We start from the raw sequence: 61,615 nt of genomic DNA, 5'->3' as shown, positions 1-61,615 counted from the left end.
ATTGTTTGAAAAGTTGTTTCCATTGTATTGTTTGAATGTAAGGACATCTACCAAAATGTACAATGATTTCAAGAATTAATTTAGTTTTGTTAATTATGTAAAGGAGCAAATTTTTACTATCATTATTTAATTAAGGGGCAAAATATGAAGAATAGTTAGAGGAATACCTCATACTTTCATTTTGGGAGAAGTACAGCATAAGTCCTATAAGTTTGGACTTTTTTGGACATTAGTCTATAAGTTTTAATTTAAATTTTTCAGTCCTATATGTTTGCTCCATAACACACTTTTAGTCATATCCGTTAACATCCATTAGGGATCTGCTAACGTGGACTTCACAACATCAAATCTATCATAGGTGGTTGTTAATTGTCCAAGTGACAATTTTCTATTGGTTGAAAATTAAAATGTTAGAAAATTAAAAAAAAAAATTTAGAATTTAGCATAAGAAGTCCACGTGGCAATTTTTTATTTGCTGAAAGCTTTTTTAAAAAATAAAATATAATTCATTATTAGTTTTACCAATAAAAATATTTTAGAAAATAAAAAGTTAAAAAAAGAAATAGAAAGGAGGAGGGGGTCGACGACCCCAATCAGAGGTGGCGACCTGAATCAAGGCCCCTATCCCCGGCCTCCGCCCCTCTTTCGATTTTCTTTTTTTAAAAAAAAATTATTGACTAAAATATTATTATTATTAAAAAATAATAATTAATTAAAGTTTAATTTTAAAATGTTTTCAGTAAATAGAAAATTGTCATGTGGACTTCTTATGTTAATTCCTAAAATTCCTTTTTTAATTTTCAACTAATAGAAAATTACCACGTGAACAATTAACAACCACCTATGACAGATTACGATGTGAAGCCCGCGTTAACAAATCCCGAACTGTTAATAACATATATGACTAAAAGCATTCTACGGAGCAAACATATAGGATTGAAAAAATCAAATTGAAACTTATAGGACTGAACTCTAAAAAAGTTCGAATTTATAGGACTTCTGCTGCACTTTTCCCCTTTTATTTTTTCCATTGAAAGTGTGAAAGGGTCCGGGGGACAAAGACTATGTGAAATGGCTAGGCAACAAAATATGATACCCTAAAGTTTTGAAATTATAAATCAATAAGAAAGAAAAGGAAAAATGTAATTACAATAAGGACTAATTCGGTTGAAATAAATGTGAGGAAAAAATATTTAAAAAAAGCAATAAAGAGAAATTAATCTGAATGTAAGCATTATGGAAATATAGGATTGAAAGTAACGTATCTAAAATGATACAACGAAAAGTCACGAGGATATAATGATATTTTTGGAATAATGAAAATTGAAAAAACATCTCATACTTATATAAATAGTATAGATATATAGATTAAGAGAAATTATTTGAATTCCTGTAAATTACTTACAATTAAGGTAAATTACACTGATTTGGAAGTCTTCACTTACGTTATTAATAAATGACATGAATTTTGAAAAAAAATTACAAAAAATATTGGTAAATTACCTAAGCGCGCTATATTGTCACTTTTGGTGTTTGCACCATAAAATTTTTGTATTGCAAAATATTTTAAATAAATACTCTGAGCTTGCCCATATTTTTTCTTATTCACATATTTTCATTGTTAATAAAAAAATGTCTCCAACTCCAAGTTGATACAAGATTATACTGGTGATCATTGTTATCAAACTCTTAATTCTAACCCTTAAAATCTTACAATTTTATGTTTTTACTTTTGATAGTGAGAATGGCCTTAGAAATTTAATGCGATAAACTTACATATAGAAACGCGATTCCGTACACTTCAAATTATCAATAGACACTCGATTCTTCGAGCCAAAAATTAAACTGTTACGTTTCCATTTTTTTTGATCCAATCTAACTGAAAGTTATTAGAATTTGATAATTGACTTAAAGACCATAAAGCGACGAAGCTTACGAAAATATAAAAACTTAAACCGTAATTTCCGATAAACTCGTTTTTTCTTCGCAAAACCAGTATTTGACAAATATAAAAAAGAAAATGATGTTTATATTACTTTATGGCTGCTAAATGTACGGATATCGAGCCATAATTTGAACTTCCCAATGGATATCCATATTGTTGATATAGATAGGTATAAACGTATTTCTTAAGCATTATATTAAGTTTCCATATAAACTTACGATTTTACAATTTGATTTCATATTTTGATCATATGAACCATCTACTGTTTCTACTTTGAAATTCGATTTTGACTAAAGATTGCATTTGGTTTTCGAGTTGGAATAATTTCATCGCCCCCAACTTGATGAAATTATTCTCTCTTTTTGTCGCCTAAAGACTGGCCTCTTCTTGATCAAAATCCAAGATTCGTCCCCTAAAGAACGAACTTTTGCATTTTGGGCCATACGGGAGTTACTAAATATACGAATTACTCATGATATGGCAAAATAAGGTCTACCCATAACATTGGCATATTAAGTACGCCATCGATCACTGCTAAGTTCCATAATTAACGAACTTTACATTGCCTATCCCTACTAATATTAATTGAGTTCCTTTGAACCCGGGTAAGCACCCCGGCCGCAAGATAACATCTAGCACGAACGACAAATCGTCGACATCGAACTTAACCCCCCCCCCCCCCCCCCCCCCCCCCCCCCCCCCAAATAAAAAAGAAAAAAGGAAAATCACCTCGCTCGGAGAAATTCGTGGGAGAAAAATAGGAATACACCAAAGGATAAACGTGAGGTAGGTGGCTTTTGTCTTTGTCTCCTCATTGGCCCTCCTGTTCCCACTCCTTCCCACAAGTAGCCAAGGCAATGGTACAATAATTGATGTGTACCCGCTAAGAATCCAAAAGAGCCGATCATGTAAATTGATTAACATCTTCTTGGACTGAAGTCCACGGTCCGTTTCGACCGTCCAAATTTGATCCGAGTCGATTCAACGATCTTTTTCTTGAATAATATAATGGCGAAAGGACGCAAGAAGTCCTAAAGCCCCCCTTGGGTTGATCCAGTTACCTTCTTTCTAATTGTTATTGAGATCATTGAACTATCGATAAAACATAAAGGTAATATTTTGGATATCACATAAATAAACAATACAGTATCTAATGAGATTAACCTTCTTAGAATAAATAGTTCGTACTAATAAAGATTAAGGATTACTTTATTTAACAAGATTCATCTTTTAAATTATACGTACGGTTATGATATTTCAAAATTCCACGATAACACGTATCGCTTGATCACGTCGGTTCTATCGGATCAGGGAGTAAATGAAAAGATTTTGTCTTTTTGCCAAGGGCCAAACACGTGCGTGGTTGGTACTTGGTAGCCGGCAAATATCAAGGCCGCTATCAAGCACGACCCCGGTTTTATGGATAAGATTATGATTTTGCTTCATGGGGTCCATTAAAACCTTTGAACCTTTCCCTTCCCCCCCTTATTTTCCTTTGATTTCACCTTTTGTCGTTCTCTCAATTTTGTCTTTTTCTTGCTCCTTTTCTGCTCTTTTTTTTTTTTAAAAAAAAACACCTTTTTTTGCCCTTTAAAATTACAAACAAGGGGTGGAACCCTTGCCGTAAAAAATTCATTTCTTGAAGTAGTTGTGCATGTCTTATACATCAGGTCTAATGTAAGTGTCTCCCATGACCTTCGAGCAGGACTCTTAAGCTCAATATCACATGGCGACGTACAAATTCCCCTTTACCGTCTAATTTTCATCGGTCAATCATTAATGTTATTTCTTTTTAGGGCAAGAATAGAAGAATGCCCGTGTGTCTAGGCTTCTTCAGAAAGGGAGAAGAGAGATACAACAGGCATAGCGCTGAAAATTTGTGATCATGGGTATCCATCATTGAACAACATTGACCATTTAGCCCGATCGACTGCTATGATTTCTGGTACTAGTATTAGGTTTGTTTCTGCCATGAGGAAATAATATCAATGAGAAGCAGCGTCACAAAGATTGGGCTGACGGAGAATTTTGTTATCCTTTGGCCAATATATGTCTATCAATTTCGCAATTCCTCGTGAATGTGTATGGCTACGGAAGTGATCTCGCCATCCCAAACCCTCCCCAGTGCCATCCCTAAATAACGACTTTGGGCTGAGGGTTATCCTTTGGCCCGACGCGAGTCAGTTTCGCAATTCCTCATCAACCCGGAATTGAAGCAGGAGGTTTGGGAATGGGGAAAACTGCTATTATCTATGGACAGGTTGTGTTCACTAGGCAGCCGTGAGGAGCCTCCCAAATCTGACAAGGGCCATTGCTTTTATATATTCTGTAGTCTGTACTAATGCCTACGGAACACTAACCCACTGAATTGTGGTAAATCTGAACCCGAGAGAAGTCGGATAGTCTATTTGGTGCTGTGGCAACGGAGGCCTAGCTTTTCCGATTTCTCAAGATCTTGGAGTCGGGCACAAAGCTAGAGCCCAGGCATCAGGAAGGCCGATCATGTTCCTGAAGTTGGGATACAGTCACGAGGTTGAACTCGCTGCTGCTTCCCCGGCCGTCTAGGTATTCTGCTTCAAGAACAACATCGCTTGCTCTACGGGATCGACAAGCGGAGGGTCAGCCAGTTCGCCGCCACTGTCCAGTGTTCCAAGCCTATTGAAGTTCGCTAAGGCAAGGGGATAATGTCCAGAATCTAAGTTCAAATATTTAAGAACGATTTTTTTTTTGCGCTATTACATTATTTTTCCTTCTATCGAATGATTTATTTTCATTCCATTCCATTACCGGGCACCAGGCAATCATTGAGATTGCTAAAATAGATAGGACACTATTAGGGCTGGCAATATTTCACACGACATGATAACACGACACGGATACGACACGAAGTTAAACGGGTTTGAGTTGGACATTTTTGATAATCGGTCTAAACGGGTCCAACCCGTTTAAACACGATTAATAAGCGTGTCTTATCGGGTTGAACCTGTGTAACCCGATTATACACGATTAAACCTGTTTATTTAAACATGTTTAATCGTGTTACTATAATCATGTAACCCGTTCGTTTATGTATTTGGATTTACCAAAATATCCTCATGTAATCCTAACTTCCTAAGTCCCTAACCTAATTTATTTTCCTTTCTTTCATCCAATCCAACACATGTCGTGTTAACGTGTAAACATGCCATGTTAACGTGTTCGGATAAACGAGTTAATCGGATAAACATGTCTTGTTAATGTATCCGGGTAACTGAGTTGATCGGATAAACAAGTTGTGTTAACGTGTCCTGATAACGTTTATAATCGAGTCGTATATACGTGTACCTATTATGACACGTTTCGATAAACGGGTTTAAACGTGTCTAAACGGGTTGACACGGATATAAACGTGTCGTGTATGGGTTTCCAAAACCTAACCCGTTTAATAAACGTGTCGTGTACGGGTTATGACTTTGATGATACGAACCCGTTTAGACACGACACGTATAAACACGACACGACACGAATTGCCACCCCTAGACACTATAACGTAAAGCGGCAAAAGCAGTGAAGCAACAGAAGAAACGTAATGTGCTTAAAGGGGTCCCTAGATGGGCTTGATCCCCGCTAATAATATGGGCCCATACCTATCACTGGGCCTAGGCCCAAACATTTTGTCAATTATTCCCGAGGGGTCCCTATGCATATTTGAGGTTCGAAACAACGTAAGCCCTTGTTGATAAGAGATTTAAGTTCCGAGAACGGCACCTCGTCTGGTCAGATTGGCTTCAAGGGTGTCTCCTGTCGATCTCGTAACTTACAACTCAAACTCGGATATGGCGGTGAGGACCCAAAAAGTGCATTTCTTTAAGATACTATTTTCGATTAGAGAGTTTAATTTGAGGGTCGATATATATGGAAGAGCCAATCAATCAACCAAAATGCATGAAATTTAGTATGTTATCAATGTAAGTAAGTCGTGATGAAATGACCTTTATATGATAATAATTTATAGACCGCTCGAGGCGTGAAACACATTGACTGAGTATCAAAGTTTCGGATCAGGCCAATTAATAAAAGATATTATTATTAATTTTTTTAAACTTGCTTCTTAGTTTTGTCTATACAAAATTACTAATTAATTAATTGACCGATGTTGTTTCTACCAATTTTCGATATATATATATATATATATATATTCATGTTTGTTAATCTCGTTTTTTGGTGTGCACCATCCAATATTCGAAAACTCAATAGACCTCAGCTATAATCAAGTCAGGTCGTTCTACCAAAGGGTAAAATTTATTTCTATTCACAAAATTCAAATCCGAAATCTTACTGGTATCAATTCACTTGAATCAGCATGTGGGTGGATCATCCTGTCTTTGTCAATCGACAAAACAAAAACAAATAAGATCTTCAAAAATAATTCTATGGTTGAACATTTCAAGCATAGAATCAAGTTTAGATTTGTGGCGGCAATTCTTTGTTCCCTGTTGTCCGGCTTAGTCTCGTCGTCAAATGCATCGATCGGATATATTTAAGTTGATGTGCATACATCATAGTAAATAGACAGAAGTCGATATGATCCGAGGAACAGTTCAAAACTTCGTGCCTGCGATCAGTTATTACAGTTGAATTATATATCAATTACTCTTTTTTCGGTTGAATTAAATAATATAAGCTGAGAAAGACTTAGCTAGGTTAATCTTCATCCGCATCATCAAGTTATCCTCATGGCTCAAGTAATATGCTTTATTTGACCCATTAGCCCATAGAATACTTCAAATGCACGCATGTTTCGTAATCCTTTTATTGGGGAAAAAAAACATAGTATGTAATAATTACTTGAGCAGAATTACTTCATCGAATGCGAACGTGATTTGATCGAAACATTAATGACTTTTGAATCAATTAATTAATTACTCGACGATTGTGACGGCTTGTTTCTAGAATTTTGAATTTTCTCAAACTAATAAGAAATCTAGCTACTAGCTAGAAATTTTACTTGGGCCGAATGGTCTAATATATTGCTTTCCATTTTATTCGATTTCTAAGATCTTACATGTTTCCAACCTCTCAATCTTTTGCATGCACAAACTAGTTGGCGAGACAAAGTAGCACATGTCCATATTGAATATGAGTCTTTATATATTTACCGGGAAAAATCAACAAATGGAATGGAATCACGAAACTTATCCCCAGTGATCAAGATTAAGTTTACGCGCCTAAATGAGATTAATCTTAGTCTCCTCGTGGTTTCATCGAAGAAAAGGAGAAAAACAGCAAATGGGTTACAGAAACTGTAGGGCATTGAATCATTGAATTCTTGGACATGAACCGAAGGCATCCATCGGTTGGAAAAGAAGACCATAAGAAAGAATTGAGGAGAAGAAATAGAAAGGCTTCAACCAATAATTTCTTACCATTCTTTGAATATTCTTTCCACAGCAGAATATATCCATAATAGCTCCAAATTACAGATATGTGAATAAATAATACGGATGGCATTTAATTCTGTGAGAATCTTAACCCGACAAGAAACGCCATGCTGTCTTTGTCCTTTCATTTTCTATCCGATTATGGGAATTTCCAAAGAGCCTCCTCTGATTAGTCTAAATAAAGAAAATTTTTACGGTTCTTTTTTTATTATTTATAATTCTAATAAACTTAGAGCATTAATGGATAATAAGAAAGAAATTAACTCAGGAAGAAAATTACTTTTGGCAAGACTATGAGGTGTGTTCTGCTTGTTTGGGTGTTGGTTTGTCCCGTCCATGAACTGTTTTTGGTAGATTTTTCATTTTGGAATCTCGTATTGCAAATATAAAGACTTTTGAAGAAAAGAACTACATACGACAAAATCAACAAAATAATATGAAGTCGATGAAGGTGCCGTTTTAAGGAAATTAATGGAGGTTGTGAACTTCGGATCGAATTGAAGATTGATGCATAACTATATATTCCATTTGACATTGTCAACATAACATTCTTGAGGAAGGATATAAAGGCATATCATTATCGTGTCACCCAAGAAAAAGTGGGTCGTCTGGAAAAGAGTGGGTCCCCTTTTGAAAAACTGGAAAAATGGAAAATGGAAACTGAAAATAGCAACAAGACCAGATGAAAAGTATAAATTGGCCTCGTCACCTTCTGATATGGAAAACCGAAAAATTAAAGAGCCGCGGACAATGAGAAAAAAAGGAAAATCTTATTGGACTGCAATTTACATGGCACAAGCTGAAATGGTTAAAATATATATATCGTAAAAAGCCATATATTCTATTTTTAAAAAATGAGCAAATTGCATTGGTGGTCCAAAAAGTTTTACAAATATTTTAATATGGTACAAAAAGTTTTTTTTGCTACTTGATGGTACAAAATGTTTCAAAGTTATTTCAGTATGGTACAAACCATCATCTCGCCATTGACGTCATCAAATCGACGTTGATGGTACAAAACCGATTTTTATGAGACGTTACATGATGGTGTAAAATGTTTTGAAGTTGTAATTTAATAGTACAAAATATTTTACGTAAATTACATGATGGTGCAAAATTTACAAATCTTGTAAAGGACGGCTTGACGGCGTCAATGGCGAGATGACGGTTTGTACTATACTAAAGCAATTTCGAAATATTTTGTACCATCAAGTAGCAAAAAAAAAACTTTTTGTACTATATTAAAATATTTGTAAAATTTTTTAGACCACCAATATAATTTACTAAAAAAAAAGCTATATATTCTAAGAAACCTTTCACGAGGAACGGGGTATATATAGTAGCAGTTCCATGGCTTTCTTTCGGCCGGAATCGAAAAAAAAAATCATATTTCTCTCCTTCTTTTTCCTCATTTTATTTTCGGTTGATTATTTCCCTCTGTCTCATTCTTAGTTGGGATCCATTGGAGTCATTGATCTTTTGGATATCCGATCGTGCATAACGGAAAGCAAAGGAAAATAAAATTTCTTTCTGAAAGGACAATGTCTTTTCTTTGTTTTTTTTTCCTTCTGTAATTATTGAATTCCATTGCAAGCAAACTGCAGTTCCTCAGTGAAGTAATGAGTACTCTTTAAACGACACCTAAATCATGCCGGTTCTGGAAATCAAATCAATATTGTGTCCATATCCCAATGGGGAAAAGATGTAGAAATTAGCAAATAATACTGGAAAAAAAATGAAAAGAAAAAGTTTGGTTCATGTAGTTACATCTCATAATTAATTGTCGTGGAGCATGATGATCATCTGCACATACAACCACATTCACTTATTCACCAAAAATAGAAAAAAGAAATTAACCACATTCACTTAATCGTGAAATTAATTTTTCAAGTTAATATAAAACCTTCATTATTGAAATACGTAATAATAAGTATGTAGGGAATGGGATGTTAATGCAAGCATATTGCTACACCTAAAAACAAGAAATTCCAAGTTCGATTCTTACTAATAAGACTTTTTGTATTCCTTTATTTCCTTTTCAAATCCATTTATTGATTTATGAGCCTCCTCTTTATAATAGAAAATATGCAATAAATGCTCGTATAACATGTGACTTAATCAAGGCACTTATATAGAACCAACGTGAGTTGGTTCAAGCAGTTCGACACTTATTCCGCTTAAACAAGGTTTATAGTTCGAGACCATCAGTGGTGATGGTCTTGTTATTCCAAACTCACTTCCATGTGGTTTGGAGATCCCCAAGTCTCGAGTTCGAATCCCCTAGGAACATATGTTAGGGTGGACTCTTTGGCTTGAGCTTGGGGTCGTCTCCGGCTTCTATGAATTATACTAGGCCCCTGGAGATACTACGTTGACAGGGTTAGTGTTTGTGTTGGTTGTTCAGTTCGTCTGATCTGTTCGCGTTGAAGACGAGAGCCTAAACATTGCGTCGCTGGGGCCGGCAATATTGCCATCGCCGTTTCCTACTATTCATTCAACAAAAAAAAAGTTTATAGTTCGAGTTTTTGTGAATGCAGAAAATTCACTATGGGCAAGCTTTAACTCTTAGTAGGCCGACCCGGCTCGACGGGATTAATTAGGGTCCAATTATATTTCCGGATACCAGGGTTCATACCGAAAAAAGGTACCAGATAGAAATATTCAATTTATTGAAAGAAAAAGCAACTTGCTATTCTATTTTTATGATAGTCCATTTGCATGATGAACATCTTTGATTCAAGTACGCCACCACATATGATAGGAGACAAAGCTTGAATATTGCTGTCATCTCCATTAACTAAAAATAAATCTTTACGTAATTAATTAAGCCCTTCAACTAAAAATTAATATATACTGATTATCAAGAAAAGTATCATATGGATTTCAAAATTTGAAATGGACCATGTCTCGGATTTACTTAGTCATATATATGTGCAATGTCAATTCTGGATGGTGAACTGTGAATTATTTTTCTCATTTATAAATTTAAAAGGGCTATGTATATGCATATATAGGGAAAAAAATTGTAATAATATGGATCGATCTCAGCATGTACAAAGTTAGCTGTTCATACAGGGTGGTGCGTATGGTGGCAAATAATTGAGGACTTTTCCTCCTAAGAGGTTGTCTCTAACAGTTCGTCGTGACTATAAGTATATATTATATATAATTATTAAATTTTCAGTATACTTATACGGACTCAAGCCTATTTTCGCTTAAAAGTTCAAACTGTTAAGTATTCGTACCCAAGTTTCATATAAATAAATGGATATTGATTCATCTTTTCCATGTGGGGTTAATATTCTCGATACCTGCCATTGCGTGCATCGTGTAGTCTATTTTTGCCTACATATTGTCACGTGCCCTTAAACACCCCCTCAACAACTGTCCTCCAGTCAAGCTCATCTTCCGTGCCTGGGTGAGGGGGTTTAACACGAGGCACTCTTTTGGCTGCTCTTGGACGTACTGGGCTTGGCGTGATGTTCGTGTGCATATGCGTGCGCGTGCGTAAACTCGTAATCTGGACTCTGATACCATATATAATTTATATTGGGCTTATACGGCTCGGCCCATTTCCAGTTAAAAGCTCAAGCAGTTAAGTGTTCATACCCAAGTCTTATATAAATAAATGGATATTGATTAATCTTTTTCATGTGAGGGCGGATGTTGAGACATATTGTCCCACGCGAAAAAGTTAAAGAGAAATCCACGGGTTTATAAGTGATTGTATACCATAACCGATCAGTTTAAGCTTTTGGATTGCAGATATGTTCAAGTCCGTGTAAGTCCATGTGAGAATTTTATATGGTATAAGAATGGGTTACGCTTTCGCGCGCACGTGTAGACTCACACCATGTCAAGTCTAGTTTCAAGACAGCCAAATTGCGTCTTATCTTATCTTGCCTAAGTGTGACCTCATTATCAATTATCCCTCCTCCTCTCGCCAAGGTGTAAGAAGAAGTCCACCTCGTGGTTAAGTCCTGAGCACAGAAGTCCAGTCCCGGCTCATAATCAGTTCTTCAGGCCGGATGTTCAAGTCTACGTGGCACATGTAGGTGAAGCATTAAAGACACATATTGCCACGTGAGGACGGATATTGAGACATATTGTTCAGCATGGAAAAACTAAAGAGAAATCCATGAGTTTATAAGTGATGGGGACAACCTATCAGTTCGAGTTTTTTTGTTGGAGATGAGTCCAATCACTTATAGACCCAGTGAAATTTTATAATAATAATGACTTATATAAATAGAAAAGCTGAATGCTCTCTATATATATTTTTTCCAATTATAAAAGACTCAATATACCTGATATGAGATAGAAAGGAAAATAAAAGACATAAGTACTGTTATGATAATTAAACCTGAAACCTAATAAGTAGGAATCAAAAGCAAAATTCATAGAAAGCTCAAATGTATCTTTCTTGAAAAGATAAAGGTTGCATATGCACCAAATATATGTATATTATATACGGATAAAAAAAAAAAAGAATCGATGTTGTTGTTATACTAAAAATATGTATACAAGTTCTAGTGGTACCATTTACCCAAAAATTTCTAGGGCAAATAAATTATCAATTTGAACCACTGGGGGCATGTAGCAGAAAAGTTGCATAATCTCACACGGATACTAGTTTGCTTTTGATCACACTGATGCGAATGCGGTATCTGACTATGTTGGGGGTTATCTTGGTCTAATGCCTGTTATTTTGGATTGCAAGCTTATTGGCCGAGAATTCACGAGGTTTAGAGCACGTCAAGTTTATCAGGAAGCTAACAATGTTGTGGATCTCCTCGCTCACCGAGTTAGAGACTGTCGTACTGATCTTATATGCATTTCAGTTCCCTTCTTGCGGAGGTGGCTGACTTGGTGTCCGCCTAAATTTTGGGGACTTCTAGTCCCGGGACCGTGTGTATGTAACAGCTCCATCTTTGATGGATTTGGTTAATTAGTGTACATCTAGCCTTTCAGATCAAATAATAACTTTTTCATATGCTGCATTTCGAAGATTTTCCGAAAATTTTATTATATATATCTCTGCTGTACCACGAATTTACACGGACAAACATCAGTTTCACTAGCAAGAACCCACGTGACACATGACCAAAGCAAAACGGCTTGGAATTGCGTGAATATGTTATTTCATTTGACCCTGTCTTCTAGTTAGTATATGGTGCAATCCAATTTAACTTCAATAACCAAAAAAATGAATAATAATTATATAAAAAGGAAAAGGAGAAGAGATCAGATAATTTCAGAACTAAAAGAAAGGGTCTTACAAAGTCAAATGAGCTGAGCATATAAAAAATGGACTGCGTATACATATATATGCGCGTGTGTATGTATATATATATTGATAGCTATAGCCCACTGTTTTTCAACCTTGACTCTCAGCTGAACCTTTCCCTTCACTTTGGGCTCTCTCTCTTTTCTTAGAGTACTTGTAGAGGGTTTGAGAGCTTTCACAGTGATCGATCGGCACTGTTAGATTGGGAAAACTGATCATCATCAAGGGAAGGGAAGGCGCGCATGGGACGGGCGCCGTGCTGCGATAAGGCGAATGTCAAGAGGGGGCCGTGGTCACCCGAGGAGGATGCCGCCCTCCGGAGCTACTTGGAGGCTCAAGGCACTGCCGGGAATTGGATTGCTTTGCCTAAGAAAGCCGGTCTTTCCTTCTCCCTCCATCACATATGCTTGACTTCTCGACTTGCTTTTCAGTGTCTTTTTTGCCCTTTTTCCCTGTTATCTCTCCATACTGTCATGTGTAGACTCGTCGTTGAGTGAGCGCAGCCTGTTCTGCCCCGGAAATTTTGCTAGTTTGTTCTTATTATTTCAGTCGGAGATCGAGTAAATTTTTCCAAGTATTTCAGGTTCTTCGTCGTAACTAAGCAGTTCGATCCGCCAAAGTTTCTTTACTTCTCATCGTTCCCCTTATTTATCTCGTTTCGAGCACTTAATTTTCTTCTTTTCTTGTTTCGAAAATATCCATGACATGTGCATGGTGTTTCCGTTCTTCCAGATTTCTATTGTATATGCAGAGATGGTACTCGAAACAACTTTTGTTGTTAAATTCTTGCATTGATCATGAAAGATTCGGGATTTCTTACTGAACATCTTTTCATTTCCGAGACAGAAAATCACTAACTAGTTATTGATCTACGAAACAGGTTTAAGAAGATGTGGGAAAAGCTGCCGTTTAAGGTGGCTGAATTATCTGCGACCGGACATCAAACACGGAGGTTTCACCGAAGAGGAAGACAATGCTATTGTCAGCCTCTACGCTGAAATCGGAAGCAGGTATATACATAAAATATAAACCTACTGATTAAGTAAAGTTTATTAATTATCGCAATTAATGATCAATTAACAATTGATAGGTTCATCTTAACAACATAATTTCTTATTTTCTTGTTAGAATAATTACTAATCTAACAATGGTAATTTGGCCCAACATTAATTATGAATTTTATGTTAGATGGTCAGTCATAGCATCTCAACTGCCCGGAAGAACTGACAATGATGTGAAGAATTACTGGAACACCAAACTGAAGAAGAAGCTTCTCTCGGGAAAGATTAACCTTCCGACTTCCAATAACAGTATCAGCACAACCAACAACGGTTGTTCATCCTCCTCGCTTGGCACCAACAGCGAGTTCGTGCCTGCTCCTCAGAACTATAATTACCAAGGATTTTGGGCTGCCTCAGAAGCCAAAGTCGACCCCGCAATGTACTCGGCATTGCTTACTAATGTTCAGTACGGGCCAAGCCTCAACTCACATAGCCCCAGTGCGGAAATCGGGTCTTTCGTGGACTTTAGAGGCAACATCAAACCATCAGTGTCTCAAGAATGTTCGAGTACCGTAAATTCATCCGGAAACTCTCCCAATTCTCTCGGCATGGTGGATTACAACCGGTCAGTGTCGTTCTCGGGTAATGGAAGAATCACAGGAGAAGATGGCGGGATGAACTTCGGGTTCGGATTTTCTTGGGATATGATCAATGAGCTTCTGTTTGATGAGAAATTAGCTGGCGAAATTTCTCCTAATGCTTTAGCTGAAGTTAACCCACAGGTGCTTAACCAAAGTTCTATCAATTTCCAGTACTGAAAGAGGACGCATTTATTTGATTATAGGGATATTAATTATATGATATATATATATATATAGGTAGCTCGTAAATTTTATGATATATATAATTAGCTGGTGTACGGACATTATATTTTTTATTTTCCTTGTCAAGTCATTTAGGATGGCTTGCTTTAATTTTCATCAGCAGTTGGAAATTCGTAGTAAAGTTGCTGAACTATATTAAGAGAAATTAATTAGCTTTCAGACGTGAAATTATTAATTAAGCTCGTGATTGGATTTTCTGAAGTATTATTCATTGGAATGGGTGGGTGAGTCAACTAGCAGTTACAATGTCAAACATGTCTCTGTAGAGTAATCATATTTATTTATCTCCACATGATAATTGATTAATTAGCACACACTATATATTCAACAATTACAAAAAGTTAAAAAATATTATTGGGATTTTTTCTTTTTTCTTTTTTTTAGAAAGACCACGAGAGATTGAACTGATTCTGCTTGGGTATTGAAATAATTCTAGTGGATTTTTGAATTCTTACACTACATGTAAGTTCGACTCACATCGATAACATTAGTTTATCAAGTATATCACACCCTGTGGGTATTGAAAGATAGTAATTCTCTCCTCACAATGAGAAAATTTTAGCTGATCCTACCTCAAATGACGTGATGAGAAAGAACCAATAAGAATTCTTTAATGAAGAATAATTATGGCAATTATCCGAGTGATTAGCACCAAGTTCCTAATTTCAAGCATTTTGATTGGTGCTTCCTCACGCCATGTGACGAGATAGGATCATCCAATAACTTTTGCCTCACAATATCATATTTCTCCCCTTTTTATTTTCGTTTCTTACTTATAGCTATATTAATTGCCTTTCTTAAACCACGCTTTGGGATATTTTCCATTGAGAGGTTGGTTGTCAGTATTGAACACCACAATTAAATGGATTGCTTTTCCGACCAAAAGAAAAAGGACCAGTTAAGTTGATTGATCAAAGATTACCAATACCTAGTACGGCCACTCTACCCGTTTCGACCAAAAATAGGAACATTAGATAATTAAAATGGTAATTAAGCCTAAAAGAGTGTGTGGATTATTCTTTTTCTTCTTTCCTTTCTTGAATCAAACGTACCGTTTTTTTTTTAATATCAAATATGTAGTATTTACAGACAAAAGTATTCGGTTATTGGTGAAAAATCAATATAGAGGATATAACGCAGTGACTCACTTCTCGTCTGGTAATCAAGATGTTTTATATTCGATACCCAGTGGAATTATCCATGTCCATTTATATGATATTTATTATTTCTATTTTAATGTACTAGACCCATAAATCTCCTTTATAATCAAAAAAAAACCCAAAAAAAAGGGCCTTTTGAACTTGAGACTCGGCCAAAAGTGCTTCTTTTTGAGGAATTTAAAGACATTAAAAGGAGAGGATGCCATCAGCATGTCTGCTCTGTTTCTGGGTTGGCTCAGAGATCACACCACTTCCATGAACCATTTGATCAGTTTCTCATACATATAATCATAATGATGTGCGTTCCCGCGTGAGTCTGACCTTTTCAAATATATGGCTCTTCAATGAGTCACGTACGACGTACTTCTGTTGGACCGATCCATGGTCAATCGTAACAATAATCTGACACACATAATATGGACCCGATTATAGAAATGGAGAATAACTAGGAACTGATGATCGAGACACGGACAAAGTATGCCACAGGTCCCAAGTGCGCCAAGCATCGCTTGTATCCCGACTCTTGAGGCGATGCCATGCTTCAGATGTCCATTACATTGATGCATATATATCGAAAGGCTCAGCGGTGCCCGTCCCGGTCCTTGTTAGTTCGTCTCCATAGGACAGTGGGAACGTCCCGAAAAGTCAACCGAAGACTACCTATCCTTTCAAAGAAAACAATTGGACTGGATCAATTTCAGTTTGTGTGTCAACGTAATCAAGTTTTTATCTTTACAATGGCCGGGACCAACATCTTTTTAATTTTTTTTATTTTTTAAAATCAAATGAGAGAGGGATTGAAAGCGTGGTTTAAAGATAAATTGAACTCTCGGAAGGCGGATTAGAATATAAATATTATACTTAATAGTATATTTGCGAATAGAAAAATTATAAATTATAATAATACTGCTATATGATAAGGCGCCACCTATATACATATTTACCCTTAATATAAACATGCATCTTATACTTTATTTTTTAAAATTAGCAATTATATTTTCCTTTCAATCAATAGTATTTAATTTTATCTATAGACTTTCACCTTCTATACTGTGTCTGTTTTTATTATGAATTATACTTATAGCTTACATTTCGTATTATGAGTAATACTTCTTCTCCCTTTACCCATATATAAAAAGATTCAAACATTAAAATTGATTTCACACTGTTTTATTTTTACAAATTTATAAAATGAAAGTACTTTCATTTTCTTAAAATACATTATATTCTCCATTACTTAACATTATTTGTAAATTTTAAAATCATTTGACGCAATTTTTAGAGTCGCAGCGAAGCGCTGGCTAAATATCTAGTTCTCACTAAGCCATCTATGTTTTTCTCCATTTCCTATTATTATAATTTGAAATAAAAGAAAATTTTAATTAAGAAATAAGAAATAGTAAAAAGAAAAAGAAAATGGAGAATATTACTTATAGAAAAGAAAATATCGTGAGTTATGAGAGAGATCACAATTTGTCCTATATATATATATTTGTGTGAAATTTGTTTTATTCTATGATATATTAATTAGTATTTTTATTATTATACCAAAATGAAATGCTGAGTTTATATTATATAGATAGTATGGACATAAATAATAATAAATAGAGCATATATAACAAGTTGGAAAATTTTTAGAACGATGATGAACAATCGAGCCCTTCTATCAAAGTTAGATTTCATAATCAGAAGTCAAGTAATTCCATGCATGCAAATTATTTTTTTGGTCTCTTACTGATTCAACTTGCTTAGAGAGCAAGTTTATCTGATGATAAACTTTATTTAAAAATGTCAAATAGGAGTCTTTCGAGAGGAGTGACTTTCTAGGAACTTGCACACAAAGAGGATTTACGATTACATATTCAAATGTAATAATTTCAGAGATTTCTGGTAGGTGTACTTGGTCAATTTATATTATAAAGACGTGTACTTATCTGAAAAATATATATATATATATATATATATAACTATGAGAGTGACCAGTTATCGACATATCGTGATAAATATATGATTTATGCAACTATAAGTCATGATAAATGTCAAAAAGTTACAAAATTATCCAACTTGCAATTTATTTTTTTTCCTTTTTTCCCCAATGAGATTACATGTACGTATTGTCAGTCTAACTATTGATTGAGACTAATTTTTTTCTAGCATCGATTTGGTCATATGATCACGAGGTGCTTCCAATAGATTGTGAACCCCTAAGTGCATGTAAATAAAGTCCACCCATTGTAAGCAAAATTTGTGTTCAACCACATCCTCGTGTTAATTAGATTAGAGAAGCCAAAGCTTAGCATTGAAATACACATTAATTATTAATGGGTGATGCTAACAAGGTTGGTAGCAAAAACAACCATTACGGTTGTTTTTTCCTAACCGTTAGATCTCTTTACGTAAGATTGTGGTCGTGACGTGTTCAAAATATTTGACCTTAAGATTCACTTCTCATAGCTTGGCTATTAATATTTCGACCCTATATCTTCTCGTCGACGTAAATGAACCATATCCTCTTCGATATTAAACCGAACAGAAAAGAAAATTGAGTCCCATAGAAAATTCCTAAAATACCAAGGGAGGGAGAGAGAGAGAGACATAGACAAATTTGAGAAATCTGATATTCATCGCAACATCATAACACGACGTACGATATTCTGAAGAAAACACAAATTGAAAAAATTCATCGAATTGCAGAGAAAAAAATAGAGAGAAAGAAACCCTATTCGACGAGTCGCAAAAAATTGTTGTGTGTGTTGGTGGTGAGTTCGCCAAAGTGCAGGGAAAGGCATTTGTTCTGTTTTAGTGGTGATCGATCTTTTTTTGTGATCTGCAGATAAAATGGGATAATTAATTACGACATGTAATGAGCGGTTTAGAAAGGACAACAATGGGAAATAAGTTTCAACTGTTTGCAATTGCAGAGAACTAAGCTTTGTTATACAATCTTTTCTAGGGTTTTGATTTGATTGCAGGGCTATTCAATGTTCTAGGGGAGAGCTGGCAAACGAGGAGGACGATGAATGGGAGTCTAATGATTATTTAATTTTTCTTTTCATTTTCTCTCTCTTTTTTTTAAAGTATAAAACTACTATTTTATTTATTGAATCGGTCGATTCCATCCGGTTTAATGTCAACTATATTCGGCTCGTTCTCGAGCACGGTCGAGCGTAGTCGAAAAGATGCGAGATCGAAACTATACAATACGAAAACATGAGTGGGGAATCTTCATGTTATAAATGTATGGACATATATACGGTTCAGATTTTACATATTGTAATCCGATGGTTGAAATAAAAAACAACCGCCATAGTTGTTTTTTTAGTCGAAAGTCATAGAATTTTCAAATTATTAATAATATGTAATAGGGGTATGACTTCAAACTTTTCCGTAGGACAATAATTAATGTTGCAGATATAATAATTATGTGAAACGTTGATATAAATTGAATCTGCATGTTATTAACATATAAATAAGTCTCTTTCAGTTCTTTTCTCTCTAAATTTTTATTATGGATTGTACGGAGGACTTTGAGTTTGAGGTGAATGTAATTATAAGTACAGGACTTGCGTGGGGACATTACGTTGATACCAATCATAATGTTGATTTTAGGGATTAAACATAATAATAAACAGTATGAATTAATAAAGAGAATTGGCTATTCGAAAGTCTCCTTTAATCAGTAAATTAGGGTTTTATAGAAACTGATGACTTTTGATCAGTAATTTCTTATCTCTCGCTCTCAAGACGTCTTATTTATTAGACTAAAATCAATAAAAAAATGTCCTTAATGTGTGGACATAATAATTGAAGTTTAGTGATAATTAATAGCAAAACATGACAGCAAAGATGATAAATTTAATTTAGTATAGGTTAGTCAAATGATCATTAAATGGGGAAATTTTGTAGAAACCCATGATTCATATCAAGTAATCATACATCTCTTTAGTGGGTCGACCTAATTCGAATTGAATTGTAAGGGCCCATTAGATTTTTAAATATTAAGATGCACATCGAATAAAAAGAATCACATTATCAAGCAAAAAATATTCCTTATTGAATTCAACTGCAAAGGTTGTGTTGTATAATCGAATGAAATTCAAAGATGATCTCTCTTTACAAAAATCTTATTCTATTATTCAAGCAAGAATCTCATGTTGTAACCGTTTTTATTTTTTATAATTTGATCTTATTGTAAAACTATGTTCCTACTTATTCTCTTATTTTTACGGGAAAAAAGCCTAAAAATTTGGCCACTTTCTTTCCACTAAAAAAACTAACAATTTTACTGAATTAGTTACAACTATCAAATATTAAAAAAAAATCACAATTTTCATAAATATACAAATTTTCCATAAAAATCAAGAAAGATGTTGTAATTCCTCCACCGATGTTCCAAGTCAAAAGAGAGGTATGGAAATAGATAATTTGGTGCTTTTTCGATCTGTAAAAATCCTGAGAATTTCGCCAAATTTTGTTCATTTTCGTTCCCTACCAATTTCCAAACTCAGGAAAAGTTGGCCATTGAATATTGCTGATTGATGAATATGCTCTTCTATGTTTTACTTGGTGTCATTACATGCAAATTGAATATTCCCCTCATCGTCAGATCCTATTTATAGAGAGAATCCCCTTATCAACACACAGATGTATTATAAATAATTACACATGCAGGGAATATTCTTGTTCTCTTATCGAGTTTTCTTTTCTTTTGTTTTTTTGCAACGATAGGAGAATAGTAAGATAATTAAGTATTTTACCAATAAAAAATTGAAAAAAGACACATAATGCAATGACATTTGCTCTCGCCTACTATTTAGATGTTTCAAGTTTAATTTCGTGGTGGGGATCATGGGACTACATTTATCTTTTTATTAAATTGTTTGTTTCCTTATACAAGATGTATGAGCTTCTCTTATTAAAAAAAAAACTTATGTCACATATGAATTTCTATCAGTTAGCTTATGATAAAAACTACGTCCATTATATATTTTCCATGGAATAGTAAAATATATTAGATTTCAGTTTATTTTACTGGCTGGATATATATATATATATATATATATGCATTGTGTTAAGGTCTTTGAATTAATGGAATCCGACAATACAGTCTATTTTTTTCTTTTCGCATATATAATTATCTTATATGTTAAAAATTTAAAATAGCGGAGAACATATATAAATGTTCTTGATGTCTTTTTTTTTGATGAATTGTGGAGCTTCAAAATTTTAATTTATACTCCGACATTAGATGCCAACGTTATTGAAATATGTTTTTCAATAAGAAAACTCACTTATAATAAGCGGAGGAGGTTCTCAAAGTCCGTGATTAGTGGGAGAACAGATTCCGAATTTATAATTAAAATGTAGCATAAAAATGAAAAAAAAAACCTAATTCATAATAAATGTTTATTTTAATGTTAGTACACATGCTGACTTTTTACAAGAAAAAAGAAAGAAACGAAAAAAAAAGAAAAGAAGAAGAATCGAAGCTTAAACAATTCATGTTAAGACTTTAGAGTTATTCAATTGATCTTGGAAGACTGTCAATATGCATAATTGTTGTTTGACAAATAGTAGCTTTCAAAAAATATATTTTGAACGCATATATAGTAACGCATGAATAACATGGCATCCTTTAAATAAACTCGGTATCAAATGATGGCCAAATCAAAAGTTTGTAAACAATGCCATCCGCCAGCGTTGATTGCATACATATTTGACTAGAAGATAAGTTATATATAATTATTATCATAAGTGTGTAATCTAGATATATATATTTTGTGATGCATGATGGCATTGGAGGATTTTACTAGCTAATTTCTTTTACATAAAGTTGAAATATATATTTTTTTAATTTATTATTACAAAAGAGACTCATGAATCTAACAAATGGAAAGAAAATGAGAAATTAAAAAAAATAAATATTCTTATTAGCGAAAATCAAATTTAAAACCTTTTAATTCACAACGTGATATCACAACATTATATCACATTTTCTTAAAATATATGTCTTTTTTCTTTTTCTTTTTCTTTTTTTTTTGCGTGAATACTATATGTCTTTTGATTTGGGAACATTTCATATAGTTTTTCACCATTCCTTTTTAAAATATAAAAGAAAAGTTTCACGGCTTAATATATTGAAGAAGAGGAAACATGGGATCATCGGAGATCCGACTCACAAAATTGAATTCAAAAGCCACTAACTAGGACTAAGATTCCCTTTGTTTTATATAAATAGTTTTTCAAAGCAAAATTATTTACCCGAAAAAATAATTTCAGAGAAATTAGTTTATTTCCATGTTTGGGAGGATATTAAGGAAAATAATCTCTATGTGCTTGGAAAGATGTATAAGTGGGCCCCAAGTAAGAGAAAGAGTTGTACAGTCAAGAAAGTGAATTTCGAAAACTTTTATATGAAATTAATTTCTCCACTTTTGCCTTGAGCTTGTAGGTTGACTAAAAACATTTTCCTATTGACCAAATAATTCTTGCTTAATAAACATAAAAAAATAAGCAATTCACTTTCATGTTAGAAACTTTCCCTGAAATTAAAACCCCAGCAGCGAGATTCGGCCCCAATATTCAATTATTTTAGTACCCCGTTTCGGTTGTAGGGTTAGTTCTATGTTCATTTTTTAGTTTAGAGGATGATTTCGAGTTTCAAAATGTAAAATCTATATCCTAATCCGCTTGAAATTTATTTAACTAGTTTAATTTTTACTCTATTTAAATATACCAAAGTATGTTTATTTTGCATTGTTAGTGTATTGAAATTATGAACCAATATGATGCTTTTGTGAAGGAGTGTTGTTAGTACGAAGTAATGAGTCGTAGAACGGATGTACTCATTGAAATGAGAATATTTGTAATATATTAGCATATTTTCCTATAAGTTTAGGTAACCCGAAAACTAATCCGAGTCGAAATTGGTTTCAATTCTCAAGGATGGGTCTTGAAATCCCTAACCAACGAAGTTGGTTCTCTGAAATTTTAGCGAAAACCCGACCCAGAATCACACTTAGCACAAACCTTTAGCTTCAAGTTAAGAATGAGTTTTGATCGTTGCACTAAACTGCCCTTCCTTCTCCTTTTTTTTTGTTTTCTTTTTCGCTTTCCTCGTCTTTATAAACACAAAAAGGAAAGGATTTTGATCAAAGGAAGCGGAAAAATGACGTAAGTTGCACATCATGAAATGTTTAGCACTTCATATGAAACGTTTTAACCAAGTCGACGTATCTTATAAACTCGACAATAACCCTACTCAAATAGTTCTCATACGCATGTGTTGGTTAACACTTTGCCATGAAGAGATAGTAAATAGATCCAGCAAAAAACGAAAAACAATACCACGAGCACGGTGATCTAGAGCTCTAAACGCTCTATTTCAACATTACGAGTTCGAATCTCACTAAGGACGTAAAGCTCGTCACTATGTGTGTTTATTATGGGATGACCATGGCCGGCTCATAATGCTTAATTTAGTGGGCCTTGAACTTAATCCACTGGTGTATTAATAGAGCTGCGGTGACCAAGTTAGGCTAAAATCTCAGCGAGTTATGACGAAATGAACATTTCATGGCAGTTAGATTCCCTTAGTTGGAGCATCTATAACGAACCAACAACCCAACCTAGCCTTTTTAATCAGGAAAAAAAAAACGAAAAACAATAAATAGAAATCAAACCCTTCCCCACCCCCCCCCCCCTTCCCTTTTGGGGGTTGAAAATCGAATTCGTAAACGTTTGTCCAAATAAGATCCATCGCATGCCACAGTAGAGTTTCCTCACTTTTTAAAGTGAAAAACTATATACGAACAAGAACAAAGTGGCTGGTTCAAGAGAGAGAAATAGACGAGCTCGAACTACCTGTAAAGTAAGTAAAGGCGAGTAGATTCACCACTCGCCCGAACCCGATTCCTCTAGAGCAATCTTGGTCTACATATACCTCTCGAGGCTACAGAGATTGCTCGCATCAAAGTATAGAGGGTGGCAAAGCTCGTCAATTTTACGACATTGTATATAAAGAATCAGTTGATACAGTGGATAGAATGTTTTCGTGTTAAGGGACTTAATGGAACAATACAGTATGCATTGCAACGTGACTGTTCCATCACTCAATAGCGATCAAGTATTACAACCTGAGACTTTTGTACATTTCAATGTACAGATCTTAAATTGCAGCATCCACACAATTACATCTCAATAGCATTAACAATCGATTGGATCGAGGGCAAAAATCACAAACTACGTTGATTAATACTTTTATTACGAAGTAACAAGGAAAGATCTTCAGGGTGACAAAGGGATTATTACACTGGTTTAGATACAAACCTACAAAAGGTCCTGTGAAAGAAGAGGGTCAATACTGCAGGAGATTCTGCTTCAGACCGTGTACGCATGACAGTTGATGTATGGCCAATAGCACAGATGTTTAGATCGATCAATATGATCCTTGATCGCTGCAGTATTCATATAGAAGTCGATGTATGGCTAATAGCAGAGGTTATAGGTTATGATTATATCGGTCCAATAAAACTTATCTAGAGCATCTATGTTAACCTTCCTAAAGCGGATAAGGAAGCCGCTAATATTATGGTAATGCGCAGCGAGCTATTTACATGAATACTCTAATCTCGGCATCAGCAACTGCAAAACCAGCAACATCAAGAGATCAATGGTGGTCAAGAAATATGAGTCCACCATCTGATGGGCCTGATCTAAACTACCTGCATTTTCAGGATTAATAGGATAGTAGGAGTAATTACCAGTTTAAAGTGCCATTTCTGCTTGCAAAGCAGCAAGCTCGTCTTCCTCGGGCGCGTTCTTTTCTTCAGCTGGACGAGCCATCTGCTTCCCTGCAGGAACACGGGCTGGAGCTGCAGGTGCAGCTGTTGTGGGTTCGAGAAGCTTCTCCTCCAAATCAGCCTCTTCGAGTTCTTCAAGCTCTGCTTCCAGTTCATCCTACCATATTAAATATTAATTAAGTTTCAGCCAGAGTAAAGCCAGGAATAAGCTATTCATAAGAAACAAATCAATGTTGCAAGCAACAAGGTCCTTTACTTCATCAAAATCAGCTGCTGCACCAATAGGAGCCGACAGAGCATCCTGAATCTGTTTCATATTTTCTGTCTGTTCATTGACCTCATCCATTGTTCGGTCCAGGTCATCAATGTTCCTGCCAAATATATATATATATATATATGCGTATTATTTGATGGGAAATGAAAATGCTGCTGGTTGTGCTTCTTATAGCTTGTCCAAATAAAGGATAAAATGATGGCCCATTTAGGATTTACTCAGACTGCAGGGTTAGATTTACTTAGAGAATGGTCTTCCTTTTGGCACCCCTTCTTTTGGTGCAAGAATGGTCTTACTTCACAATACATGCTTAATTTTTTACAAAAGCATGAAAAATTATCTAAGATTTCTAAAATATACTGAGGAGAAAAAGGTATGCCAATGCATTTTTCATGCCAAAAAATAGAAATTGAACCGCTTCAAAACCACATTTCCAACACTAAGCCTAATAATGACATATTCTTTGCTGATGCAGCATCGGTATATAAATGTATTTGGAGATGCTACATACGTTGCCTTCTGCATGGCCTTCATAGTAGTTGCACCAGTCCTCAGGGCATCCACAGTCTCCGTTGTAGCTTTGGCACCTTCTAGCATTATCATCTAACATGACAAGCAAATAACAAAATCAGAATTTTGATTTCTTTTTATGGTCAAGGGCACAGACTTGGAAATCCAGAGACAGTAGATACAAGAATACCTACCTGGTCATGAATGCGAAGTTGGAAAGTTCCAAGCTGTTCAATTTGCTTCTCATACATCTTTTTCTTCTTTAAACATTGCAAGGCAACTACAAGAAAGTTTATAAGACACAGTCCATCAATTTAACATGAAGAAACCAGGTGATCCAAAACCTCTTGTGAAGAACTTGTGTGAAATGAAAAAGGGTCCAGAAAGTGCGAAGGCTGATAACATTGCTGAGCTTTCTATATACCATTTTTCTTCTTTGCTTTGGTAAATTCCTTGGCCTTTTCCATCTCTGCAGATGCTTTTTTCACAAGGAAGTTTTCTTTCTTCTCTAGCATTTCGAGCGTCTGGAAATAATGACAACAAATTTAGAAAATAGTCAGCAAATCTAGCCAAAACTCTAGCAAACATCTGAATGCCAATAATATGTGCGTGCAGTCACTTCTAAATGGCAAGGCTCCAAACTCCAATTCCCAACTGACTTTTCATCTATGTTGTATAGCATATCCTCATGCACAACACATGTCCAAGCATGTGGTTGGACTAAAGAATCTACAATAAGCATGTCTAACAGTCCTTCCGCTACGCTAGCAGGCCTAAAACAAAACCTCTAACCTTCTTGATAGCTTCCATGAATTATAACATTAGAACCGACCAAGTTATTTGAAATCCTTAATATTAAATAATGCGGCAACCTTCATTCCCCTGCTTAATGGGGAAATGATGATTACCCAATTAAGGCAAACAGATGAGGGAACCAGCGGAAATCTAGTCCCTGATAACGAATAGCGGGAATCGGAATTACTCCCAATTCCCAGATTATTTTTGCATGAACCAAGTGTGACCCAAGTATTTATCAACATAAACAGTAATCCTTTGGGAGGAGAAGACCGAAATCATCTCAGTGAAGACTTAATCCAGCAAAATCCAAAATGGCATACCGCAATAGTTTCTCATAGAATCATCACATGATTCACTTCATCTATTGAACCTTTCAGTATATATATATTGGCAAAAATCATCTCGTAACAACTATCAAAGCTGGCTCATTTCCTCAAAATATTCACTTCCAAGACAAAACCCACAAAACAAAAAATACTAAATTTATGGAAACGATTTCAAAAGATGTTCTCTTGGGCGAAAGAACAACCATCGATCACATGTTTATGTATGCGTGGTTGATCAGAAATTCAGAGCCGCTCACCTCGTTCAATCTGTCAATCGTCATGACAGCACTCGGCTCCGGCTTATTACTCTTCCTGAACACCCGCGTAAACATTTCGACCGAGACGATCTCGCTCCCACCAGAGCTCGAAACAGCGGATAAACCTTCAGCTCAAAACCTGCGACCGGGGAAGAAATTATGCAATTCAGACCATAATACGATTGGACGAAGCGATGAAGATGATACCTTTTCTGGGAATTGAGGAACAGGTGGAAAAGTTTGACCTTTGATAAATCAAAGAAGAAGACGGTGGCGTCAGACAGACTTCAGCTCCGGACAAAGAAGGTTGATGAGCTTCCACGAAGAAACTATGCAACTAACGGAAGTGCTGCCTTATGTGTTGGCTTGCTTTTCCGTATAGCTTCTAGAACGAGAAATGGAGATACGGATTCCCCCGCAGTGCGGTCATAGGCAAGGCATAGCATTAGCGGCGGCTCGCGACAAAAGGTGGCCATCGGCGTCGAATCAGCGGCAGCGCTTGGCGCCACGGGTACCCCCCGGGGCGAGTGGATCGGTTTTTGACGTCGCCTTACAAAGTGGGCTGAACGAAATTGGGCCTGAGCCCATTGTGATGGCCCAAAGGGCCCTTTTTGTTCAATGTGAGCAATTTTTTTTTTATATTCTACTATCTAAAAACTCAACGGGACCTCATTCGAGTTAGATCTTATAATGAACGGGACCTCATTCGAGTTAGGTCGACACATTATAAGGATAAGTAAAACTTTATCAGCATTGATTTTGTCCATGTAAGCCTTTTCTTCAGTTTGGTTGGTGATTAGGCATATATATATATATTATTTAGGTTCTTCTAAGGGGATATTCACGTGCTGGCACTCTTGAGTCAAGTGCAATTAATGATGCACCATAAATTTATCGTATAGGCAACGTGAAGGGCGCAGGTACGAAGGAAAGCGTGTCTGCTGTGCTTAGAAAAACAACAATTTATAGGAGACGTACGACAGAGACTATGCTCGGTGAAGTTTTTGTTCGATTGACTACATCGGACGGGTTTTTTTAAAAATATTTTATCAATGTATACAAGTGATGAACTTGCTGTAAAACTCATATTTTGTGAAGTTCATGGATTCGAATCTCAGCTACAGCTAAAGGAAAAGTCTTCGTCACAGTATAAACAAGTAAACTCGTTGATGGGGCGGGAGCGGTGCATCATCTATGCGTGCACAATTCGAGCCGATGGGAGGAGAGGAAATACTTCCATGATAGAGAGGAAAACGAGAGTCGCGAGTGCATAATTTTCACTTTTTGGTTTCACGAAGTGTGAATTGTCTGATTCATCCCTGCAATTTTTTGTTAATATGACATATGAATCTGGTGCATTCATTCGAACAAATAGTAACTTGAAAGAGATGATATGCCGTGGCAACTAAATATGTGGAATTTAATTGTATTTTTGGTGTGGGATTTTCGCATCAAACGATGTATCATCTGTTGGAGTGCCGCAACTTGCCCATGCCGTCCTCGTCCAATAGAAGCTCCGTACGTAGCAATCAACTATATCCCACCCATTTTCATCTTCTTTTTTTCCATTTTTACTTAATTTTCCTTTCTGCCGATTAGGAAAATTATATATTTTTTATTTTACAAAGGGAAATTGTCAAATTTGATCATCAACCTTTAACTCTTTTTCTAACTTAGTTATAAACCTTTTATTTGGCTAGATTTCGTCCTCAATCTTTTTCGCGTGGTATGAATTCAGTCCTTCCGTCCATTTTTCCTGACATGTATATTCGTCAAATGAGAGTGCGTCACGTGCGCAACAAATCACTGCTACTCTAAACCGGTTGTTATAGAGCAAATTCGATTCTTTTTTTAATCATACTCGTAAACTGAACTAAGATATTTTCGGTTCATTTAGGATTTCAGCCATCTGTCGGTGCGTGAAACGATGAAAAATAAGCGATGGCTGAAATTCTACAAGAATCAGAAATATTTTAGTCCGGTTTACGAATTTGATTAAAAAAAGAATCGAATTTGTTATATAACAATCGGTTTAAAATAGCAGTTGTTGCGCACGTGACGCACTCTCATTTGACGAATATACATGTAAGGGAAAATGGACGGAATTTTGGACGAAAGGACTGAACTCATACCGCAAGAAAAAGATTGATGACGAAATCCAGTCAAAGAAAAGGTTTAGGATTAAGATAAAAAAAAAAGAGCTAAAGATTAATGATCAAATTTGACCTTTTCTCTTTTACAAACAAAAAGAAAACTAAGAAAATAAAGTATTCTTTAGGCTTGAACCGTATTGTACTATATTGACTACTAATCTTATTCAAAAGTCATGTTTGTTTTATTCAATTTTCTAGTTAATTTGATCTCAACAATAATATGTAATATGTTGCCAGCCTAGGAAGACAAGCACACATATCATAAGCATTGCTTCCAAGCTCAGTTTGCATTAAATAAAGCCCGCGGATTTACCACTCTGATATGGTATCAGGCTCGGATCTAAGTGAAGTGGAAGAGACGTTAGTAGTGGAGCAATGATAACGGAGCGGCGGTGGTGGAGGACAATGCTGGAAGTGAAGCGGTTGGTGGAGCCTTATTGGTGGCAGTGAGGCAAGTCGCGGTGGCGGTGGAGGTTCCCAAGTCCGGGGCTGTGGGGATGGGCAACGGTAGAGGACAGGATCGATTACAGTGGATGAGAGATGATGGCGGGTGGCGGATCGAGAGCTGATGAGGGTGAGGAGTAGCTGGTCGAGCGGTGGCGGATCTGGAGGGACAGAGTGGAGAGAGAGATGAAGAGGAAGAAGAGGGCAGCACCGCCTGACGCAATCGGCCGAGGCGTAACACGTCGGCGGCGGCTGCGGATTGAAACGAGCGAGGTTTGGCCTAGAGGTGGGGATGACTTTTAGCATTAATTTCAATGAGGAAGAGGAGAGAAGGGACATACCAAGGGTGTGTTTGTTTTTTGAAAATTATTTAACTCAACTCAACTCAAGTTCACTTATCTTCAATTTAACATCACAATCATTACTTTTTTTATTTTTAAAATTTTTTTAACCATTCAATTCAATTTTTAATATTAAATTCTCTCAACTATTCATTATTTTTTCACAATTCAACAACACAATCATTATTTTCTCTCAATTATTTATTACTTTTTCACACTTTTTCTCATAATTCAACAATACAATCATTACAAACCAATTAAAACCAAAACTCAACTTAACTCAACTCTAAATCCAAACGTAATCCAAAATTTGTGGCAAACAATTTAATTTATTTATTTTTGCAAAAAAAAAAGAGAGAAAGAAAAACTTGAAAAAGAAAAGGGAAATCGAGAGGCCGAAAAGACAAGCTACACCACCACCAGATGAGTTATCCATTTGGAGGAGAAGGCTTCTAGTTCTATCCAAATGGGACCCATACCCTCTGTACTTTTTGCACTTTTTGCCCTTTTCCCCCAAAGGGGAGAGAGAGAGAGAGAGAGATGATCTTGTTCTGGCTTCTGCTCAACAACACAAAACAAAATCCCTAATTTTTCCTAGGTGCCCCCACCCCACTCCACCCCCCTTTCTTGTTCTTGACTGATCGATTCGTCTCCATCCCGACGTTTCAATTACAGTAAAGTTCCTACCTTTTTCCGCCACAGCCGTGTGAGGAATCGATTTCTCGCGGAAGTGCATCTTTTGTCGTATCAAGGACTGCGCAGCTCTTGAATTTGGAGCTCCTGTGAGTTGATTTCGGAGTTTGAGGTTGTGGGTCTGTCGAATATGTTGTCGGCGCAGGTCATTTTAGCTCGACTATTCATTTCCTGAATTTCCAGAAACGTCTAGCTTCGTTTAAGTCGGTTGGGTTTTATTCATATCTTAAGCTTAGCTTGTTTCCATTTCATCTGGGGGTGATTGGTTAGTGATTGGATTAGGGATACAATACAAGCATTATGAAGCGTGGGAAAGATGGTGAGAGGTTGATGGGACCAATGTTCCCGCGGTTACATGTAAATGATGCGGACAAAGGAGGCCCGAGAGCGCCTCCACGGAACAAGATGGCCCTTTATGAGCAGCTCAGTATTCCTTCACAAAGATTCAACCCCGGGTTATTGCCTGGTAATCCGAATATAAGTAATTCGTTCCCAACGTCATCTTCTAGTCAGGTATTAAAGCTATGCAACCTCTGTGATTCAACATCTACTCCCGTAGCATGTTGTTATTTTAGGTGGTGTGGATTGATCATAAATGAATTAGCATACTTCGGATGTTTTCCAATGTCGTGACTCGTGAGAACTTAGTTTAGCCAGTAGTCTGTTTTCTTAATTAAGAAATGAACTTTGATTTCCACTTGGCAATACTTAAAGTTAGCAAAAATTACGTGTCTTGGCAATCAAATGGGTATTTGAACTCTCATGCTGAAGTAATGATAATCTACGTATACAGATGGACTGTTTGATTAAGTGTCATTTGCTAGATCTTTCATCTCCCAGAGCGGGGTGATTGTTTTTGTGTATGAGGTTCTTCAGTTTAGTAAAATGAGAAGATATTCCTACATGTGGCTCAAAAAAAAAGCAAGGAAAAATATATCAGCTTGTCTTTCACAGGATATATTCCTCCATGTGAACACAAGCTTTTTTTCATATATTGATCTCAGACATGTTTTTGCATTGTCAAAAGGATGTAATTGGTGTCCTTTCCTAATTGGATCAGATCGGCAATTTCTCCTTCCTTCAGTACATCTTCACGGTTGGAGTTATTGAAAGTTTCAGCCTTTGGTTGTGCTTGCTTTTTATTTTGGAGAATGTCAATCATATATTCTTGATATTCAACTGAGATGCAAACATTCCCCCCCTCCCTTCTTTAGGTAAATGCATCTCAAATTCTCTCTCACTGTATAAGTGGTTGTTCTTTTTCGGATTCTCCAGATGAATGTTGCAGACAGGAAAAATTTCTTCCCTCTCTACATGCCTCTTTCTGAACCAGCTTTTCTTCCGGAGAAGCTCAACAGTCTTCAGTCTGACAGATCCAACTCGAAAGCTTCGCTCACTCAATTTGGGCAGCATAATAAACCGGGGGATGAAGACGATTGCACTGTTCCGGTACTTGCTCGGTCGCGAGAATGCTACGAGAGAACCCGGAACATTAAGGAGAGCGAAAGCTCCATGGCAATGAGGATCCAAACTCAAAACACTGGCATAGAGAGGTACGCAGCAGTACCCAACAATATCAATGGAGAATCAAATGGTGTTGATAAATGTCCTCGTGAGAGTGGAAATAATGAATCTTTGAGGGAGATCGAGTTGGCAAATGCTCCTGAACCCAGAAGGAACTCGCACTCTGGAAATACAGAGAGGAGCGATGATCTGTCAGAAGCCTCCATTTTAGATTCAGTTTCGGCAATGGACATCTCTCCCGATGATGTTGTGGGAATAATAGGTCAAAAGCGTTTCTGGAAGGCAAGGCGAGCGATTGTCAAGTAAGTGTAGTTATTCAGTTGTTTTTTGTGGCTGTAGCAATGTTGTGACCATTATTCTGTCTTTCTTGAAATTGTTAAATCACTTTGGAATTTGACTCCTTTCTTATCTACTCAAAGTTATTTTCATTGTCTTATTCTGAAGAAACATAGAAGAACTATACTCTCTGCTGTTTGTTCTCTGAAGTTCCCATTTTTCTTGAAATTCACATTGACCCTGGTGAATTTGTTAAGTTTTTTATTTTGATTTGAGTGGTATTATTGCTTGCAGTCAACAGAGAGTATTTGCCGTGCAAGTCTTCGAGTTGCATAGGCTGATAAAGGTGAGCAGCATCTTCTCATACCTCACTATATCAGACAACCATCTCTTCCTTGTATCTTTCTGAATTCAATTCTATCCTCCCAAATTTCCACAGGTTCAGCAGCTGATTGCAGGTTCCGCTCATCTTCTTACGGAAGACGCGTCCACTCTGAGCAAGCCATCTTCAAAAAGCTCGCCTGCAGCAAGACTATTAGGGGAAAATGACATCAAGTCTCCGTCCCCTGCCGTGAAACACAGAGACGAGCCTGAGAAGCTGACCCACCCGGTGGAATGTTCTGCTGAAAATGCAGTTGGTCAGACCCCCGTCTTTTCCAATAAGAGTGCTCTGTCTGGTCCTCTAGTTTCTAGCACGGGCCCTTGTGGCGCAGCACAGCCGCAGCCCCAGCCCATGGGCCAGCAACAGTGGCTTATCCCCGTAATGTCACCTACCGAGGGGCTCGTGTATAAGCCCTACTCCGCCCCTGGCTTTGGCAGCACAGGCTTCTGTGCGCCACATGGGGCCTCTCCTATGATGATGGGCAACTTTGGAAATCCTGCATATGGGGTCCCCGCGCATCAAGGGATGGGTTTCCCAGGCATTCCTCATGGAGGACATAGCTATTTCCCAACTTACAGCATGCCCATCGTGAGCGTTGGAATCACCGGTGCGGGTTCTGGTTCCATTTCAGCCGTTGAACAGGTGAATCGTCCAACTGAACCGACTCCTGGTATTGAAACTAGTCAGATGTTGAGAAAAGAATCCAACCAGCCAAAATTCCAAAGCTCGTGCAATAATAATAGTGTCCCAGTCCCAATGGCCACTCCAGCTGCTCCAAGACTTCACACACCAAAGTCTGACTTACAGGGGAGCACTGCAAGCAGCCCCCACAATAGTAGAGCCGAGCCAACTCAAACCGGCTCATCACTAAACCATAGCTCATGTAAAGAGGTACAAGGCACTGAACCAGTTGGCTCCAGTGAAAGAGAGAGAGAAATCGGAAATGCTCAGAGTGGAGACGGGAAAGATGAGCTCCCGCTTTTCCTAATGTCTCCAGCAACTGCAGAAGCTAACCGGCCAACACAGGTCATAAGAGCCGTGCCCCACAATGCCAGGTCCACCTCTGCATCAGTGGCTAGAATATTTAGGTTTATCCAGGAAGAGAGAAAACAGTATGACTCGGTTTGAGGCTGCGGTTGTTCCTGACTGTTAGTTCAGCGTCAAATGTTTTTCATACCCGTGATTCTAGAGATTCTGCTCTGGTTTGGTGTTAGTCATAGGTGATAATGTTTTTGGCCAAAAAGAGGTGATATGTTTGTAGATATAATGCTTCTAAGAGGTGGAAGTGTTCCTGTAACTAACCAATACAACCTGTTTCTGTGTTCATGCTACTAAGTTGCAGCTTAACTTGGTTCCTTTTCAGATGAATATGAGATCAGACAACCTTTGCTTCTGTACTCCTTTTTATCTTTCTGTGTATAAAATTAATCATTTCGCAGATGTTTGTCGCAACAATATGCAATTCTGAACCCATTCATGAAAAATCATCTCTAGATGTTCATTCGGGCTAGCAGCTCCACATTGAAGAGACTCTCAGGGGCAAAGAGTGGTCTGGCCTGGTCCTCCGGAAAAGTACATGGGTTCCCCTATATACCCTTCTCTGTAATTAAACCCATTGTAGCAATAGGGCTCGGAGTTATACGTCCCCACCCAGTAAGGATACTTGATATATCGGGACCAGTCCATGATGCGGTCGTGGTTTATGAAAGCAGCATTCCTGTAAAGACTCTCGGCGTAGTCCCTGCTGCCCATATCAGTCTTTGTGTGAGGTGTCTTCTGTACCGTCGGGCCTTAGACCTCGCCGCCCCACTGGACCAGAATGGCGCTGTGCCTCAGGTAGGAGAAGAGCTCTGCGGGCCAGTACGCGGATACGGTCTTGTTCGGCCCACAGTGAAGCCACCAATTGGACATGTTTGTGTCCTGAAGATTTAGGATCCTGGTTATCAGTACGATCCTATCAAGTAAATCACTCCGTATAAAAGGTAAGAAGTGAATTCACGAACCATAAGACCCCAAGGGCGACGTAATATTGCTGGCCCGACATAGACGACCAATTATCGAAAGCGGCACCAACTGCCACCTCTCTGCTGGTTTGAATGAATCCGGAACATGTTAAGTCGAAGCATCCGGTTGAGTTATACGAATCCTCCTGGCAATGGAAAAGAAGATGAACTATCCTGTAAAATATGCATGGATATTTATTTATGATCGCTTATACTAGAACATTTCGACTGGCCGAGCAGAAGGTATGAATTAATGTGCGCACATGAAGTTCTGGACTTACTGTCCAGTGGATGAAGAATCGACCACGAGTATCGCCATATAAGCTTGGATGCACCTGTTAATGAATAGGTCAACAGTAAAAATAGAGGAGTTAATCGACTGAAGCTAACATGTAAAGAGCGAGTTCATCATTGTCGATATCAGGAGTCACTGAGATATATTATGATCCATCCAGATTCGACGCTATTGAAATCATCGCCGGGCCGCCAAGAAGCCATATCGGGCCGCTCGAGTAATCGCTGTGCAGATCTGGATCGATGCTTGGGCTCCAGATGTTGACGTCAGCCGATGCTCCGATGTAATTGAGGCCTAATGTCATAGAGGATTGCGTGCTATGGCAGAGTCATTGGATGGAAAAAAACATGTTAGAAAAAATGCGTAATCCTCAAACAGACGCATCATAATGACATAACTAAATGCAAGACGGACATTGATTGCTATCATTGGTCCTCGGAAATATATAATGATTCGATTTGGTCCTAGGATACTATGACAATATCAATTTTACCATCCGAAGTTTGTATTCTGTCTCATTTCAACCCTTACATAGGTACATCTATATGTCAAGATAGGAAGCAAAGTTTGAGGGATGAATGAATTGTAATTAGAGAAGAGAATGGGTCTCAGACAAGGGCTGACCGAGCGATTGGGTAGATAACCGAGTTCGTATCTGGTGTTGTTAAAGCCGATCGTCCGATTGACTGGACGATTGACGGTGGTCGCATTCGATGGAGGCGGGGAAAAGTGAGGATTCTTCATCCCGAATCGACGGACGGATGAAGCTCTCACCAAGTCGCGTCGTCGGATCCGACGTATAGGAATCGTCCCCTCCGGGCAGCTTCCGCTCCGCCGCCACATCTGAGACACTACGGGCTTGGAGGACTCGTTCGTGGGCCGGGCGGTGTCTTCGGACAATTTGTAAGTGGGCCTCATCTGCAAGACATGGAGAGCCCACTCTTAATTTTCTTTTTTTTCCCGCTTATTTTTATTTATTTTGGAATATATCAAATCAAGGTTTCATAGTCCATTATAGAAAATTTGTAAATGTCTCGAGCTATCTTCAACGTGAATATTGTCTTCTAATTCATCAATCTCAGGAGAAGTCGTCAGAGTAAAGTTACCATAAACGATCATAAGACCTGTAAAAACGAGCACATTTGCTAGTAATTGTACGTGGGCGACGTGATTTTTCGGGGTGGGATGATCAAAAGCAGGCTGCTTATGGATATCGACGCAGTCTATAATGTCCCCGTCTTCGCTCTGCATTTTATGTAGCAATTTGTAATACATACATTAATGCAAGAGTAAATACATTTATAATTGTGATTTTATTAAAAAATGAAAGAAAAGAGAAAATTACAAAAATGTTCCCTTAATTAAAGGCACCATAAATATTTAGTACAAAAAAATCCATGAGTTTTTTAGTACCCACTTTTCCCTTAATTAAATGCACCATAAATATTAGTTTTTTTTTCCGATTACAAGACAAATCCATGAGTTTAGTACAAAAAAATAAAAATTATAAACAATTAATAAAATCGCACAATAGTCCCAATACAAGAAATAGAACTTATAACATTTTAGTTATCAAGCGAGAGCGCGACTCACTGTGCTATATTCCTTTTTTTTTTCTCAATATTGGTCTTCTTAATAGCTGATAAATATACAGAAAACTATGCCGAGAAATCAACAACAGTTTTCCGGAAAAGGATCGTGAGAGGAACTGAGATATAAAGAATTTCCACAAAATTATATCAGATTTTTCAAATATTTCAAGATAGATATGAAGAAATAAATTTTATGACAATTACGATATAATAAAACTGGGGACAAAATCACTTCATCGATTTCAGGAACAAAGGATAAAAACAGTAGAAGAGAAATTGCCTCTCCCAAAAGTTTATCCTAATTTTTTTGTCTAATTCTTCTTCTGATAATTGAAGCAAACTCCAATTGAAGCAAAATCTAATAAAAAGTTACCTTGATTATATTTCATATCTTCAATGACTTTACTAATGAATATGAATATAACGGTCCCCTTGTTTCCATGGAGAGTATTTTTTCAGAAAAATTCTAAATGAACAATTTCAACTCAATTTTAATTTCAGCATTTTCTATCGATACACGTGTCACAAATTCAAGTAAACTCAATTAGATTTTACATACGTACCGTGATAGTGTTGACCGCGGGCCTATTGAGAAGCTTGAGTTTCTCGTTGATTTCCTTATACGTTTCTATGGAAATGGACTTCTTCTCTAATCCATTAGCAAGAGAAGTGCAAGTCATCAGGACAATAATAGAGAGAAAGACTTCCCACTTCACCATTTTTCTTCTTTGACCTGCTCACTCTCTGTAATTTTTGTCTGAATAAAAAAAGGGAGTTGGTCAATTTGTTAAGGGAAGGAAGTCCAATATGATTTACTGCCTTTTGATTATTTTTGTCATAATTTCTGATTTTTTAAATCTTTTTTCTTGAATTAGGTCAATTTTGTCAATTATTAATTAAGGGGTCCACTTGGCAGCTTTAATTACATATGCATAAAATCGTCCAAACCGGTAAGACGCAGTATTAATGCTTAACCAGTCTACCTCGAGGATGTCACAAGTCCCACATGCAACCATTACTTTTCGTAGAAAAAATTTAAAATTGATTCTCTAGCTAAGTTGCAGAAGCTTCACAACTAGTGAAGATTTTGCTGCAATTATCGCTAAAAGAAAAGGAAAAAAATTGTCACTGCTAGATAAGAGCACGTGTCACTGCATTATATTCTTTTCTTAAAAGATGATATAGCGCGGTAACGTATGTTTTGCCTGTTAATCTAGAGATCGCAAGTTAAATACTTAGTGGGACTATTTGTGTCCCTTTATTAGTTATTTGTGATTTTTCTTTTATTGTACTAAGCCTTAGGTTCTTTTATAACTAAAAAAAAAAGGATTTTAGTGGGCGAATGTTTGAAGTTCTGTAATTATATTAGTGAGCTAAACTAGTGAAGTTTTTCTCAACCGGTTTTCTATAGACACGAGCAACTGAAGTAGCCATCTATGGGTATTACGGGATATTTTATTTTGTATCTGTTGTACATAGCAAGTCGTTGTATATTAGGATATGATAGATATTTGCCTTCATTAAGATACACTAGATTCCCGTAGATTAGCATACTTTCTTTTCCTATTTAAAGGCTATTAGCCTGTTTATGTAATTGATTTACAGTAATACTATTCGAGCTTCACAATTCAGAATTTATCATGGCATCAAAGCGTCTTCGTTCTGGGACGATTAATCGTTTTGTAAAGGATGTCAGATGTGAGTGATTCTGAAGGAAGCCCGAAGAAGGGTGTCGAGCTCCTGAAGATCGTGGAGGATGGGGACGGTTCAAAGAAGAAACAAGAAGTTCTAGCCGTGTATAGGCTGACCTCATCGGATGGTACAGGCTGCATTTTGATCTCGTCACTTGAATGTTGACAACTATTTAACGTGGTCACGAGCAATGTTGATTAAACTACGTGCAAAGAGCAAGCTCCCTTTCATAGATGGGTCGCTCGAGAAGCTGGATGAAGATGACCCGCTGCGTGAAAGGTGGGAAGTCTGCAATGCCACCGTTTTGGCATGGATCTTCAACACATTGGAGAAGGATCTTCAAGCGACTGCAGCTTATGCGGTGGATGCGAAATGTTTATGGGACGACCTCAAGGAGAGGTTCTCTCAAGGGAACCAAACTCGGATCTATCAAATTAAATCCGAGATTTGTGTTATTAAACAAGAAGGGCAAAGCGTGCAAGATTATTACGACAAATTGAAGACTTTGTGGGATGAGCTGGAATTTTACCTCGAGAGTCCAGGGTGTAGCTGTGGAGCAAATGGTCGGATTATAGCTCAACGGGGAAACGGAAAAGGTGTTCCAATTTCTTATGGGGCTCACTTTCGAGTTTGACACGGTTTGCTCCAATATATTGAGTGTCGAACCATTGCCGAATGTTAACAAAGTGTATCAAATGGTTGTACACGAAGACCGCCAAAAGATTGGGGTGCGATTGAAGCCAACGCCGGATGTGGCCTTCATCGCAATGAGGAGTGTGATGTATGCTTGAGGGCTAAGTAGACGCGCTCCCAATTTCATTTGAGGGCCAATAAAACTGATTTTCCATTCAAGTTAACACATTGTGACTTGTGAGGACCCTGCAGATAAAGTCGCATTGTGTAGCCAGTTAATTTTTAATCATTGTAGATGATTTTGATAGGCCTGTATGGTTATATTTTTTGCGCGAGAAATCTGAAGCATGACGATTTCTTGTTAATTTCTGCACTATGATCAAAAATCAATTTGATCGGATGGCTAAGATTGTGAGAAGTGATACTGGCACGAAGTTATTGTCAGAAGAATTGCAGGCGTATTTTTCCAGGAATGTAATTGTGCATCAAACGTCATGTGTAGCAACGCCTCAACAAAATTGGCGTGTGGAGCTAAAACACAGACATATATTAAATGTAACTCGAGCCCTCAAGTTTCAGGCATCACTTCCCACGAAGTTTTGGGATGAATGCATGTCCACCACAGTCCATTTGATTAATATCACACCGACACCGCTGCTAGAGAACAAAAGTCCACATGAAGTTCTCTTAGGGAAGTTTTCTGATTACGCGAATTTGCGAGTCTTCGGTTCGTTATGCTATGCTCAATATCGGCCACAAAATAAGGACAAGTTCGTGGAGAGATCTCGGAGATGTGTTTTTGTTGGATATGCATATGGGAAGAAAGGATGGCGCCTCTATGATCTCTCGTCACGGGAAATATTTATTTCACGGATGTGTATTTATGTGAAAACACGTTTCCTTTCTCCAATAATATTGAAGATCAGTAGGATATTTCAGAAGGTAGCAGCCCTTTATTTTTGGACATGGCAGGACCGTCGGGAGTTGAGCGACAGGGGGAGAGAATTTTGCGAGATGGGACCATCGAGACTTTGTTGTACATACGGCTCAGTGTACTTATACTCCCCCCGGCACACCCGCTCCGAGTGCTCCTTCCTCAGGTCTGCAATATCCAATTGAGCATTTCGTTAATTATTCTAGTTTTAATGATCGTTATAAGGCTTATGTAGCAGCCATTGATTTTGACACTGAGCCCCAGTCTTATCGTGACGTTGTACGTGACCCACGATGGAGAAAAGCAATGGCGGAGGAGATTCGGGCATTGGAGATGAATAAGACATGGACTATTGAGAAACTAACCCCGGGAAACGTCCAATTGGATTTAAATGAGTATACGAAGTGAAGCGTCGAATGGATGGGAGCGTGGAGCATTACAAAGCTCGACTGGTGGTCAAAGGCTTTATACAAGTGGAGGGGATCGATTACCATAAGATATTTGCAACAGTAACTAAATTGGTAACCATTTGATGTTTATTGACAGTGGCAATTGCCAGAGGTTGGGAGATACATCAGATGGATGTGAATAACGCCTTCTTCCGCGGTGACTTGAATGAGGAAGTGTATATGCAGTTGCCACCGGTATATTATGCTCAGAAGTTTGGCCATGTTTGTCGCTTGCGGAATTCCCTGTACGGTCTTCGATAGGAGTCGAGAAATTGGTCTGCAAAGTTCGCGGATACATTATGACAGTATGGATTTATCCAATCTGGAGCGGACCATTCGCTCTTCACCTATACTCGAGGCACTATTTTCTTGGGAGTTCTTGTCTATGTGGATGATTTGATCATGGTTGCGAATAGTTCTTCTCACTGTGCCTCTTTCAAGAATTATTTAGATCGATACTTCCGCATTAAGGATTTGGGTCTTTTGAAGTATTTTCTGAGCATTGAGGTTACTCGTATGGATTCGCGCCTATTTCTCAGTCAAAGCAAGTATGTACTTGATATTTTGACTAAGTAATGCATGTTGGGTGGGGGGCGTCACAATTCCCAATGGAGCAAAATCACCGGCCATCCACCAGCTCTAGCGCACCAGTTGCAGATCCTTCCAGCTACAGACGATTAATTTGTCGTCTCATTTATTCGACCATCACGCGACCGGAGCTTAACTATTCTTTACATGCTTTGCCATAGTTTATGCAAGAACCTCAACAGGAGAATTGGGACACAACCATGAGGGCTTTACGATACTTGAAGAAATCTCTCAGTCAGGGAATTTTTCTGCAACTAAGGTCTCTTGAACTCAAAGCTTATTGTGACTTGGATTGGGGTAGCTGTCCCTTGACGAGGAGATCGGTTACGGGATATTTTATTATGCTTGGTGGTTGTCCAGTCTCCCGGAAGACAAAGACGCAGACCACAATCTCACGTCTTCAGCGGAAGCAAAATATCGAGCTATGGCAACTGCAGTCAGTGAACTTATCTAGTTGCGAAATTTGTTTGATTCCCTTGGAGGTCCGGATGACCAAGCCCGCCCGACTATATTGTGATAATCAGACAGCCTTACATATTACAGCAAATTCGGTATTTCACGAGCGGGTGAAGCATATTTGAGATAGATTGTCACTTCGTTCGTGAACATATTAAGTCCCACGTAGCGGCTACTGCATACGTGCCTACTCCAGCTTGCAGACATCTTCACTAAGGCACTGGGTCGAGATAGTTTTCAATTTCTTCTCAGTAAGTTGGGCATTCGGAATCCTCGTGCTCCAATTTGAGGGGAAGTATTACGGGGTATTTTATTATGTATCTGTTGTACATAGCAAGTCGTTGTATATTATGATATGATAGTCGCGTTCATTAAGATGTTCTAGATTCCCGTAAATTAGCATACTTTCTTTTCCTGTTTAAAGACTATTAGCCTATTTATGTAATTGATTTACAGTAATACTATTCGAGCTTGACGATTTAGAATTTATCAACGTGACTGTTAATTTTCTCAGCATCTTATACTTCCTATATATTGGGCGAGTCGATACCGAGTCTTTTATGTGATCCAGTTTTCTGCTAGTGATTCAGATTTTCCCCGACTCTCGTAACCTACAACTAGGCCTGGCAATTCGTATCGTGTCGTGTTTATACGTGTCGTGTCTAATCGGGTTCGTGCCATCAAAATCTAAACCCGTATACGACACGATTATTAAACGGGTCAGGTTTTGGAAACACGAACACGACCTGTTTATATCCGTGTCAACCCGGACACGACACGTTTAAACCTGTTTATCGAAACGTGTCATAATAGGTACGTGTTCGTACACGACACGATTATAACCGGTTACCCGACACGTTAACACGACCCGTTTATTCGATTAGTCCGGTTACACGGACACGTTAACACGACCCGTTTATCCGATCAACTCGATTATACGAACACGTTAACACGACCCGTTTATTCGACACGTAAACACGACCCGTTTATTCGACACATTAACACGATTACGACCTGTTTATTCCGAACAGAAATTTCTAAAAAGTTAACCATGCTCATTTCATTCATAGAAATGGATCATAATCTAGGAAGTACAAATATCATGATATGTAAGTCTAGTCTTAAAATAGATCACAATAACTTATAATAGCATCATATCATTAATTCTTCCAAAATAGGTAGCATTGTTCAGCTGCTCACGATGAATGAAGTTACCCCAGCTGCTCATTCGGACGAGCTTGTGAAATCTCTGCATTCAGAGTTTGATGAAAGGATGCATCATCCACATAGGGCTGCTGGAATTCTTTCAGGTACGAAACTTGGAACGGTGAGGGAATCAAAGAGATTAAACAACCATTGATCGATGAATCTGGACCACGCACATTCCCGGGTTCACCAACCAGATCAACTACATACTCCCTGTGAAGAAAAACATTTATTAAAAAAACAAAAGAGAACCGCATGAAGTCTCTTCAGAGATAAACTTTTGGCCAACCACAACGAAAGCTACATTCTGTCACCAAACTATCCTGCTCAAACTAATTGCCTCAACTACTTTAATTAAAAAAAAATATCTCTTTGAACGTATTACTGCTTGAAATTTCTGCGCTTGAGATAAACACGGCAGAACAAAAGGTATCATACTACAGTCTAATTATATATGCCAAGTCAGTAGACAACGAAACAAGAAGAAATGATAAATCTTAAAATGTTTACATCCCAACTAAGTACAACAAGCCTAGAAATGATTTCCCATCCTCTGATCTCCAGAACTGATCATCTTAAAGCACGGAGCTAAAACAAGCGAAAGGAAGACAACCACTACAACTCTAGCAGAAGTCATCCTGCAAATGGAAAATAAAGACAACAGAAACTCTTCCTTCTCGGGCATGACAAAGCCTCTCTCAACGAACTCCAAAAACAATTCTTACCCCTATTCAACGAATAGGGACTAAGGTTCCTATGATTGAGAATGGCTCTCTAAACTATGGATAGAGAAGCAATGACTAAAGACCCACACATTACGAAACCTGAAAAACTCTGAACCAATTTCTGCAAGCGGGCCGAGCTATCCTAGGGCAACAGTGTTCTACTGCAAAGTGCTGTGGAACAGAGATGTCCGGGAGCAGCACAACTGATTTTGCTTCAAGGGAACGGGTCATATGGGAACTGAATATCCTCAATGACCAGATAGTGAAGCGTTAATTAAACTTTTGTATACCAATGATGTAACCCATCCATCCCAACATACATTACCCAGATCAGTACAGCGAGAACCAACAGCAAACACAATTCGCTCCTCGGGTTATTCATATATATCAATTTGGAATTAATTACTTAGTACTAAATCAAATCATGTTTGCGAGTTTCTCCTATTATCATAGCCGGATTTCATATGTGCAAATGTCCTAACTTTTTTCGACATTACGACAGTAGCGAGTCCGGCTAATGAGCAAAATCCATTCAGCTCAAACCCACGATATGAATCACAGAGAGGCATGGAATTGAGTCCATCGGAATTGAGTCAAAGCAGCAAAATTTGCAGCAATAACGAAAGCTCCAGAGATCCATATGGCTAGCAGAGTTCACAGATCAATGTAAACAGAGAAAGGTAAAATTGCTAACAAAAATCACCTAAGCGGTGAGCACGACGGCGCCACCGGCCTCCTTGATTTTCTTCTCAAGGGTCTTGGACACGAGCTTGGCCTTCACCACAATCGGCTGCTGCTCTGGCAGAATGCCCTTCCTGAGGAAAATGAAGTACCTGAACTGAGTGAAACCAAGAAAAACAGAACGGCGAAGCGGATCGTGGACGCTTGGATGGTGGAGCGGTGGAGGATTCTTCAATTTCTTCTACTGACAGTGGAGCCGTGGAGGGCTTGGAGGCGGAACCAAAGGAGGAAGGGCTTACGGGTTAGAAATTTAGGGTTACAACAGGAAGTCAGGAACGGGAAGGCAAGAATGAAAACACGGCAGGAGGAATTTCAAAATTAGGGTTAGTGGAAGGGTATATTGGTAAATTCAGTTAGATAAACGGGTTAATGGGTTACACGATTAAGTAACACGATTAAACACGTCTAAATAAATAGGTTTAATCATGTCTAATCGGGTTATGCGGGTTCAACCCGTTAAGACACGTTTATTAACCGTGTCTAAACGGGTTGACCCGTTTAGATCGAATATCAAAAAATCTCAACCCGAACCCGTTTAACTTCGTGTCGTATCCATGTCGTGTTATCGTGTCGTGTCAAATATTGCCGGCCCTACATACAACCTGAGCCGGACTACTTGTATTCATATCGATATCAATGGACCCTTCCCTCTGGGAGGCTACAAAACCTACTGAGACCAATAGACATATATATGACTTCCCTCACACCTACGATCTAACTTAAAACATTTCAAGGGAGATTTTGGGCCAGAACCGAGATATCCCGTCTTGCAGGTCGTGAAGTTGCAAGCCAATTCGGAAATGTGAACTCGAGGATTTATCTTTGGATATGCAACACTCCCCCATCGATCAGCAACCACATCAAGAGATGCGTGGATATCCCCCGGTCTGCTCATTGGCGCAAGGAGCCCCTCCTAGTCCACCAGTATCATAGATCTTAGGATTCTCCAACGATCATCGGTACGCTCAGCCCTGTACTATCAGCTGTACTGGTCTACAGGAAAGTGATTAGGCGACGTAAGGGCTCTAATTAGGACTCGGGCTTTCACCGGTGGGTGCACTTGAGCTACTTTTGATTATGAGTTTATACAAAGCACATAATTACCAAAATCAAATGTAATTATAATCCATTCTAAATCCAGAAAATAGTTATGTTGCGCTAGTAATATCACGTTCACCAGCCATTCCGGAGACTAATGGTCCGGCTCAAAGGTCCTGGTATGCTTACGGGCACAGGGGGCCCCTACCTGGCCCGCCGTAGTAGAACTCGGGATCCTCCACGTAGTCGGTGACGTACCTCACATCGTAGCACCGGTACTCATCTGTGTAGGTGCCAGCCCACTCGGGCACCTTTAGGATGAGCGAGTTGTCCCTGATCCTCATTTTCTTGACCCACCCAGACACGTCCCACACATAGTCCGGGAACTCCCCACTGCCCATCTGTGTCGCTGTGTGCGGGGTTACCCCGACCCTCGAGCTATAGACCTCGCCACCCCATTGTACGGTCTCCACCGTGAGGGTCAGGGTTGTGAACAGTTCCGCCGGCCAGTAGCCTATGTTGATCCCGTCACCATATTGGACCCACAAATTGCTTGTGATTAGGTCCTGAAAAGAAAAGTAAAATCACCATAGTTGAAGTTGTGTTTTGACAGGCAGTTCATGTTGATGTGTCATGAGATCGTTATTTATTTTATTTTTTAAATTGTGCTGACTTCATTTGTTCCGTGTTACGTACCTTGAAGATGTAGATGGTGATCTGATACGGAAGGCCGTCGGGGGTCGAGATCGGGTAAATGGCAGCCCCAAGAGCAATCTCGTGATTTGTTTGCACAAATCCGGGGCACGTGAGATCGAAGCAGCCCGTTGTTTTTGAAGCATCAACCTGTACAAAACATGTCGTGGTTTCGTAAAGACCAAATTCAGACCATATAAACAATTAATCAAGGCTATAATATATATAGGAGTAAACAGGTTCAAGCGGTAATCCCACGTACTGTCCAGTATACAAAAAACCGAGTCTGCCTATCCCCGTAGAGGCCCGGATTCACCTGAAAAGAGTTACAAGACCGATCATGAATAGCGATAAACATACTCAATGACTCGATCTATCGGTTAATGCACGGATATGACCACTTCAAACTAGTATACGAACCGCCCAACCGGATTCGACGCTCTCGAAGTCATTGTAAGGGCCATTCTGGAGAGCAATTTGAGAGAGAGACCACTCATCATCGAATTCCACATAAGGATTCCACACTCTGATATCCCCTTTAGCTCCATTGTAATTGTACCCCGCTGTGAAAAGTATTGCCATCTAACATGTACATCGTGTATTCAGATATTCAAAAGGAAAAAAAAAAAAAGTTAATACCGTAGACAATAAAGAAGTCAATAAAATATTTTTGCACGTCACACCAAAAAAAAAAAAAGTCAGATGTTATGTTTATAATTTTCAAACTTCACGGAATTCTAATATGAAATCAAGTTACGGTGGCACACTTGGTATATTAGTTCAAGTGTTTAATACTTTTACTATTTGCGATGAATTATACGAAATACCAGACATTTGAACTAATTAAGATACTAAGCGGTTGAAGTAATAAACACTTATACTAATAACAAGTACTAGACACTTGAGCTGAAGTACTACACACTTGAATTAAAAATATTAATACGTGTTACCGTGACTTCATATCATGCTAGAAAGACCCTCAAACTTGTTGCGTGCTAAAAAGTCAAAATAACGTGAAAATTTACACCGCTAAGCATAGGTTCTGTTTAAGTATTTCCATGAGATCGCCTTGACTTAACTTCAGCTTGACTGACTGTGATATAAGTCCGGACTAGTCGACCTGTATCCGACTGAATAAAACATCGTTTCATTTAAATCGGAATCCGGATGGACCAGATTAAATGCGGGTTCTGGCAATTATTTTTGAAACTAAGAAAGATGTCCTTTAACTCATAGAAATCGATATGGCCAAATCCTGAAGTAAGCATACAGAGTGATTGATCTGTTGGAGATTGGGGATTTTGTTGTCATCATCAACTGGTACTGTGGAATGGCGTGGACTGCTCATGGGAGGCTTCTTCCTAAACGAGGTTGTCTTGGCTCCATCCTTTCTCTTGTTTCTTCGGACGGGTATCGTGCCTCTTGGGCAACTTCCGCTTCTCCACCACAGTTGGCCGCCGGAAGGTGCTGACGATTTGGGTGACTCTGTTGTCGATGTCGTCTCGACGCTTGGATCTTCACTTGGTGCCATCTGATCAGCAGAGATTAATTGACATGTTGTAAATAGAGACAAATGACTCGAACTCGTATCTAGCATAAAGGAAACATCAGAAGACCTGGATGGTGTGGTTCCTCAAAGCTGGGTGACCGAAAGCAGGTTGTTTGTAGATATCGATGCAGTCGATAGTATCTCCATCTTCACTCTGCAAACAGATTATACAAATAAGATCAGATGAAGCAATGAAAACTCGAGACGTTATTAGATATTGATAGAAAGACCGAGGAAAACCGCTGTACCCCAGATGAAAGTACATACACAAGTTACATGATGCGATGTGCCATTGGAATAACTTGATAGGACCATGCTAAATAAGTTATCGCTCAGGAACTAGTTCGAAGCTTACTCGGAACTATATATATCCAATTTACAAACTAATTTTCATCATCAAACGTTGAATGCGTAACTCGGAGAAGACATTAAGAAAAAGAAATTAATATATACCTGAACGGTTTTCACAGCATGTCTACTCAGATGATCATCTATAATTTTCTCTTCATCATCCAATACTTTGGCTTGAGAAATCAGTGAACTTATTAACATCATCAAGAAGAGAATGCCGACCACAACTACAAGCTTTAAGCCGATCCCCTCGACGAAAAATCTGATTCTCTCCATTCTTATCAGAAAATATTTAGCATCTTCGGGACTTCTAACGTAAAGGATTATATGTCTTTGATTGAATTAATGTATATATGTGGGGCAATTTCTCTGTAAATTGTCCGTGATTGAACTATTACCAGTGCACAAACTGTGCATGACACATCTTCTAATCATTCAACTTTCATTTGCATGGCACTCTGTTTTTTTAATAATAATTGTTTTAATTTGAAACTGTGAGAGATAGGGATTAAAATAAAAATTTACATAAATGTAGATTGGAATAAGTCGTGTTCGGGTCAGTTCGCATCTACCTCGGCCAGTTTACCGCTCTGCCGAGTCAAAAGAAGGCCATGTATGCTTATCGACCGTGGGGGATTCGTAAGGACAAACCATCCCAGTTTGGCTGCGGAAGGTTTTGAACCATGATGATTTCCAAGGATAATTACATGAATTAGTTGGGGTAATTAAATGAAATAATCGGTTGAACCAGTTTGTCACCTATTTCTCTTAAGATGTGTCCGGATTCGAGTATTGTAAATAGAGAAAATTCTTGATTGTGAGAGTTTTATCTCTTAGTAACCGACCCAACCCAAACTGAATTAGTCAGATCAATTGAATTTTCGAATATCAAAATATACTAAAAGAAAAAAATTATTCTTCCACACTTCCTTAAAGTTATGGAAAAATAGACCACAACTTTATCTTATAAGATTAAAGTTTTACTAACCCAGAAAACTTTTTTTTTTTCTGTGAACTGCGAGTCGAAGCTCTTAAATTACGAAATGAAACGACACAATACCGAGGTACAGTGACCCCTAAATATCTTTAAGAAGCAACAGGTCAAGACGCAAGGGACATACGCTTAATCTATGACCACTAATAAGAAGCCTAAGCCCATAATTTATTAGCCAATGTTGACACATGACGTGGCCTGCATGTACATTGAAACCACCATCAGGTTCCAATTTATTATTGGATAATTGGGGTCAGTATGGTCTACTTCTGAAACCTCTCATATTATTTTACTAGGGCCCGAATCCGCGCGTTGCTGCAGGTTATATAGTTCATTTATAGATTATATATAATTACTTGTATCAATTCATTAGATAAAACTCTTTCAATTCGAAAATCTAGGATTTGAATCGATATCCTTTCATTGATTCCTCTTATTTTGACTTGATTTATTCTAAAGATTTCATTTCAATTGGAATTTGGTCATTCACCATGTACGAGGATTCCCGGTAAGCATCCATGGCTAAATGGTTAAAGCACCGAACTCATAATTGGCGAATTTGTAGGTTCAATTCCAACTGAATGCACGCCAATGGGACCAGCCAATGGGACCATCCAATAGGTCTATTGGAATTAGCTATGTATCAATGGAATCTCACCATCCATACGTAACGAATTGGTGTGCTCTAAGGACGAACATGAAGTCCTAATAATATTTAACTGTTTTGTGCTGGATTTTAAAAAATGAATCTTTGTGTAACCGAAAAAAAAAAGAATCTTTCTAAATGCGTAGACCCGTCCATGGAAATTTGCCACCACAATCCGTTCTAAACCTATGTACTTAAAGTTGCAAGGCACATAAAAATTCATTTTTTATCAAAATTTTGACAGTGATCCATTTATATAACAAAATTACACTAAAATGAAAAGTAAAATTAAAAAAAGAATACAACAAAAGGAAAGTGAGACTAAGCATCCCTCGTTTCATCCCCAAAGAAAGAGACATATTTTAATTATATACATTACGTGATTATCAAGCAATATTGGTTTATCCTGTTGTTGGAACTAAATATAATTTTTCTATTCATAATTTTATTGGGTGAATTCTTATTCTTAATTTTAGATAATACAAAAATCTCATGTTATTTCATTGTAATTGGCATGATTTACGTTGTTGTTGAGTAGAAGTAATATTTGACAAGAGTTTCAACCCAAAAAAAAAAAAATTGACAAGAGTTATTTGTTCCCATATATAAAGTCTAGATTTGTAGCAAAAACTGGAGAGGAAAATGAAAAGGAAAACGTTGGAAAGGGAAAAGAAGGCCAATAAAATGAGGAACCAACGCATGGCTATATGTACGTGGAACAATATAGGAATCTGTTTTTATTTCTTCTATAGAAGATACATAGATTGTTCAATAGAATCACTCAGGAGTTACAATTATTCGTAGCTCCGCATTAACGAATGATGCATTTCGTATCGGCATGTTGAAAGCTCTTTGTTTCACAAAAAATTAAAGCTCTTTGCAGCTATATGGTGACATGAAAATGGTAATACTAAGATAATTAATTATAAGATTTACCCAAAAAAGACATAATTTTAGGGATTGTTGAAAATTTAATATTAAAATAATATTTAGAAATGGGACAAAGCGTAATGGCACACATGACAGTCTAGGAATCGAGAATTTCTAGGTTTGATTCATCTTCCTGTTATTGAAAAAAAAAGTTCTACTAATTATTCCTAATCTCCTGGAGCAAGTTTCATATTCAATGTACTCAAACATCGAACTAATATGATATATTTTTTGCTTAACTAATCAGCCTAAAAAATGTTAACATAATCAATCCATTTACTTTGTTACTATTTCAACATTTAATGATTGAAGGGAATCAATTCATTTACTTCAATCTTAAATTTTCAACGTTCAATCATCTGACAAGAATCACATTTAGGTGTGGAAATTTTCTTATTTTCTTCACTCCAAATGATTATTAGATTAAATCAAGCCGCTGATTATTATATATCAAGAATTTAGCACACATACTATAACGCTATGTCTCGTTTCCTTCCATTTGTCGATTTCATTTAATTGCTTACCTTAAAAGCCATATATAATTGTCATTTTTTTATCATTCCAGGAAAATATAATTTGACTAAGAAATAAGATATAGTATAGTGGCATATGCTCTCCAGTGATTAAAAGATTTCGAATTTGATACTCGGCAGTGTAATTGAATGTGTCTCCCCTATTTAGATAATTTTAATTTTCTTATATTAAATCCAAAAGGTTTTACTTATAACTAGAAAAAAGTAACTCAGCTCGTAAATGGTGACCTTTTAGGTAGAGGTAGGCTTCTAAATTCTTGATTAAGAACTTCTTCTTCTTCGTTTTTTTTTTGTCCAATGCTATTTCCATAACCTAATATACTATTTCCACAAATATTATTAATTTCTTGACTAAAATATCCTCATTCACTATTTAAGTTATAAGTACTAGTTTCCCTAATTTCATGGTACTCTCTTCCCACCAATATCGTATCCTATTTTACTTCATCAACTGTATTCTCTCTTTCTTAATTTCATGATCCTATTAGATGTTATCTTTGTTTTATTTATTTATATATTTACTTTACAATACTTACAGTTTTTTTTATTATATAAGGGAGGCTCATGAGTTTAATACAATGAAATAGAAATCTTACAACTAATAAAATGGCACAAATAGTTTCACTGGGTATTGAAGACCCAACTTTTTAGTTGTCAGGCGATGTAACAATACATACAATTTCAATTCCTACGTTTTTCTTTCACTACTAAAGTCACTTGGTCGCATATATGATTTTCGAGAAGTTATTGAGTGATCCTATCTCGTCAAGTGGCGTGAGAAAGTACCAATCAAAATTCATGAAACTAGGGATTTGGTATTAATCACTTTAGATAATTGTCATCATTATTCTTCATTAAAGTATTCTTATCGGTTCTCCATCACCACATCATTTGAGGTATGATCATCTAAAATTTTCTTATGATTTTCCATCACCTTGTTTATTTGAGCAAATTACTAATTTTTTTTTCCATATTACAATTTAAATATAACTTACCTTTATCCATTGAGAATTTCTAGGTTTGATTCGTCTTCCTGTTGCTGAAAAAAAAATCTACAAATTGTTCCTGGTCTTCTAGATTCAATGTACTCAAACATCGAACTATGATGTAATTTTCGCTTAACTAATCAGCCCAAAATATGTTGACATAATCAATCCATTTACTTTGTTACTATTTCAACATTTAATGATTGGAAGAGAATCAATTCATTTACTTCAATCTTAAACTTTCAACGATCAATCATTTGAGGAGAGTCACATTTACGAGTGGAAATTTTCTGATTTTGTTCGCTCCAAATGATTGTTTGATCAAATCAAGCCGTTGATTATTCTATATCAAGCATTTAGCACACATACTATAATGCTAGTCCTCGTTCCCATTTGTCGATTTCATTTAGTTGCTTACCTTAAAAGCCATATATAATTTTCATTTTTTTTTATCATTCTAAGAAAATATAATTTGGCTGAGAAAGGAGGTATAGTACAAGGCCGGCCGGGGTGAGACCGGATAGGCCCCTAAAATTTTAGGCCCCACAATTAATTAGGAATATTACATTTAAAAGATATAAAATTACTATACTTATTTATGATGGATTAAGGCCCCGAACCATTTCTACAGTATATAAAATGACTATACTTATTTATGATAGATTAAGCTCCTAACCATTCCTAATAAGTATCATATTCCTTTACTTATAATAATTAGCCAACTATGACATAATCAATTTTCTAACATTCCTTTGCTTCATGGACACAAAATTCACATTGTCTATCAATACTTTCCGATTTGTTGATCACGTTCCCGCTATTCCTAGTTATTCTCCCAATTAACTATCTATTTGAGTTAATTGAATCAGATTTTCTCATTTTCTTAATCATATCCATACTTCTCCATCCTCTAAAATGTTCAACCAAAGTAATTTTTCTCTCTTTGTCATCTTCTTTCCCTATATTCATTTTTAACTATGATTTTTGTAATTATATTTCATCTTATTATTTTGGCTGATGCAACGAGAAGAAGAGGAATATTTTATTTTATTTTCTCGTGAATGATTAACATAATAAAATCACATTGAAAAAATTTAATAGAAGATATTGATCATAAGAATGTTATTATTATTTTGCGTCTCAAAACTGGAAAAAGAGCATCTAAAATAAAATAATATATTATTGTTATTGAATATAAATTAGAGGTCTCATATTAAATTTTTGTCTTAGGCCACAAGATCTCTTGGGCCGCTACTAGAATAGTTAGTGATACATGCTTCCGTCTAGTAATTAAAAAGTTATGTCTAGAATTGAATGTGTCCCATATATTTAGTTTTTTATTTTTTTACTTATAACAAAAAAAATTAATTTGGCTAGTCAATGGTGACCTTATGGGTAGATGTAGGCTTCCAAATTCTTGATTAAGAATTTCTTTTTTTGGCAATTAAACATTGTAAAATTGTGGGATATAGCATAAATCATTCTTAGCATTTCTTCCTATTTCATTGTGCACAACATTTTTTCTGTTTCCCTTTTGGAGATAATCTTACTGTCTATGATGTTTATTATAAACCCTCTGCAGGCGGGTCGATTTCATCTTCTCATGATAGGAACCTACACGAATAAAGCGAACAATGGAGGACTATACAAAATGGTAATTAAATCAATATACAGCTATCGTGTGCTGCGCTACTTAAGCACGAGTACGATATCATCGTGTAAGACCAGCCAAACCTTGAACACTTCAGCGCAAAGTCGAAACTCATATATTGACAGGATGCTGGACTAATCACCTAAAATTATGTTGGCAGAAATATGCCTTGACTAGAAAGCGGAAGAAAGACTAATAATCGATTGTGACTAGCATTATATTTTTGTGAATCGAGGAGTGTTTGGGACGAAAAAGAGAGGGAGAGATCTAAAATAACTAATTCTTCACGGACGATCCAATAAGATCCTCAAGATAAAGCTAGCAAAAATGCAGCCCATCGTTCATTTGCTTATGAGCAATGTTCTCATTACCATAACTTCAATCAAATTCATTCACATCACTTGACAAGTTAGAATAATCTAAAAGAATTTTTTCGGGCAGTGAGCGATCAAACACGAAATGGTTTTTCAATAGATTAATAACTGTTTCACATGTTAATTAAGCATGCCAATGATGGGAATAAACTGCTTACAAGTTACAACTCACAAAGGCGGTTTTTTTTAAAATAAAATAAAATAAAATTATTAATCTTTAATTATATATTTTTTTTGGTAGGAGAATCTTTAATTAATCAATATAAATCGCAACGTAAGTAGAAATAACTTAATTAAAATAAAATTACAGCAGATCACAAAGCTGAGGGAGAAAAAACAGAGCACAGAGGATTTCGTTCTGCTCTTATTTATGCCCGACAAGAGGCAGAGCAGTGCCACTTGCTTCCTTCTCTTCTTCGTCCCGCCTCGCTGCCTGCGTGAATCGAGATCATCGTCAATTGAAACTCCTACGTTAAATCTCTCGAAAAGTCCAATCATTGTACTCTTCATCAATCTCCACGAGCCCCTCTTTCTCTCTCTTATCCAGTGGCCTCCCATTCGTTTGGGAGTCTGCTTAAAGCTTAATAAAGTTCCTCTCTTTTCTGCAGCAAAACGAATCAGTTAAGTGATCTGCCCCTCCGTTGCTGTTAATTCATCTCTTCTCTCCATCGGGACCAAGTCTTCTGCTTGCTGCAGTTCTCAGTGGGTTGTTGCGATAGAGATCGTCAATTGGGGGGAGGTGGCAGTTCCAGCAAACGGGTTCCTGGGTGTTGGAGTTGCATACCCAGATCTGGTTCTGGAACAAGCTTCGGTTATTCACCCTATTGCATGGCTAGAGTTTGATTCTCTTCGTTGTATGTGCTAAAAGATGCAATTTTGAGAGCTGGGTTTTGCTGTTTGTGGAAGGGAAATTGGTAATTTGGAGAGTTGCAAGGACTGGGCAAAGGGCACTTTCTGGATCTGGTGCCAGTGCTGGATAGTTTGGATCAATCCTAACCTGTCCATGCTAATATAAGCAAATTTTAGAGCAGGGTGTTGCTGTTTGTGGTAGAGGGATTATTTAATCATTCATAGGGGATTAGAATTTTGGTAGAAGGTTTCTTTCTGGATCTGAGTTTGGGGATAGTTTAAGGGGTGCGAGTCTGATAAGATTACGTTTGCAAACATGCCATCAGAGGAAGACAAGGACCCTCTAGTTATAACCAGGCCAAACCCCCCAGCAAAGTCTCTGCCTACTCGGGTTCTTCAACTGTTCGTGCTTTTTTTCATCGTGTGCATCACATTTGGGGCCGTTAGCGTATACACGATCCGGCATTTCGGGGTCCAGAGCTCTGCTACAGCTGTTAAATCGAGTTTTCAGCCTTGCTATGTGGAGTCAAACAGTTTGGACCATTGGATAAGGCCCCCTTCGGATCTGCTCCACACGATGAGCGATGAGGAGCTGTTCTGGAGGTCTACAATGGTTCCTCGAATAAAGAAGTATCCCTTCAAAAGACTCCCAAAGATTGCATTTATGTTCTTGACCAAAGGGCCAATGCCCCTGGCTCCTCTCTGGGAGAGGTTTCTGAAGGGCCATGAGGAGCGGTACTCAATCTATGTTCATTCCTCGCCCTCTTTTCATGCCCAGTTCCACCCATCTTCAGTGTTCTACAAGAGACAGATCCCGAGTCAGGTACTGTCAATTCTCCTTTTCATTGCAGTTCACTTCTTTTATAAGAAACGTGGCCCTTGTTACTGAGCATTGTATGATACGTCATATATTACAATTCTTGATGGAACCAAATTGCCAGTTTGTTCCAAGCATCACTGCTCTTTGGCAGCAATATTTTTATTCTCTGTTGGTGAATGCTCAATTGGGAAAGGAGTTGCGGCAAGTTTTACCTTTGATAGTGTGTTGTATCATAGGAGTTCAAGATAATTAAGATAACTGTGTTAGGCATTTGAAGCCCAGTTACTTTCTGCTGTAGATTTTGGTTGGTATCTAACCATTTGTCTTGTGCCTGTCCCATGTGAGTTTTAATATTGCGTTGCTCATTATGGTTTTAGGAGGCCATTACATGGGGCAAAAGTTTCTTAAATGCAGCAGTTTATATATTTATATATGTATTATAGATATAGAGGATTGAAGTGCTGCAAACCCAGTAAAGAACAATGCCTGTTTGCAGTGACAGTTGAGATCACTTCATTGAATTTAATCAGATGTCATGTCAATTTATAATAGTCAACTTTGGCTGTCGGTTTTGCAAGTGGAACACATAGCATTTAACTTATTGGAAAAACATATGTTGTCAATTTCTTCAATGTGAGGAGAAATTCTTTGTATTGTTATTGGTAGGAAATAAGATTAGATATGTTGATGTTGTGAGCTTGCTCGAGCTGTTTGCTTTTGAATTTACTCAGAGTGTACTTTAGGAGCCTTTGCTGGGGTGATCAAGTTTGAGAGACTAGCAAGATCAATTTATTGTAATGGTTTTTCTCTAACTGGTCCATCAGAATTTCTTGATTCTGATGAGAAGTCTGACACCTCAGACAAAGATATATAGTTGCAGTTCGGAGGCACTTGAGTTGTGGTTCATATGTTTTGGAACAAGAAAATGCATCGGGACAATTGCTCTGTATGTCTGCGAGTGCCGTTGGGCATTCCCCGTAGAAAAACCAAATGCTGATTCTACTACTTATTGTTAAACCAGTCTGCATGAGAACAAACATGGGTGGTGAAGAAGTTACATGGCAGAAATTGATGAATCTATAAAGTCTACTACTTACTGTGAAAACTTCTCCAGCAATAATCTTGATAGCTCGGGATATCAGTTAGATTTAAGTAACCTCTTGTTTTTTTTTACATTATTTTTTAGTTCCATAACTTTCATGTATGAATGTGACCCATCTAAGTGATTGACATGGTGGTCATTTTATCCAATGTCGTCACTTTAAGGTCGAATAGTTGGCCGAAGTATCAGGATTTAACCGATTCAAAATTCATCCTCTGTTGGTTCCCCTTGTAGGTTGCAGAGTGGGGGAGGATGAGCATGTGTGACGCAGAAAGGCGGCTCCTCGCAAATGCGCTGCTGGATATATCAAATGAGTGGTTCATCCTGCTTTCAGAGTCCTGTATCCCTCTCTACAACTTCAGTCTCATCTATAACTACATTGCAAAGTCCCGATTTAGCTTCATCGGGGCATTTGATGACCACGGGCCCTATGGTCGTGGCCGGTACAATCCTGACATGAGCCCCGAGGTGAACCTCACTGAGTGGCGGAAGGGGGCCCAGTGGTTTGAGGTCAACCGGAGGCTCGCAGTGAGTATTGTGGAGGACACCGTCTACTACCCCAAGTTCAAGGAGTTCTGCAGGCCCGCATGCTACGTGGATGAGCACTACTTCCCTACGATGCTCACAATACGGGCGGGCAGCCAACTGGCCAACAGGAGCCTCACCTGGGTCGACTGGTCCCGGGGAGGGGCCCACCCCGCCACGTTCGGGAGGGCTGACGTAACGGAGGATTTCCTGAGGAGGATCGTCGAGGGGCGCAACTGCAGTTACAACAGGCAGCCCACGTCGACGTGCTTCCTCTTTGCAAGGAAGTTTGCCCCAAGCACGTTGGAGCCGCTTCTGGCGCTGGCCCGAGAGGTCCTGGGCTACTGATTTGGATCAAGTTCCCAACCCATGAGTTTAAGGTTGTGTTTGGTTCAGTGGAATAGAAAGGAAAAATGAAACTGGCGCACGAGGTTTTACATGCATAAAATCCCGTTCTTCTCATACCAGGCACGGCGACGTGAGAGATTCCATAGCATGCGCTGGCGATCGTAGCAAGTACAGGCGGCGATCCGACCTCCTCGGTGGTAGCCGTTTGATGATGTACAGCACATTTACAAGGATGTTATACTAATTAGTTTTTCAGATTAAAAAAAGGAGTTCAGGTAGAGTTTTTGGTAGTTTATTTGGAAAAGAAATTTTTATACCACTGCCGAAACTTGTCATTTTATTTTGTAGGAAATTTGTATTTTTATTTTACAATTTTAATTTGCAGTCATATACTCAAATCTGAACAAAGCTGAAGACAAAATATGAGAAATAATGATTGATCATGACTTTGGTTTCATAGAACTCTCTGAAAAAATATATTGGGTTAATAATTAAAAAATATATTAATTTTTCGCATTTTAACAATTTTAGGACGTATTTTTTTCCTTAATTTAAAAATTCACAAATTTTCGATTTCGTAACAATTCTAGTACGACATCAAATTTTCTGTTAATTTGGACGAAATCGAGGTCACAGAGAGTGCCGATAGCCTCAAGCGAGGAGGAGTGCATCGGCAACCCTAGTAGGTGGTGGTGGCCGGAATCAAGGCGCTCACCCCCGGAATTAGGAGAACTTTCAAATTGGAGATTCTCTCTATTCGGCAGGTGAATGGAGCCACAATCTCGGCCAACACTCCCCGATTGGGGTCGTCGGAGCCCTCTCCTCGATTAGAGTCACCGGCGCTCTCCCTCCCGATTGGGGTAGTCGGCTCCCTCTGTGGTCTCGATTTCGTCCAAATTAATGAAAAATTTGACGTCGTGCTGTAATTGTTATCAAATCGAAAATTTATGCATTTCTAGATTAAGGAACAAAAAAGTTCGTGCTAGAGCTGATAAAATGTGAAAATTTTGTGTTTTTTTATTATTAACCTAAATATATTTTTAAAAAAAGTAATGATATGATGATGATGATGATGATGTAGCATTGCTTTGGCTTCATTTCACTGTGAATTACACGTGATCATAGCAAGAAACGTCTCTTTAAGTATGCATGATTGATGATTGCATTCGTTAAGTAACGTAAGGACATGACTGATATTTTCTCTATATCGTTGCAATTTTACCGAAGGTCCCGGAACCGAAGAGGGAGGAAGAAAAAATAAGTAGCCCTCGACGAAAGCAACATGTTCAAAGCCAAGCTACCAAAGGAAGGACATGGACAACGACATGGAAACATGCCCGAATTTGAATGGCGGTCAGGGAATTTGCCGTGATCGACAGCCAATTCGTGTACTCAATTGGCAACCGCGTTATTGTACTGTGCGAAAGTCTCGTGATGACCAACCCATGTGTGGATGCAACGGAATTCCCCTGTAGCTGAGGAGATATTGCTTTGTCCTATTTGTTCAGGGTTTGAAATGTAATTTTGTTAGCGTGAATTGTCGAAATTATATCACATCGTTTTCCCAATAAAGTTATGAACCAAAAAAAAAAAAACAAAAACAAAAACTGTTGCTTACAATAAATTCATTTAAATTAGAACAGTTATACTTTCTGCAAGAGTTAAGAGAAAAAAAAAAAAAAAAAGGATTATTCGACTAATGATATAACTATGCAGAGTTTAATTCCTCCTTAACCGTGGAGGTACTCGATCCTTTTCATGACCCATGATCAATCCATATAGGTAAATATTTATTAATTACACCTCAGAATACGTCAAAGGCAGAAGAAAAATCAAAATTGAAGGGAACCATTTGGCCGTCATCAGTCATTAGTCATCTATAACTTCTCTGCATAGCACATCTATAATACTTTACTAGTTATAGATGTGCTATATTTGTTCGTCATTGGTAAAAAAAAATAAATTAATAAATATAGCACATCTTTTAACCTCTCTATAATTGAAACTAATTTTGTTCCGAGGTCGACCTTCTTTAGCAATCTGTTGATGTTATCGAATATTTCTTTTGTGAGATCTATCCCTTTAAATGTCCATGATTGTATTGTATTGTATTCATAGGTAACTTAAGGACATGGTGATATCTTCTCTCTGTCGTTCCAATTTTATCGAAGGTCTCCGAACTGAAGAAGGACGAAGTAAAAAAACAAGTTACCCTCAATGAAAGCAACAATTTCGAAAGCCAGCTGCCAAGGAAGGACCACGATTTGGAAACATGCCCAAGTTTGAATGGCAGTGAGGGAATTGCCGTGATCGACGGCTCGCGAATGTCTCATGATGACCACCATGTGGTTCGCAATGGAACTCCTTTTGTAGTTCATGAGGAGAAGAAATAGTATGCGCATGTGCTATTTGTTCAGGTTTTGGAATGATACAATATATAATTAAACGGGTTTGAGTTTGGCTAAATGTATTTTCGGTCTAAACGCGTAACCCATATAAATAATAGTGTTTTAATAGATTTAACATGTATAAACACTATTAATTTAATTGAATGTGTTTTATCATGTTACTGAACCTATTAACCTATTTACCCGTTTATGAAAGCATTAGTCTTCACATTATGAATTTAGACCAAGTATGTTGCGATATTTTCATTGAATGATGAGTGTGATTTTGTTTATCAGTATTTTACTATGTTAATTTTATATAGTTACCATTGTGTTTACAATTCAGTTGAATTTGTGTTTATCGTGTTTAATTGTATAAATATTATAGGTTGGATTCATATAGGTATTCGTGTTGTTTCCGAGGAATAAACGGATCGTAAATTTTTAGATTTTGATATGTTTAATAAATGTGTCACGTTCAAATTTAGGTCTTTTAAAATAAATCCATTTGGACACGGTATAATACATATTGCTAACCCTGCGGCAAAGTAACCTCGTTCGAATATCGGCTTTCTTCTAACATTTTATCGATGTTATTTTTTTTAACACATAATTATCCCATCCCTACCAAGAAATACCTAACACCTCTCCTCCGGCCGTCGAGTTCCCAATTTTACCCTTCACCTTTAGGGGAAACGGCCAACGCGGCTGAGCTGCAATTTCGCTGTAGCGGCCGCAGTAACGGGTTGGTCGGGGGTGGGGCCCTCGCCCGGGGCTTTAAATTAACAATCACGGCGCCATTGCGCAACGTGGAAGGTTCCCACCTTTCGTTCTTCACGCCAAAGCCCACATGCGGACCCCTTGACGGTTCCCGTACGCGCGGCAGATCCGACCGTTGAGCTGCCCACGAAAGGGGCCTCGATGTTGCGTGTGTACGGTCGCCGCCTCATAGCTGTGAGGCCATTCTTTCTTGAACGCCAAAAAGAATCTCGGTTCCTTTTCTTTCTTAAATAAATTTTTTTTAAAAAAAAAAACGACGACATGGTCCACATTTTTTTACCCCATCCAAAAAAATAATAACAATAAATAAACTCCCCAGCACTTACCCAATTTTTTATAAGAATTTTCCAATTTATACGCCCGATAAGAAAATTCCAATGCACTAATCACGTATACGCGTTAGTTAATTTTTTTAAAAAAGTGCAATAATACGTTTATTTTAATTAGTAAAAATCAGATGAATGAAGTTGCACTAAGAAATTTATTTTGGTTATTGCTCTTATATTGCAAAGTAAGGCACGTGAAGTGTTGCATAGCGAGAGGGCAAATCAGAATGCGTAAGTGTAAGATATGGGTCTACATGATATCGTATAAATTTTCCATTAACAAATAGTTTGGTGCATATCCAACCCAAAAATTTAAGTTATTAAGTGAAGATATCAAGTTCTCTCATAAACACATTGATTTTGTTTTTATATGAGAAAGATGATAAAGACGAATTTTTTAAATTATATACCCGGCACATGAAAAAAAAAATAATTGAAGGGGCTCCTTTATGATCCAATGGCGTGTACGAACTTTAACTATTTCATAAAATAAGATAAAATATTGGGAGTTTCATATTAGAGTACATTGAAGTTTCATCCAAATCACTTGAAGAATTATTGTTAATAACGTTACGGATAATAATGGTACTACATAATAAACTGGTACATCAACGCAACAAAATGGAAATGGCAAAAATTACCGGTGTACAACTCATGCTTTAAAATTCATTTATCATTTGTCAATTTATGGTATTTTATCCCACCATATTGTGAAGTAGGATAATATCCCTTCCAAATATGGTACAACAAAATAATAATTTATTAAAATCAACAAAATATATATGATGGTGCTTGGAGATGAAGTTTATTTCTTCTCGTACCAACATGACATGATATAAATTTCAAATCAGAACATGTTCTCTCCTTTCCCACTGATTTCTTTAATAAATGATAGGAAAAAACTGTTCTATTTTAACTACTTTTAACTACTTTTCTATTTTCA

The 61,615-nt window shown here is 37.5% G+C and overlaps 5 protein-coding genes across 8 annotated transcripts; 3 read left to right on the top strand and 2 right to left on the bottom strand.

Moving 5' to 3' along the window:
• The first annotated feature begins 12,743 nt into the window (after positions 1-12,743).
• Positions 12,744-14,696, top strand: LOC116187288 (transcription factor MYB36-like). Its single transcript, XM_031515942.1, has 3 exons — positions 12,744-13,030; positions 13,533-13,662; positions 13,841-14,696. Exons 1-3 carry the CDS (start codon positions 12,895-12,897, stop codon positions 14,469-14,471), a joined length of 897 nt encoding a protein of 298 aa, XP_031371802.1. The 5' UTR covers positions 12,744-12,894; the 3' UTR covers positions 14,472-14,696.
• Positions 14,697-23,913: 9,217 nt separating this feature from the next.
• On the bottom strand, positions 23,914-27,165 carry LOC116189644 (vacuolar protein sorting-associated protein 32 homolog 2-like). Of its 2 annotated transcripts, none has more exons than XM_031519399.1 (8): positions 26,871-27,165; positions 26,664-26,802; positions 25,707-25,806; positions 25,477-25,562; positions 25,284-25,375; positions 24,755-24,869; positions 24,460-24,655; positions 23,914-24,340 (listed from the first exon to the last, which is right to left on the bottom strand). In XM_031519399.1, exons 2-7 carry the CDS (start codon positions 26,736-26,738, stop codon positions 24,464-24,466), a joined length of 660 nt encoding a protein of 219 aa, XP_031375259.1. In that variant the 5' UTR covers positions 26,739-26,802; positions 26,871-27,165; the 3' UTR covers positions 23,914-24,340; positions 24,460-24,463. The 2 variants fall into 2 exon arrangements, with proteins under 2 accessions (XP_031375259.1, XP_031375258.1); XM_031519398.1 differs by having other exon boundaries at positions 26,909-27,164.
• A 2,955-nt stretch (positions 27,166-30,120) lies between these two features.
• Positions 30,121-33,877, top strand: LOC116188505 (protein EARLY FLOWERING 3-like). 2 transcript variants are annotated; one of them, XM_031517916.1, is made up of 5 exons: positions 30,121-30,383; positions 30,577-30,807; positions 31,570-32,120; positions 32,389-32,440; positions 32,534-33,877. In XM_031517916.1, the coding sequence occupies exons 2-5, from the start codon at positions 30,595-30,597 to the stop codon at positions 33,602-33,604; spliced, it is 1,887 nt and encodes a 628-aa protein (XP_031373776.1). In that variant the 5' UTR covers positions 30,121-30,383; positions 30,577-30,594; the 3' UTR covers positions 33,605-33,877. The 2 variants fall into 2 exon arrangements, with proteins under 2 accessions (XP_031373776.1, XP_031373775.1); XM_031517915.1 differs by having other exon boundaries at positions 30,121-30,439.
• An 11,073-nt stretch (positions 33,878-44,950) lies between these two features.
• On the bottom strand, positions 44,951-47,697 carry LOC116188672. The gene is made up of 7 exons (XM_031518160.1): positions 47,524-47,697; positions 47,138-47,224; positions 46,792-47,052; positions 45,942-46,103; positions 45,784-45,837; positions 45,498-45,719; positions 44,951-45,394 (listed from the first exon to the last, which is right to left on the bottom strand). Exons 1-7 carry the CDS (start codon positions 47,695-47,697, stop codon positions 45,014-45,016), a joined length of 1,341 nt encoding a protein of 446 aa, XP_031374020.1. The 3' UTR covers positions 44,951-45,013.
• Positions 47,698-53,859: 6,162 nt separating this feature from the next.
• Positions 53,860-57,622, top strand: LOC116187894 (glycosyltransferase BC10). Of its 2 annotated transcripts, XM_031516900.1 has the most exons (3): positions 53,860-54,034; positions 54,144-55,207; positions 56,541-57,622. In XM_031516900.1, exons 2-3 carry the CDS (start codon positions 54,701-54,703, stop codon positions 57,177-57,179), a joined length of 1,146 nt encoding a protein of 381 aa, XP_031372760.1. In that variant the 5' UTR covers positions 53,860-54,034; positions 54,144-54,700; the 3' UTR covers positions 57,180-57,622. The 2 variants fall into 2 exon arrangements, with proteins under 2 accessions (XP_031372760.1, XP_031372759.1); XM_031516899.1 differs by having other exon boundaries at positions 53,860-55,207.
• Positions 57,623-61,615: the final 3,993 nt, after the last annotated feature.

This window comes from Punica granatum, chromosome 8 (genome assembly GCF_007655135.1).
Source record: "Punica granatum isolate Tunisia-2019 chromosome 8, ASM765513v2, whole genome shotgun sequence".
Classification (NCBI taxonomy): Eukaryota; Viridiplantae; Streptophyta; class Magnoliopsida; order Myrtales; family Lythraceae; genus Punica; species Punica granatum.
This window is presented reverse-complemented; position numbering and strand designations above follow the sequence as displayed.

Coding starts and splice junctions, on each gene's coding strand:
- LOC116189644 (XM_031519399.1), bottom strand. CDS start 26,738: ATGTTTACGCGGGTGTTCAGGAAGAGTAATAAGCCGGAGCCGAGTGCT. Junction 25,563..25,706: donor CAAAGCAAAGAAGAAAAATG/GTATATAGAAAG, acceptor ACTTTCTTGTAG/TTGCCTTGCAATGTTTAAAG. Junction 24,870..25,283: donor AAGGCCATGCAGAAGGCAAC/GTATGTAGCATC, acceptor TATATTTGGCAG/GAACATTGATGACCTGGACC.
- LOC116188672 (XM_031518160.1), bottom strand. CDS start 47,697: ATGGAGAGAATCAGATTTTTCGTCGAGGGGATCGGCTTAAAGCTTGTA. Junction 46,104..46,791: donor TCCAACAGATCAATCACTCT/GTATGCTTACTT, acceptor TGTACATGTTAG/ATGGCAATACTTTTCACAGC. Junction 45,838..45,941: donor GCGTCGAATCCGGTTGGGCG/GTTCGTATACTA, acceptor AACTCTTTTCAG/GTGAATCCGGGCCTCTACGG.
- LOC116188505 (XM_031517915.1), top strand. Junction 32,121..32,388: donor GCAAGGCGAGCGATTGTCAA/GTAAGTGTAGTT, acceptor TATTGCTTGCAG/TCAACAGAGAGTATTTGCCG. Junction 32,441..32,533: donor AGTTGCATAGGCTGATAAAG/GTGAGCAGCATC, acceptor AAATTTCCACAG/GTTCAGCAGCTGATTGCAGG.
- LOC116187288 (XM_031515942.1), top strand. CDS start 12,895: ATGGGACGGGCGCCGTGCTGCGATAAGGCGAATGTCAAGAGGGGGCCG. Junction 13,031..13,532: donor TGCTTTGCCTAAGAAAGCCG/GTCTTTCCTTCT, acceptor TCTACGAAACAG/GTTTAAGAAGATGTGGGAAA. Junction 13,663..13,840: donor TACGCTGAAATCGGAAGCAG/GTATATACATAA, acceptor ATTTTATGTTAG/ATGGTCAGTCATAGCATCTC.
- LOC116187894 (XM_031516900.1), top strand. CDS start 54,701: ATGCCATCAGAGGAAGACAAGGACCCTCTAGTTATAACCAGGCCAAAC. Junction 55,208..56,540: donor AGAGACAGATCCCGAGTCAG/GTACTGTCAATT, acceptor TTCCCCTTGTAG/GTTGCAGAGTGGGGGAGGAT.